The 69,753-nt window shown below is 36.3% G+C and overlaps 1 protein-coding gene across 1 annotated transcript; it reads left to right on the forward strand.

Moving 5' to 3' along the window:
* Positions 1-1,613: 1,613 nt before the first annotated feature.
* On the forward strand, positions 1,614-44,847 carry NAF1 (nuclear assembly factor 1 ribonucleoprotein). Its single transcript, XM_047717765.1, has 8 exons — positions 1,614-2,121; positions 6,344-6,512; positions 23,010-23,103; positions 26,312-26,394; positions 33,954-34,114; positions 37,233-37,284; positions 40,120-40,222; positions 43,982-44,847. Exons 1-8 carry the CDS (start codon positions 1,793-1,795, stop codon positions 44,443-44,445), a joined length of 1,455 nt encoding a protein of 484 aa, XP_047573721.1. The 5' UTR covers positions 1,614-1,792; the 3' UTR covers positions 44,446-44,847.
* Positions 44,848-69,753: the final 24,906 nt, after the last annotated feature.

Consider the following 69,753-nt stretch of genomic DNA (forward strand, 5'->3'; position numbering starts at 1 on the left):
ATTGACTCTAACCCTGGTTCAGACTTTCCATGCTTAATTCCTGGAAATATGCAACAGATTTTTACCTAGAGGGAAAGATATTCTGACTCAATTTTTTTTTCTTTGCATTCATACGGCATATCTTTGCAAGATCATTGTTGCTGAAGTATCATTTTATTCATAAGTTCATTCATTGTTCTATTTACCATCATTTCTCACACTAATTTGTGTATGATACATGCCATTTTCTTCTATAAAACCTTAATTAGTGCTCACATGAACTAAACGAGATAGTATTTTTTTTACATTCCTTTTTTAAAAAATTTTTAATTATTTGACAGAGAGAGAGCAGAAGTAGGCAGAGCAGCAAGCAGAGAGAGAAACAGGCTCTCCCTTAAGCAGGGAATCCCATGTGGGGCACTGTCCCCAGACTCTGGGATCATAACCTGAGCTGAAGGCAGCCATTTAACCCACTGAGCCACCCAGGTGCCCACAATACAGTATTTTTATCTCCATTTTATAGGTAAGGAAAATGAGCATTAGGTATGTTAGGTTACCTGCTCAAAGTTACAATTACATCAACTAGGAAATGGTAGGGGTGAAATTTGAACATAGGCCTGTTTAACTGGGAACACTGAGCTTTAGTTAATAACTACATTAATGACTGGTATCTCGAGTTCAAATTCCTATTTCTCTTTGGAAGCTTTCAAAGACACAGCCCACCAGTTTTACTTAACTTCCTATGACGGCTGAACTTGCATCCTGTATTCCACATTTCAAATATCATTCTAGTTATTTCCCCCGCATTTGACCTTTTTACTTCAATTAAAGAGTAAGCTCCTTAAAATAAAAGACTATGCCTTACTCTTAAGTCTCTATGAAAGTCTGCTACTGTGATGTGAGCAGAAATACATTCTCAGTGAATAACTGATAAAATCTTTAGCACTGTCCCTGGCACATATGCATGCTTAATAAATGGTAACGAGAATTATTATTTATTACTGCTGGAGGGGTTGATGCATCAAACTGAAGATCTAAAAGGAAACGGTAAAATTCTGATCTCTGCCTCATTCCGAAGAATTTTTTGCTTACCAACCTTATGAACTAGAGTAATCGTTTCCCAAGCAGTTAGTTCATTTTACTCCCATCCCACCCTTTCTATGAAGTGGCGTCAACTACCATATAGACATTGCCATAACATCAACGAATGGCAACATTACGTCCACTATTACTGCTCTTTTTGAGAATGCTTTGGAAAAACACAAGGAATAGTTGTAGTAATTTTTCTGAGATGAATAGTTAATGTGCTTGCTATCTACCGATTTACTTCATTTAACCTTAATGAAGTTTACTAGAAGTGTCTGTTGAAGATTTCCTGGCTCAAATTTCTCACGAAGAAACTCTCCCCGGTCTACAAGCCCTCCTTCAAAATTTCCGCTTCGAGTATAATTGGCCCACATCCAGCAAGAAGAACGTCGAGCCACTTGACCCCACCAAGCCAGCCGCAGCTCTAAGAGGTAATGAAATCGGCGGGTTTAGGGCCGCGCGAGATCTTGTTTCCAAAAGCCCTGCCCCCCCGCTCCCAATGAGCGCAAGCGCGTTACGTCACGTAGTACGCTCCCCCGGAAGTGCCGCTCTGTAAGCGGCGGGGGCGTGTCTCCAGGCAGTTCAGCGTGCAGTTACCGGAGAAACGCGGGAAGTGGGGCCCCGGTGTGGTTACAATCCGCGCGGTTGTTCTATCTTTTCCCTAGCGAGCCGCGAGCCTGTCTAAGGGCCCTGAACGTGAGCCTGACTGGGTCTTTGGAGCGACGCCATGGAAGTAGTGGAGGCCGCCGCCGCTCAGCTGGAAACTCTTAAATTTAATGGCACCGGTTTGGGGGATGGCCAAGGTCAGGCGGTGCAGTCCCCGGGCTCTGTACCTGTTCCAGAGCCACGGCCGTCACTGCAGTCGGATGAGGCGTCCCCGGACACCGGACAGGCCGCGGAGTCTCAGCCTGCGGAGGAGCAGCCGCGTGAACTCGCGCCGCAGTCAAGGCCAGAAACTCCACCCGGAGGGAACTGCGTCACCGCCCCGGGCGCAGCAGAGCAGGCGGGGACCCCAGACTCTATAGAGACTTCGGACTCGGATTCAGACTCGGACAGGTCGGGTGCCTGGGGGTCCTGGAGCTATGGGGGGGGGGGGAACGGGGTCGGGGACTGAGAGCGTGCCCGCGTAGGCCTGGGAGATAGGAGAGGTAGCTGAAGCTCTCTGCGCACGTGCTGACTAGTAGCTTGGACCGCCCATTCCTCGCCTTTACTCTGCAAATCGCGTTGCGAATCCGAGATTAATAATCAGATCCCTCTTCTTTCCTCAGTTTGGGAGTCTGAAAAGTCTTATGTATAGATCGCAAAAACAAAAACAAACCCTGAGGATATTGGATTATTTCGATAACCACTCATTTTGACGTGCCTTTTTGTGGTTATAACTTTGAATTTTGTGTCAGATCTTTTTTTTTTTTCTTTTTTTTTTAAGGCAGGTTTAAAGTGTGGCCTTATTTTTTGAACCAGATGAATTAAGGACCAGTTAAAGGATTTCATACATTTCCAGTTTGGCTCCTGATAATTTTTGTAGAATCCTTGCAGGGAGCATGTGTTCACGAAATTAGGGAAACATTGTTATTTCGCATAGCTGTATGATCTGGGTAAGTTTTATAGACAGCAACCCCACGCCGTCGTGTCTTTTGAATATGAATCCTATGGAGAGAGAGGACTTAAAATCGTAGGGAACGTTGTCTACAAGTATTTGAGTATTTTACGTGGGATACTGAATAGATGAACAAAATATCCCTGCCCTCAGATACTAGTGAGAAGGATGACAAATAAAACTAAATAAATCAATGCATAGATTAGAGGTGGTGAAAATTACAATGAAGGAACAGACAAGGCATGGAGAAAGTAATAGGAGAGCCCAGCCGTGTAAGACAGTGTAGACATGTTAAAGTTTTAATTCTGAGTGTTAGGGAAGCTACTGAATTTTAAGCAGAGAATTGGTATGCTCAGGTTAATATTCTAATAAGCTTTGTTCTGTAGAGAAGGACTTGAACTGGGTTCAAGAGTGAAAGCAGAGAAGCACGAGTGTAAAAAAGCTTAGTGTGGAGAGAGTTGGAAAGATGCTGCATGAGTCCATCAGGTGACTATGGTTGTCAGGGTTAAGTATTTTGAAGTCACCATAATAGATGGGGTAGTGGGTAGTGGTAGTGGGGTAGTCATCAACTGGGTGGATGACAGTACTGTTTAAGGAAATGGGGAGTAACCTATCTGGGATGAAGGCTGGAGACTAACAGGAGTGTTTAATTTGGGCAGTTAATTTGAGAGTTCTTTGACAGCTAATTGGAAATAATAGGATAATGAGTTTAAAGTTGAGAGGACAATTCTAGACTGGAGATATAAATTTGTACAGATTACAGATAGGATTTACTTTAACTTCTTACTATGTATTTTTTCAAATTCGTTAAAAGTAGAGAGTAATATATACTTATAACAATGAATAATAAAATAAGTGTACTCATCACCACACTTAAATGGTTTCCAGTATTTTCTAATCTTGTTTTATCTAGTATTTCTAACATTTTTTAAAAAAGATTTTATTTATTTATTTATTTCACAGAGATCACAAGTAGACAGAGAGGCAGGCGGCGTGGTGCGGGGCGGGGGGGGGGGGGGGGGGGGGGGGGGGGTGGAGCACACTCCCTGCTAAGCAGAAAGCCTGATGCAGGGCTTGATCCCAGGACCCTGAGATCATGATCTGAGCCAAAGGAGGCTTAATCCACTGAGCCACCCAGGCGCCCCTCTAACATTTTTTTAACCTGAGATTTTTAGTGCAAATCTCAAACGTATGTCACCTTCTCTATATGTTTTTTACATTTCTAACTGATAAAGTACTTGTTACGTAACCACCATGTTATTATCAAACGTAGTAAAATTAATCCTAATTTCTTAATACCACCTAATACTCAGTCAGCATTCACATTTCTCTGGCTGTCTTTTAACATTTGGTTTGTTCGAATTGGCATTCAAACAAGATTCTCAAACAGTGCATTTGGATGTTATGTTGATTTAGTCTCTTAAGTGAAGGTCATATTTAAAACCAGGGAAACAGGAGAAGATATGTGAGGGTAGAATACCACGGTAGCATAGTGGATGCCAAAATAGGGAAGTTTTTTGGGGAAGGAAGGGGGAATCATATCAAATGTTGTTGAAAAGTTAAGATGACAGAAAGATGTCCACTGGACTTAACAACATGGGTATTGTTGGTGACCTTGTAAAAGAATGGTGGTGATGGAAGCCAGTTTTGGGGTAAAGACTGAATGAGAAATAAAGGAGCAGAGATAGCATATGTTAACAACTCTGTCAAGAAACTTAAAGGAGAGAAACGAGACCATTGCTGGAGGAATTCAGCAGAGGTACTGTAGAATTTGCCAATAGGAATGATATGGGAAAGAGGAAAAGATTCATAATATAGTAATAATAGAAAGGAGTCTGATTGTGAATGGGATGCCCATTTACCCCTATAGTAGAAAAAGATCATACTTGCCAAAACTAGTGCCTTTGTTTCAAGCACTTCATAATCCATCTGAAAAGACATGTTTTCCACTGAATTATGGATAGTACAAGACAGGCTGTAGTAGGCAGTTTGAAAAAAATGCTCTGGGAGATACAGAAAGAAGTAAATCTACTTTTGGTGGATAGGGGGTGACTTCAGAGGAGATAATATTTGAGTTGAGCTTATAAAGAGGAATGGAATTTTTGCCCTAGGGACATTCCATTCATAGGAAATAGCACAAGTAGCAGCATGAGATAGTGAAATTAAACCGAATTTGGGATGTTTTATATGCTTCTGTGCTAGATGTGGCAGAAGACGGGATTGTGAAGGTTACCAGGAACCTGATTGCAAAGGGCTCTGAGATAGCCTTTATCTTGTACACAGTATAGCTTTATGGAGAAATTTTTAAAGCTTTTCTCTGTGTTTACTTAATAAAAAATGGAAAGAATGGTGTGAACATATAGCCATCACCTTGAGTTAACACTTAATAACATTTTAGAACTTAGTTTCACATGTGTATGTTATTGAGCCCTTTTAAAGTCATTTATATATATTACAACACTTTCTCCCTAAATGTTTCAGCATGCATTCTCTAAGAGGACATTCTTTTATGTAATCATAATTATCACACATAACAAAATTGATAATTCCTTCATATCTAATGTCCATCATGGATTTTTTTTTTTAATTAAGTGTGTAAACTGATTAGGATGGAAGGTCATGAGAGGGTGAAGGAAGGTAACAGCAGTAGGAGGAAGGGTTGATTGTTGTGGGAAGAGACTACGAGTATTGACTTCTGTTATACAATTATTATGGAAAAATGGGTGAGAAATAATGATTCCTCCCTAAATACGGTCATAATAACAGTGGAAATGGGATTGAGAAATGGAATAGGAGTGATGTTTGCCATTTGAAGGTAGGATTTTATCATTGACTAAGACAGCATTGGCTCAAAATGATTTCAGGTTTTTTACCTATAGTGACAGGATTGAAGACTAAGCAATGAAATAAAGTAGAGGCAGGACAGAAGTGGGTTCAGTAAGGAGAATATTTTCTTTTTTTAAACTTGTTCCTAGAATGAGGTAAGTGTAGGTTATTCATACAGAGGCGGCCAGTGTGCATCTGGAGATTAGGGTGGAGCGTAGATTTATCAGTATCAAAGCTGATGATTTAGGAGTTACCTATACATGGTTGATGATTGAAATGATTTGAGTGAATGATGTTATCCATGGGAAGAGGATAGAGAGAAGAGAAAATGAGGGTGGGACTATAAAAAAAAGCACATAAAATGGGCCAAGGGAGAAAGCCAGCAAACGAAATTTAAACTAAGAGGATTACTGGTAACAATTGCTGTGAAGCCAAGGGCTAAGGGAATTTTTAGAGTTGAGTGGTCAACATGGTTGCTAACTTTCAGGAGTTTCCAGGTTGTATGAAGACAGAACATTTTATTGGCAATTAAGTGATCTGGTTCATTGATGACTAATAAGAAAGGTTCTTGGCAGACCTCTCTTTTGTCAGTGATTTGTCATGTGTTTAACTATATTAAGACAAACGTGTGATGTATGAGACTTAAAATAATAGAATTTGGGTTATAACAGGCATTTTGAAAATATTATCAATGGATTAAATACTACTTTCCAAATATTATAGTCAACTTCGAAATGCTAGCTTTTGAATTATATCAGCAACAATAACCACATATAGATACTTCCTAGTTGAAAAATTATAATTTAATACCTCAGTAATAATGTTACTAAGTTTTTGACTTTTTCTTCCCTACAGTGAAACAGATTCAGATAGTTCAAGCTCCTCCTCATCCTCATCATCTTCGTCATCATCTTCCTCTTGTATATCACTTCCTCCACTGCTGTCAGATGGAGAAGATGATTTACAAACTGAGAAGGAAAATAAGAATTTTCCTCTTAAAACAAAAGATGAGTTACTTCTTAATGTAAGTACTTAGGATTTGAATATTATAAAATATATGTTATGATACTAATATTGATGTAATTTGGCCTGTATCTGGCTCTGTAAATTTGAAGATTGCTCAGCTCAGCCTCTTATTGAGCATACTTTTTCTATACTTTTTTTTTGTTTTGTTTTGTTTTTTTGTAATAAAAGAGAAGATTGATCTGGTTGCTAAGGTTTCTAAGGTTGCTTCTAACTCTAATATTTGATAATTGTTCTTGATGGACATCAACTTTAGCTTGTTATTTTTTGGTTTTTATCTTTACTACAAAGATTTCTCATGTAGATTTACAACCTTGGTTTTTTGTCTGTTTGGAGTTTTTTTGGTCCACAAGTCAGAAAATTTTGCTCAGTAGTAATTGAAATCTTTTTAATTGATTATGTTTAAGGGAAATAGGAAGTAAAATTAGATGGGTTGAGTTTCTTAGGACTCTTATTAACTTGAAGTTTTCGAAGCATTTTTGTTGCAGATGGAGAAAACTCTTTGATTATAGAATAGTATTTATTGGCACTTGATAGGGTTGGTTTGTAAAGTTGACTCTTACATGGTAATTTCCTCCTCTTATCCTAGAACAATGATGGTAGTTTGGTTGAAACCTCATGATCCAAGAGAAACATCTCCTCAGGATTTCAGAATATAGGCTGTATTGCCACATGTTTATTCTCCCTACACCCACATGTACTTTAGTTACTACTAATGCTTTTTAAAAATTTAATGATCACTAATTACATCTATTATGTAATGTTTAAATCAATGAAACAGTTTAATGCAAGGTTTGAAAACATTTTAAAAATGTCGAGCAAATTGGGCACCTTTTCGTGCCTGGATTCTGCCTATATTATATTATTTCTTCTTCTTTACTTGTAATGAGAATTTTCCTATCTCACTCACACTTTATGTATTGAAAACCCTTTGAATTTTATGCAGCTTCATCAGTGGTTCTTGTTTTCATGCTACAGACATTGCTGTCCCTTACTAGTCTTTTTATACAAAGGCTTTCCCAACTTTTGAATTATTGGGAGACTTCTTTGGTCTTTCTCTTGTATCTTGGTCATCTTTCTACTTAAGTTTTCTCAGACTATAAAAATCAACAAATACAGGACCACAGTACTTCCCCCCCCCATTTAAAATGCCCAAGATGTATGATGGTTTATCAGAATTCTTTTTTTTTTATTAATTTTTAAATTTTTTAATAAACAAATAATGTATTTTTATCCCAGGGGTACAGGTCTGTGAATCGCCAGGTTTACACATTTCACAGCATTTACCATAGCACATACCCTCCCCAGTGTCCATAACCCCACCACCCTCTCCCGACCCCACTCCCCCCAGCAACCCTCAGCCTGTTTTCTGAGATTGAGTCTTTTATAGTTTGTCTCCCTCCCGATCCCATCTTCTTTCATTTACTCTTCTCCTACCCCCCAAACCCCCATGTTGCATCTCCACTTCCTCATATCAGGGAGATCATATGATAGTTGTCTTTCTCCGATTGGCTTATTTCGCTAAGCATGATACCCTCTAGTTCCATTCACGTTGTCGCAAATGGCAAGATTTCATTTCTTTTGATGGCTGCAGAGTATTCCATTGTGTGTCTATACCACAACTTCTTTATCCATTCATCTGTTGATGGACATCTAGGTTCTTTCCATAGTTTGGCTATTGTGGACATTGCTGCTATAAACATTCGGGTGCACGTGTCCCTTTGGAGCACCATGTTTGTATCTTTAGGGTATATACCCAATAGTGCAATCGCTGGGTCATAGGGTAGCTCTATTTTCAGCTTTTTGAGGAACCTCCACTCTGTTTTCCAGAGAGGACCACAGTACTTTTTATATGTATCATTTTCTTATTTATCTTACTTGACCTGTAATTCATACCTTTTGAATCTCTTGAAATTTAATGCAAAATCTTAGTCTATATGTTTAAGTATTTTTCTTGGTAGAGTGATCATATTTTCCTCAGAAAACTAAAAGGGTCATTGTTCATGCAGAGGCCAGGATCCACATTCTGGAGGGCTGAGTTTATATCTGATCTTTGTAGTTCCCATAGTGTCTAGTAGAATGCTTGACAGATAATAGGTTGTCAGTCAAAAGTGATATATGATCACAGAAGGAGTGAGAGAACAACAGATGTCTTACGTCCTTTATTCTTAAACTGTTATAGCACACTGGCCATATACTAGGTGCTGTAAACAAGACCCTCAAGTTTCTACTCTCATAGTGCCCGGTGCAGAGAGGCAGACAGTAAATAAACTAAAGACAGATATAATTTTGGAAGTGCTTTTGAATTGTGAGAGTGTATCTTGGGCTTATATCAGAAAATTACATTTTTGCTGGAAAGGTATGTTAGCTTTTGAAACTTGAACAGTGGGCCAGTCTGTTCCTTTTTGTGCCAGTTCCTGGGGATCTTTGGGAAGGATGGAAGAAGCAATTATAGTCTCTGTTTTTCAACTTTGGATTCTTTTTTTTTTTTTTTTTTTTTAAGATTTTATTTGTTTATTTGACAGAGAGAGATCACAAGTAGGCAGAGAGGCAGGCAGAAAGAGCCGGGGAAGCAGGCTCCCTGCTGAGCAGAGAGCCCGATGCGGGGCTCCATCCTAGGACCCTGAGAGACCGTGACCTGAGCCGAAGGCAGAGGCTTAACCCACTGAGCCGCCCAGGTGTCCCAATTCTTGAGTAGCTGTTCACTTTATTTTATATTTACGTAATTAGGAAGTCAGTTACTAGAAGTTCCTAGTCTTTTAGACCACTGCTACTAGAGTTAGGTAGAGGAATGAGTTTCCTGGATTGCCATAAATCTTTGACTTGGGGGCTGTAAAAGAGTATTTTAGGACTCCTTCAGGATTTAAGGGAAGAGAATAACTTAGCCCTGATGACCAGGATGATAAGGCTACATGTATTCAGTATCTTTAAGACTCTGCTGCTTTCTTGCTTCGTAGGTTTTTCTCCATGGGACTGGCAGTTTGGCCATTGATACTCCTGTATGAAAGTCACAGGGAGGACTTGTGCTGGTTTACCTGGGGCCTGGTACACAGTCCTGAACACATCTTTGAGGATAGTGGAATGTGTCTTTGGATTGCTTGGGCATGAGTCACATTGTCACTTTTGTTTGTGTGGGAGAGTATGTAGGAAAGTGAGTACTTTAGAGAAAGCACATAGGCAAGTGTGAGGGCGGGAACATGTAAAAGCCAGTTGACAGAAGGGGAGTGTGAATGTGTGTGTATTTTGAGGAGCATGAGGGTTGGGTGGGTGATACTAACCCCATGCAAACCACAACGAATGGCTTCTCTGTCACAGGAAAGGAAGTCTTCTCCATTTCAGAAAGGGATGCTGTTTAGTCAGTAATAATAGTAATCCTGTGTGGAGTGTAAAAGGGAAATACTTGGGAGGGGTTATCACATGTGTCTAATGTTGGACTCCTGTGGTTGGGAGCAATGAAGACTCTCCACTTACCTCAAGAGAAAGAGGATACATTGTAAACTTACTTGGATAAGAAACCATGGGGAATTAGGGTAGCTAGTGAGGACAGTCAGGCTGTTTCTTTTATATGCCTCTTAGATAGGGTCATGGTTTTCTGAGTGTCATTTTATTCTTTCTTTACTCGCTGACTTCTGTTTAACTGTAGATTAATCTTTTAAATTCTAGCTTGCATGTAGATTGTTGTGACCCTGGCTCTAAATAGAGTGTCTTCTACTTTGATCTTTCCCTTAAGCCAGCCAGTTAGTGCTATATTTCTTTGCTGACTTTTGGGACAATCTTTTTACTTAATAGAATAGGTTTTTTGTGTGTTTGTTTTTTGTTTTTGTTTTGTTTGTCTGTTATTTGAAAATGACAATCCACTTTTCTTGGGAACTGTCCCCTCCTCTTGTTAAAATCAGCTCTAGCCAGTGTCAAATGTACCGTTTTGTGTAGGTCATACTGGTATATCCTCCTAGCAGGAATTGTGCTTGGAGCTGTTTGATCTATATATTCTATTTAATTTTCTAATGAAATGCTGAGGAAAATTAGTAAAACATTGTATCCACGTTGTCTTTGCAAAAAGGTATGCATAAATTAAAATGGGCCAAGCAGTTCTATCAATTTCAGAGTTTGTCCTGGTTCTTTAGAGATGTCTGGAACATAGGCATGTCCATTTTAACCCAGTTTTATGTCCCAGCTCTTTATAAAGTGTCTTATATTCTGGGCTGTTTCCTATTGCTGTTCAGGAGTGCTGCGCTTAATTTTTACCTCCAGTTAGTCTGTTTGTCAAGCAAGAATACCCCCCCCCGCCCCGGATCTAGCTTTTTAATCTTTGACATTGTTGGAAAGTTAGATTCTGGTGATCTAACTACTAATTATTGCAGATCTTTAATGGTAAGTATATGGGAACCTCAGTGAAGTAATCTCAAGATTGTTCTTTTAGAATTAAACCTTAGAGAGTTGCATTGGTCCCTTGGGATGACAAGATATGTTATATCTTGATTTAGAAAAAGGGGTGAGGAGAAGAGGAAAAAAAAGGGAATGGTTTGCTCTAGAGGCATTGAAAAGGAGATTAGTCTTAGTTGGCTCTTTTTATAATGTCACAGTTATGTAATACATGCTGTTAAATTTAACCAAGTGGAATTATTCTTTTGATCATAAACTCCTCTTTAATGCGGAGAAGATTTATATATAACCTACACAGTAAATGTAAAGTAGCATATGTATTACAGCTTTGAAACTACATTAAACCACACAGGGTTTATTCAGTATTTCAGTGAATTGGAAAATCAGGTCCTTTTTGAGAAATTTTCTCAGCAATTTATGCCCTGTTTATTGAAATAAATCAGGTGTAATTAAAAATCTAGAATCATAAAAACATTAATGGGATTGTGACATTTCAGAACCTTAATCAGAAATGAATTTTATAAATTAATGCCTATTATTTTCTATTCTGAAAACCTGAAAGGTTTTTCGTAACATTTAAAAGTTATGGCTACAGTGCTTATGGGGATAAAAAATGGATAATACTGCAGTAGGCATAAAAATGGATAATACTGCAGTAGGCATATTAATGTGTATTTATACACATAATATAGCATCACTAAGAAAAACTATAAGGCTTGTAGGCAGTTCTTAGTACCTTCGTAATTTGGAGATTGCCTATATTATATTATAAAAGAAATGCATTTTGTAATTATACTTAGGTTGAGTACACTCTATTTTCTTCCTAATTTTGGCAATGCAGACCCATATCATAAAACATCTAACTTGAGGATATGGAAATACCTGGGCCACCTGAAGTGGTCAGAAGTTACAGCGGATTCTTTCATACTTTTTTATCTCCCACTGTCCATGAAATTACAACCTACCGTGGTCTTGACTTAATAATTGTTGACTAAATATGTTGTTTCCAAGGCCTAGTACAAGTTTTGCCCTAAGTGCAGGCCTCTTTCAACTTTAGCATTTTATGACTCTAAGTGTATTTGAAATTACTACATAGTATCATAGAATACTGATGATGCTTTTTAACATTCTTTTCAAAATGTCATATTTAAGAGATTATGACTTATGTACTTGAGAGGAGATATTTTTAAATTAATAGTTGGTGATCTTTAAAAATAGTGCTCAGATTTTTTAAAAAATTAGAATTTTGTGCTTCATTAGACAAAAGTATTTTAGTAAAGTTTATAGCAAACAAATGATCCCTTAAACTTCAGATAGTGTTTTATTTATTTATTTATTTATTTATTTATTTAAAAGATTTTATTTATTTATTTATTTGACAGAGATCACAAGTAGGCAGAGAGGCAGGCAGAGAGAGACAGGAGGAAGCAGGCTCCCTGCTGAGCAGAGAGCCCGGTGCAGGACTCGATCCCAGGATCCTGGGATCATGACCTGAGCTGAAGGCAGAGGCTTAACCCACTGAGCCAGCCAGGCGCCCTGGTGTTTTATTTAGTAAAGTAAGCATGTATGTTCTGTGTGTGTGTGTGTGTGTGTGTGTGCATATATCATACATATGCATTCCATTTATTAGATTCCTCCATTCCTCAGTAGATTTTAATAAGTTCTGTTTGCTTTAGAGGTTAAAAACAAATGTCTGTTAAAAGGAAATCTGGCTAGAGAGTGAGCATACACACTTTTTTTTTTTTTTTAAAGATTTTATTTATTTATTTGACAGAGAGAGATCACAAGCAGGCAGAGAGGCAGGCAGAGAGAGAGAGGAGGAAGCAGGCTCCCTGCTGAGCAGAGAGCCCGATGCGGGACTCGATCCCAGGACTCCGAGATCATGACCTGAGCCGAAGGCAGTGGCTTAACCCACTGAGCCACCCAGGCGCCCGAGCATACACACTTTTGCTAATAGCAAAGTAACACCAGAAAGTTAATGATTGACCTCAAGATGAATGATACTGGACATAAAAAGTTGTGGGATTGAGTGGAAGAAGAGGTAATTTGCAGTGCAAGGGTCAAGGAAGTTATCCTAGATTGCAGGATGGATAGGATAGGTATGGAAAGGTGACAAGTGAAGAGAATATGAACTTTCCCACTGAATAGCTAGAGTCTTTGCATGACAGTTGTATTCATAGTGTTGGTTACATAGTAGGGGCTCAGGGAGGGTTTCTTTGTTCATACATCATCCATACACCTGATGTTGTCACTTCTAAAATTCGGAACTAGTAATTGTTAACATTTTACAGTTACTTGTCAGTGCTTTTATCTTTGTGATAAAGTCACTGTCTTGGATTTGATGAAATATGGACTCCTCAGTTAACGTAAAAGATAATGCTTAGTATTATATCATTGGTTTTTTTCTTATTGAGATGGATTATAATTTTTCTGAGTCACCTTTTAAAGATAATCTTGTAAACTTTGTTCCTGACAGTAGCTTTAGAGAAAAACAGGGTAAGAACATAGTATTTATTAAAAAAGAAAAAATACAAAGACACTGCAAAGAAGTATTCGTTTTTATTTTTTAGGTGAAAATATTTAACGGGCTAGTCTCAATCTTAAGTTTAGTGTCATACACCTTAGTATAATTAATAAGGGCAATTAATGTGTACTGAGGTCCATGAGACATTATAAAAGTACTTTTGGATTGTTAAGTTGATGAAGTAGACTAAATGTTATATGTGGTCTTAGTTACCACATAGTGTACAGATCTAATCCATTCTTTTTTCCAATATGTTTTACCAGCTATAGGGGAAAAAAAAAAGTTTCCAATCATGGCTCTCAATACTCCAGGGATTGGATCCTTCTTTCCAACCATATCTGAAAAGTGAAGGCTCACCTAATAGGATCAGGTAATTGGCTGCCACATGCATGTCCTCTATTCTTGGGTAATGTAAGGAAAGTGGCCAAATAATTTTATTCCACTTTCCTCACTTTTAAAAAATTTCCCCAGTCTAGCACCAGAAAGTGTTAGTTGCCATTTGGAATGTTTGATTCCTTTCCCATTACTCCCTGCTGCCCTTTTCGTAGATTTTTTTTTAAATATTTTATTTATTTATTTGACAAAGATCACAAGCAGGCAGAGAAAGAGGAGGAAGCAGGCTCCCTGCCGAGCAAAGAGTCCGATGTGGGGCTTGATCCCAGGACCCTGGGATCATGACCTGAGCCTAAGGCAGAGGCCCAACCCACTGAGCCACCCAGGCGCCCCCCCCCCCTTTGTAGATTTGTGAGTGAAAACCCAAATAAAGTTCTTTAGATAATTTTGCCTCAGAAAATCATAAATTATTGATTTTTTTTTTTTTTTTTTTTTGCCCAGTAATAAGTCTTCAAAGAGCTAGGAAATGCAAGGTCATTGTAATGTACAAATATCATCTTTTCATAGGGTCATTTTGACCCATTAGCTCCTTCCATTTTTGCACTGGAAGTCTTAGGCATCCATTTTTTAACTAGTGTGTCTACAGTTTAATTTTTTAATAGGGAAGATTTTTAATATATGGTACTCATGTGAATGTTTTGCCTAACTGAACAACCTTGTAGGCCAGATGTTCTGGGATCGGAATATAATATTCTTGTAATACAATAATTGGTCTTTCATGGATATCTCAGAAATATAGGTAGGACTGTGCATTTCTTTAATGCCATAGTTAGGGGTATCTGTTATCCAGAATTATCGTAATTGTGTTTGAGGCTGGTACATAATTTTCTATCTTAATGTGCTATCTTTTTCATTACATGCAGCTAAACATTTTAAAAATTGTATTAGACATTTGCATGAAATATTCAGAACTTTTGCTCAGTTTTCTCCCTGTTTAGAGATAAGAAAACTGATTTCCAGAAAGAGTGATTTGCCCGAGGTAGTATTTGAGTAGGGCGAGCAGATTGCAGTCTGCTGTATTTTTAGTACTTGCGTAGACATGTGTACCTAGCAGCATTAGAATTTGAATTTGATCATTTTAACTTCCTTGATTATTTGGTTTCTGAATAATATAGTGTATTTTGTCATGGTGATAGATGATTGTATCATAATGTAAGATTTCTTAAATTGCATGTTTGGACCATATTGTCTTTTAATAGAGCCTTTGACTTAGAACTGTAGGTTGTAGAAAATATGTGATTTAATTTCTTAAGTATGGTGAATTTTAGTAATTTATTGCCAAATGGTATTATGTATCTGGGGATTTTTATTTCCATGTGGTCTTTTCTTTTGCTAAAGAAGAAAATTAAGTATTTTTCTTCCTTTCCTTGCCTATTCTTTGTTACTACGTATAACATTTGTTTTGAGTTAGTAAGTGTAGTATTAACTTGATTTAAATGATAGCATGGATGTTTATATCTAGTTGTATAAACCCAAGATAGGTTTTAGTTTCTTTTTAATTTGGGGGAAGAAACAGTGGTAAAAATAGAGATTTATCACAAATCTTCATTTCCCAGGTTAAGTTTTCAGGTTATCATTAAGATTTTGTAGGATTATGGTGTATGATGTTATAATGTGGCCTTAGAATTATTTGTATTAATGGCTGAAAATAGAGTGGTCTGTTAATACCTGGGTGTATGTTTTGTAATGGAGGGCTTTTTGGATGCATGAGAATGTAAAGCAGCGCTGTTCAATAGAGTTTCCTGCAATGGTGGAAATGTTCTGTATCCACACTGTGTTAATACTGTAGCAGTTGAGCATTTGAAAAGTGGCTAATCTAATCAAACACTGCCTTTTAAATTTTACTTAATTTTAGTTAATGAAATTTAAGTAATCAAATGTAGTTAGTGTCTGGTATTGGATAAGCAGAATAAAAGGGGCCTTTCTTACCCACCATCCATCTTTCCATGAGGGTTGTAGGGTAATCCAGGCTCATACTTTAATCTTCCTTACCTGCAGTAAATAGCCTTCTTGTCTTTATTTTCAGGACAGTTGGGATTTTGCTTATATGATGGAGAAGGTCTTTTTATCCTAGGTTTCCCTTATCACCTCTGCCTTCAGTTTTTTAGTTTGTCAGAGTTTGTCTAATTCTTTATATCCTGTGTGTCCCGTCAAGAGTGGTAATGTCCTTCAATATGTTTTCTGGGTATTCGTTTTTTCCTTATTGGAGTTTGTATGTTTTTCCTCTTTGCTGTGATCCTTTCCTTACTCATGGAAAAGTAAAGTGTTAGATTTTTATTTCTTGAAAGAGAGTATGCGACTGAGCAGATTTATTCATTGCCTTACTGGGAACAGCTGTCAAACAGCTGCCATGTTACCAGGGAGCCAGGTGGTAATCTAATAATTCTAAGAATGTTCGCCGCTGCGCACCTGAGGTATCTGCATTAGTCCTGGGCAATGAAGCTTCCTTAGAAGCCTGCCTTTTTAACTTAAATTCCTTGAGGATCCTCTTCAATTCTGGGAATTATATATTCATTATCTGATTTTGTTCCAATTGAAAAAGACTGTGATTGCTTCTGAGAATTTTGTTTAACTCACACTAATAAGTCATTTCATTTAATAAATATATGTTAAACAACTACTATGCGCTAGTCATTGTTGTGGGTGCTGTGCTAATGAGCAAGTCTGACCAAGTCCTGTTTGTTGTTGAATTTATTGTCTAGTTAGGGAGATGGACTTTAGGCACGAAAACACATGGGATGTTAGTGATGTGTTTACGAAAAAGAAAGTTAGTGGGATAATTTAATAAAGAGTAACTAGGCTTGGTGGAGGTGTAGTACTTCAGATTTCACAGTTAGGGAAGAGAAAGTAACCCTGACATCCAAATACTAACACAAGATCATATACTGACATGGTAGTCCCAGGAACTTTTCCTTTTAAACCTTCTAAAGTTCTGCCTTTTCAAGCCTCACAAAAATCATTATGGAAAGCATGCTTGCATTTTAAATGGGACAAATATCTCTCTTCTTGATCCAGCCCCCAAATGTCTGCCATTTTCAAAGCAAATACAGTGCTTGACATAACTGCACTTTCAGAGGTAAATTCCATGATAGGCTTTTGATCTGGAATTGTACTAGGCTGATTTCATTTATTTCTTATAAGTGTTATGTACAATATTTAGTTCTTTGTGTACCTTTTATATTCTGCAAAGTATTTGGGATGGAGATTTCATGCACACCACTCTTACGGGGTAGGTCTTTTACTATCAAGAGGCCGTTTAATGCCTTCATTGGTCTTTTTTTAGGAATGCTTAGAAAACTGTATATACATTCCAGTGTTATAGGGTACTGGGATCACTGAACTAGGATTGGAGGTATGGTGGTGATCACAGATGTATCTGCTTTTTCTCTAAGTTTAGTTGTGTATGAGACAGAGGTCTTCCCCATTTGTAGGCAGTTTTGTCCTGTTAATACATAGGTTGGAAACAGGATAACAGGATTTAAGGAATCCTGACAGACTCTGCTTTTGACCACAAAAGTGGGTCCCTATGTCACTACAAATATTCTGGCTTTGTATATCTTCCCCTGTCTTCCTCATCGCTAGATGTGTCTCATAGACATCCTTAGGGGAGGAGAACATCAGGATTTCATCAGACCCTGGAGCTGACCTGTTTTGCTTATGGTAATTACATAATATTGATCTCAAAAGACAGTGAAAAGGTATTAGATGGAATTCAACAGTCTGATTTAAAAAAAACAGAAATAGGAACACAAGTAGGAATAGAAGGTCACTTTTTAAACCTTTTAAAAAAAGAAATTTCAATTAAGAGACATTGTTATGCTTAACATTTGAAACTTTTCTAATAAGTAGTCATACATCATGCCCACTATCATTACAGTTTCTTAACACTTGATATTGTGGACATACCAGTCAATACAATTTGAAAAGTCAAAAATATAATATTGAAAAAGAAGAGGAGGACTTATTTTTTTTGGAATTACACAAGAAGATCACTAGATACAAGTTTCAGCATGATGCTTTCTTGTGTTCAAATGATACCGTATAAAGGATGCATTTATAATAGCAATAAAAGATATTAAATAATTACAAAATTATAGCAAATAAGGTATGAGATGGCTTCAAATAAACCTAAGGATTATTTAGGACCTAAGACAATCTAATTAAGTGTAATTTTAATCAATACTAACAAGACTAATATATGACAAAATGATTTTAAAGTTTGTCTAGTGAAGTAAACATGAGAATAGTTAGAAAAATTCCATGGGGAAAAATATGGACGGAATGCATAGAGGAACTAGCCTTATTCCCAAATATTAAACATGTAATGAAAGGCACAGTTGTTGAAAGAGTTTAGTACTGACACTGAAATAGATTAGTAGAAATGAAAGGAGATTTCAGTAAAAAACCCAAATACATAAGTACATTTAGTATGTGTTAAAGTTTATTTTTCTTATCATTAGGGGAAAAGATGGATTATTCTGTAATGTGGGAGTAATTGGCCAGTAATATGGATAAAGATAAAGCCCATCTGTGTCTTGCTTTTATACAAGAATAAAATTACGAATGGTCCAAATATGCAAATATTAAAAATGAAATTGGAGAAGCAATGAAAATAGAGTGAATTCAAAAAGTGACTTTGGAATAGTGAAGGTCTTTCTCTCTGTGACATATGTCTCAAAAGCCAAAAAAAAAAAAAAGCTTGATATATTTGACTATATAAAAATATGCTATAGGGGCGCCTGGGTGGCTCAGTGGGTTAAAGCCTCTGCCTTCGGCTCAGGTCATGATCCCAGGGTCCTGGGATCGAGCCCCACATCGGGCTCTCTGCTCCGCAGGGAGCCTGCTTCCTCCTCTCTCTCTCTCTGCCTGCCTCTCTGCCTGCTTGTGATCTCTGTCTGTCAGATAAATAAAATCTTTAAAAAAATATATGCTATATAAAAAAATGCTGACGTTCATTAAGCAACTTAAATACTAAAAACCATTCTGGGAGGAAAGGGAGTGGATATTTTCTTCATATTTGATAAAGGTCAAATGTTCTTTAACCCAAAGTTCCCTTATAAAATATTAATAGAAGGATAAGCCCTCTTAAAGAAAAATATATAAAATATACAAACAATTTATAAACACATTTGGATAGCCAGGAAACATGCAAGGCTGCATAGTCTTCATGATTAATAAAGAAATTAAAATAAAAGCAAGATGCTGTTTTGTATCATAGACCTGTCACACTGGCAAAGGTTTACAGTTTGCTTCTCAGTGATGGCGAGAATGTGAGACAATCTCTCATTTGTGGCATTATTAATTGACAACATTTTTTTTTTTTCAAAGATTTTATTTATTTGTCAGAGAGAGAGGAGAGCGAGCGAGCACAGGCAGACAGAGTGGCAGGCAGAGGCAGAGGGAGAAGCAGGCTCCCTGCCAAGCAAGGAGCCCGATGTGGGACTTGATCCCAGGACGCTGGGATCATGACCTGAGCCGAAGGCAGCTGCTTAACCAACTGAGCCACTCAGGCGTCCCAATTGACAACATTTTTGAAAAGAAACTTGTCAGTATCTGTCAAAGTTAAGAATGTTTTTATCTTTGGACCTAGTAGTTCCACTTACAGGGATTTATCACAGAAGTTACATGAAGATGTACGTGAAGGATAGTTCTTTTTATCATTGTGTGTAATGATAAAAATTAAAAAGAGGCAGATGTTTTATCAGATGACTGGTGTTAACAGTCTATATAGTGGTATACTGTAAGAAAGGTTAAAAAGTTAGATGTTTATGTTTTGGTGTAGAAAGATATACAAAATATAAGTGAAAATGGTAGCTTGCATTATAATGTGAATATAAATAAAACATTTTACCATTAGAAATGTAAAGTTTAGGGGTGCCTGGCTGGCTCAGTCGTTTAGCGTCTGCCTTTGGCTTGGGTCATGATCCTAGGGTCCTGGAATTAAGCCCTGTGTTGGGCTCCCTGCTCAGCAGGGAGCCTGCTTCTCTCTCTCTCTCTCTCTCTCTCCCTCTGCAGCTCCCCCGCTTGTGTTCCCTCTCTTGCTAGGTCTCTCTCTCTCAAATAAATAAATAAAATCTTTAAAAAAAGAAAAAAGAAATGTAAAGTTTATATCTGCATGGTAAATATATTTGAAAGATAAACTTGACAGCTCTCTGTGGAGAGGTATTGTTTCGTGGGTATTCAGAATGGTTTGGTAGATATCTATCTAAATTAAGGGGACCGGTTGAAATAGAGTCCCCCAAATCCTCCACCATCTTTTCCATTTCCACATCTTTTTCTAATATATTTTAAAGTCTGTCAGTGTGATGCCTGACTTACAGAAAACTGTAAGTTTTGGTTTTCTTGTTCAACATTCCCCTGGAATGTTGGGAGGTTGAAACTAATAAGATAGGGGAATTTTTGCTTATTACTCTGAGTCCTTCTGTACTACTGATTTTTTCCCCTTTTTAAAAATCAGGAGCATGTATTTTATATTTTAATGTTAAATCCAAACAGTATCAGGGTTGGGGTGCCTGGGTGGCTCAGTGTGTTAAGCCTCTGCCTTTGGCTCAGGTCATGATCTCAGGATCCTGGGATCGAGTCCTGCACCGGGCTCTCTGCTCAGCAGGGAGCCTGCTTCCTCCTCTCTTTGCCTGCCTCCTCCTCTCTTTGCCTGCCTCTCTGCCTACTTGTGATTTCTCTCTCTGTCAAAATAAATAAATAAAATCTTAAAAAAAACCCAAACAGGGGGTGCCTGGGTGGCTCAGTGGGTTAAGCCTCTGCCTTCGGCTCAGGTCATGATCTCAGGGTTCTGGGATCGAGTCCCTCTCTGCTCAGCGGGGAGCCTGCTTCCTCTCTCTCTCTGCCTGTCTCTCTGCCTACTTGTGATCTCTCTCTCTCTCTCTCTGTCAAATAAATAAAATCTTTAAAAAAAAAAAAAAACCCAAACAGTATCAGGGTTTAGATCTATGCCAAAACATAATTATATTGCATGGACCTTCATTCCTCTTGATAGAAAATATAGAACAGGAGCTTTTCATTCTGTGGCCAAGTAGCATTTATTTATTTGAGAGTAACATTGATTTTGTGTTCTACGTATTAATGGTATTTGGTTTACCCTCCTCTTCAGTTTAGAGGTTTCCCAAAAGATCTAATGACACCTTCTCTTTGGAGACTTCCTTTTCCTTTGTTCTGTGTACATGATCCTGACTATTTAACCAGTGAACTTATTCACAGTCCAAAAGTACAAGAAGTTTTTGCTCTGGATTTGACTGTGATTTGGTTGGTTAGTGGGGGAGATTTCAGATTTTATTACTATACTTTTGCGTTAGAAAATGCCATTCGCTACTTCTGAGAGCTACCTCTCCCAGAAACAGGAGGCAGTGTGATTTGTTCTCTAAAGTGTCATGAAAGCTGTCCTGTCTGCAGTCTCCCAACATTAGAGTTCTCTATTCTTGTATTTAACTGAAAGTGGAGTTTTGTTGGGGAAACTCAAGCGGCACAGGGAAATCTGGGAGAACACAGCTTTATTTTCACTGGTGGGCTCAGTGGGATCGTTCCCCAAATACTAAGCACCCGGCAGGTTAGAGGTGAGTTTTTATGGTTACGGGTGATGGGGGATGGTAACAGGACTTTTTTCGGGGTTTCTCAGGGCCATTGGCCCCCTTTATGCGGAAGTATAATCTCCATGGAAGAGTCAGAGGAGAGTGCTAAGTCATCCCTGGGAACTTGTTTTCTTTTCTTAACCAAGCGGTCGACCATTTGGTCTTTTCTTCCACCTCAGCAGGAGCAATGGAGAGCAGTGGACAGGAAGGAGCTGAGGCCCAGGGGTCTCTATCCGCCTCATTTTCTTTTGCTAAGAACTTCTTAACAAGGCTGTTCCATGTCACGTGTTCTTCACCAGTTCTAACAACTGTACTCCCTTGTCTGTGCTAATACACACATGGGCCATTTTCAAACCATGGTCTTGCCAAGAAAAAATTATCCATGTTTAATATGCAAAAATGACAAATGGTTGTCCTCTCCCTAAAAGTACTCAGAAAAATTCTGACATATAAAATATAATCATTTCCTCCAACACCATCCAAACTAACCGTGCAAAAGTTAAGTCTTCTCCGTGGAGTTGGTTGAGACCATTAGTATGTTGTTTGTAGGTAATTCTTGATCAGAAAATAGCATCTCCCAGAAGCAAGTTATACTTTAACTCTGGTTACATGGTTTGTTAAAAACCTTGTTTGAGTCCCTGAAGAGGAAAATGATTACCCATGATCCATTCATCTGTAATAAACTATTGTTTCAGCTTTACCCATCTTTTTCAACATTCCTTCAAAAGTTATCTTTCTCTTCCCAGACTAGCTCCCAACATGCCAGTAATAGGATCTTCACACTTTCAAGCCTTCTTAAGGAAGAGCTTCTTCTAAAAGTTAATTGTGGTCTTTTGGCAGAGGTCAAAAATAGAAAGTTCCATTTGTTTAGCTTAAAGCCTAAGGTCAGTTTTATTCTTAGGTATCTCTTCAACTTAATCTCTACTTCAACATCTAGTTTCTATGGGAACTGAGGTATAGTTAGTAGTTGGGTCAGAAAAGAGGAATTTTTAAATGTAAAGGAATTTAGTTTTTAACATAGAAGATACTAGGCGACACTTCACAGCTTTTCCAGGTGGAGTCTGTGTTTTGTTTCCCAGGAACTCTAGATTTTTTCCTGAAGAAACCAGACATTTACTCTTTTTCACACAGCCCCAGAAAAGATTGCTCTTTCTCTTTTCAACTACTTAATCCCCATCAAGTTAATTAACCAAATTAAGATAGCTAAGAGAGAGAACGCTTCTTCTGTGGAGAAATTGTAGTGACCGATAGAACTATTTCTCTGGGAATCACTTAGTGAAATGTCTTTTTTTGTTTGTTTGTTTACTTCGGATTCCTTAACAATAATAACTTTTTTGATTTTTTTTGTCTCATTCAAGTATGATTGGAAAAATCTAGGTACTTTTGTCCATGTTCTTAGTCTAGCTGGATTAAAGTATAGATGCGTCACTCACGTGGGGAGATACTGGAGGTGGAAGAAATACTGTCAGACACTAAAAGGGATAACATCAAAGAGATGGTATAAGTGCTTAATGTTACATCTTCAGAAATGTTTAGTCTTTAAATGGAAATGATGTCCTATTTTTTTTAGTTGTTGAAGCTGGAGAGGAAGATCAATGCTTTTTTTATATTATAGGAGCTACCTTCTGTTGAAGAACTCACTATTATTCTGCCTGAAGATATTGAATTAAAGCCCCTTGGGATGGTTTCAAGTATTATTGAGCAATTAGGTATGTAAATAATTTTATGAATAAAATTACTTCTATCCAGATATGCATTCATTAAATCAAAGGTTTTATGACTAATGCATTTTCTGTGACATATGTAATAATACTTCATTTTATAGTCATTTAGTTTGAATAGATGCAGTTATTTTTTACTTATATATGTAACTCATAAATGCAGTGTCTTTTTTAAAATTCAAAGTCTACTTTTACTGACATTTCTCCAGAGTTCTCTTTGATTTGGTATATTTGTTATTTATTGCTATTAAGTTGCTACTTAGTGGCTTAAACAACACAAATTTATTGTTTTATAGTTCTGTAGGCCAGAAGTCTGATGTGGGTATCACTGAGCTAAAATCAGTGCTGAGTTCCTTTCTGAAGCCTCTAGGGGAGAATTCATTTTCTTGTCCCTTTCACCTTCTAGAAGATGCCTGTATTCCTTGACTGGTGGCCCCCTTCCTTCATCTTCAAAGCCAGTAATACACCTTCTCTGTGGCCCTTCTCCCTTTATCACATCTCTCCCTGACCAAAGCCTGGAAAGATATCTGCTTTTAAGGACTCCTTAATTTGGGCCTGCATGCATAATCCAGGATAATCTCCCACGGCTCAAGGTCCTTAACCTTATTAACATCTGCAGAATCCTTTTTTTTTTTTAATGTAAGGTAACATATTTATAGTTTCAGGGATTAGGGTGTGGGTGTCTTCTGGTGGGAGGAACATTGTTCTACCTACTGCCTTTGATTTTATTTTAGAAACATGTAAATTAGAAAGTTCTGTGATTTAATGTCATGAAATATAAAGCTGTTGGTTATAAGAGAACTAGATATTATAGGTTTCTTTAGCCCCAGGTTTTGAAGTAGGTATACTGAAGGCCTTGAAGTTCATGTAACTACCATTAGCTCTCATAGTAAGATCCATCTGAAAGTAGAACTCAGAGTTGACAAAGTCAAAGGATATTTGAACTGGATAAAAGACCTAGATTATCCATCAGCCCCCTTAGTTTACAGGATTTAAGGGACACAGAAAAACCTGACTCACTTGCCCTTCTGATCAGTGGTAGAAATTGGATTTTGACCTTTTTCTAACAGTGTCCATACCAATATTTTACAAAGTTTATACTTACATAATTTTGTGCTTTTGCCATTTATTAATCAAAATTCTGATTAAAGTGAAACTTTTTTTTTAAATTAATTAATTTATTTATTTGACAGACAGAGATCACAAGTAGGCAGGCAGAGAGAGAGGAAGGGAAGCAGGCTCCCCGCTGAGCAGAGAGCCCGATGCGGGGCTCTATCCCAGGACCCTGGGATCATGACCTGAGCCGAAGGCAGAGGCTTCAACCCACTGAGCCACCCAGGTGCCCCTGAAACTTTTTTTTTTAAAACAGAAATCGTTATTATTTAAACTCTTCATGTGAGTCTTGCATCATTACATTTACTGGTATTTAATGATATTTGAGTTCTCTTATGGCATTTAATAATATGCATAAATAAGTTAAGTAATCATTTGATTAGATAGTGTGAGTTGAGCATTTATTAGACTTCATGTATGTAGAAAAAATGTCATGTTTATCAAGAAAAAAATGTGAACCATACAATATGCATAGGATAATGCTTTTTAAAGATAGTTTTGACTAGCATACCCTATTAGACTAACAAAATTCTCAAGCTTCTGGGAATAAAGATTGACTGAAAATCAGCACATGCTACCCTGTTTTGAGACTCTAAAATAGTATGATTTGGACCAAATTACAAAAGGGGAAATATAATAAGTATTAATATACAATGCAAAAAATATGTGAGTTCAAGTAAGAACCCTAGGAGAATAAGAGAGGATTTGGCTTGGTACTCTGTAGTTGTTCTCCAAGTTCTGTTGGCTTGTTTTTTTTTTGCTCTTCTCTTATTTAATTTGGAAAATACAAGAAGCTAGTTAGATATTATCCACTTAGGTAGAAGTAGAGAGATTTCATGAAGTTAAGATCTTGTACTAGTAGATACTTTGACTGTTGATAGCCTTGGAAATTTTTATCAATGTATGGTACAGACTTTAGGTTGAGGTGTATGCAGATGCCTCCTAGAATAATAAAAAAAAAATGGTTTTAAGACTGTGGAAGGACAGTTAGTAGTTGTGTTGCTAAAGGAAGAGCATTGGAACTAGGGATCTAGGTTATTCTAGGTTCTGATGATGACTTGGTCTGGAATTGGCCATGTGATAATGTTACTGTGTTAAGCCCTGTTTTCTCATCTTTCTATAAAATGAGGGAATTGGATTAGGTGATCTTTTATTTTCATGTAATTTGATCCTTGGGAATGGGATTATGGAAGAGAAATGATTGAAAATGAATGCTTTGTTAGTGCTCACTATCATTATCAATCCTTACTCATCATCTTTATCCCAGAAACATACCTAACTCAAAAGATGTTGACCTGTGATCTGTTACTGCACATGTATGTTCAGAATTTAGAAGCACTAACTATTGTAATTAATTGGATATAGTTGAAATTTTTAAAATGAATTTTAATAACCTAAACTAACATTTTATTTCTCAAGTGGACATGGCATTATCTGTGTAATGTGGCAAGTATTCTTGCTTTTGTTGCTCTAATTTTCTAAACCTATTGTTTGTCTTCTCTATTTGCTATGGTAGCTTGGTTGTTTTCTCATATGTGGCCTTTATAGGAATTGGAGGTTATAATAGACTAGTGGGATGATTCTGTTGCATTTTGAGGCAAATTACCATGAGTTCTATCATTCTTCATCTCTTCAGAGGAAGATGCTTTTGGGAAATCTTTAGCTTTTTCATAGATCAGTAAGTACTCAGTGCTTTGTAGAAAAGAATTTCTAGAGTGAGAAAGAAGACTAATTTTTCCTAAAACAAGGGTTTGTGACTAAATGTGATCTTACTTTCTTGGGTGAAAATTGCTTGGGAAAATGTACATGACTTAAATTTTGGCTTTTTAGTGATTGATACCAACTTCCTGTAAAAATTTTTAGTTTCTGTTTCTTAGAGTTGTAGCTTTTTCTATTAAAGATACGTAAATCTATTTCCATGTGCCACTTGATAATAAATAGACTGTTGTTTAAAGAGGAATAGTTACTGAGGTGTATTATCTCACCTTAAATTCCATTTTAAATTATGTTAAAAATTTCCACTCAAATTTTATATGATCTTATGATTAAATCTTGAAATAATCTCCTTTGTTTCATTTTTCAGTAATAATTGAATCTATGACTAACCTACCTCCGGTTAATGAGGAGACTGTGCTGTTTAAAAGTGATCGACAGGCAGCAGGAAAGGTTTGTAAAAAAAAAAAAAAGCAAATCTTACAATTATTCTCTTTCTTTGTTGATTGGTTTTTCTGATTTTCCCTATCCTAAAAGAAATTATTAATTTTAGTAGATGAGCAGTCTAGAGCTCTCGTTTTGGTTTATTCTTGATTTTTTCAGTACTTCATATCTATTGATAGGCAGTTTTTTCCTTTTTGTCAGGTACCTTGTGAAATAGTGGGTCTACATATTGGATACCTCCAGGTACTCAAAGTTGAGTGTAGCAAACTTTCTACAGTGTAGTAGTTCTTAGTCTTTTTTAGGTTTGTGAGTTCCTTTTAGTGGGGCCTCTCAATGCTTTTTAGGCTTTGGTTTCCTCAGATGGAATCTGTAGAGTGGAAAAAAGTAAAAGGGGGAAAAAGGTTTCTGTAATAGCTGCAAAGTGTCACTGTAAGCACATTCTGGGGAATTGGGAATATGTATACTTCAGTACTCACCAAAAAGTCACGTCCCTAATATCCTTCGAGTGGAATAATTCTGCATGTCCATCTTTAATATGGAAGACTACACAATTTACCCAGTAAATATGCAATTTTGAGCCGTCAGCAGAGGATCTAAAACCTCTAAGATCAAGACTATAAATACCAACTAAGTATTTCTTTTTCGGCATTAGGGGTAGTTCTAATTCACCTTACATTCTCCACTCTGTAAAGAATAATGCTTTGTAAATTATAAGTGCTAAGTAAATATGTACTGTGTTGAAAACAATAAAAATAATAAACCAGCTGCTATCTTTGGGAAGTCACTTTTTGGGTTCTACATTTTCCCAGATAACTAACAGTTGGTTTCCTTTTTGTTCTAAAGAGATACAGTTAATTTACATCTAGTCAGGAAAAAAAGCATATCTTTTTAATTATATTATTGGGTCATTCATACAGTTTTCCCTTTTACATGCTATTTCCTACTGTCCCATTCTAATACAGATTAGAAAGAGGTCAGATTTTTATCAGGGTCCTGCCTACCTTGTACTGCCTACATACTTTTTTGGTTTTGTTTCTGTTTTTGTTTAGATTGACAGGCTAATTTACCAAAGAGAAATGAGTGACTTAGGATTGCAAAGCAATCAGTAACAGAATTAATTGGAGTCTAGAGCTAATAAATTTTGGCAGTTCTTGAGAAAGTTGGTGAGGGGAAGAAAGACTTTAATGCCTAAAGCATGGCATCATACATTTTTCCCTTACAGATACCTAAGTTCAGTCTTTCTGTTTCAAGGATGAGGTCTGCTGGTGTCTTTGTAAGTGGTTAGAGATTCACTGGGGGGCTTAACCTCAGAGAAGGTTTAGAGAGAAGAGGGATGGGAAATGAGTCAGTGACTGTGCCATGAATGTAGCTCTCCATGCCCACTGACTGGTATGTATTCTTTAGGAAATACCAGTATTCTGCTCTGGTACAAAGAAAGGCAAAGCATTTTTTGCTCTCCTCTAGAAAGTAGTTAGAAGATGGGAGGGGATGAAGAGGGAATGGAAACTTATTTCTTGGTTTTCTAACTCATTTGAAACATTATTTCCATGATTCCTTTATGATTTTCATGACAGTTGTCTTTTTAAGTAGCTAGCTGAGACCATTTTAATTTCAAAATACCCAACACTTTGCCAATTAAAAACCTCTAAATTCAGATTTCTTATATCCCTCAGTACATTTGCATTTTTAGTTTTTTAATTGTGACTAATAATGTTAATATTCAGCTCTTTTGTCACTTGACTTTGAAAGGAGTCAGATGAAAATGTAACATTTATGCCTCTAACTTTAGTTATGTGACATAAGTCTAGAGGGAAAAATTAAATCTGTTTCTAAATTTTACATGGAGAGCTTTGTAAATTCAAGAAGTGATAGGCCTTTAAAAAATATTTGATTATACATCTAAGTTCCTTGACATGATTCCCCAAAATAATGGTGCAGGGATAGGGAGGGTTGGAACTATCGGTTAAACAAATGAGTGACCAGAAAATGAAATTGAATCTGTTTTAGATCTTATCTATGTACTAAATTAGTTTTACCTTCAGTGTCGAGCCTTTGTACATCCTTTCTTTTCCTTCTACTCTGAACAGTAGTAATGAGCCACAGGGATATATATTTTGTATATCTTTTTAAATTCATTGGAACGCTAAGCAAGTGGAATTATCCCCATTTACTCAAAAATCACAAAGCTTTGAAAAAGGAACAAAATTGAGTTTATAACCTAGTTAGTCTGTCTGACGCATTTCCCTTCCACCTTTCTCCCCCTTACCACTGAATTAATGGAGGTGACTTTGGATTTATGTTCTACCTTTTGCCCTTCAATCCCCATGATGAAGAGTTACTCATGATAAGTGATGATGAAATTTTATTTTTAATGTTTAGCATTTAAAAATTGACCAACCTATACAGTTTATTATCCCTGTATGCCATGAATTACTTATTGTTTTGCATTTAATTTTCAGTGTTTGTTAGAGTTGGGCTGGAATTTTTACTGACCTTTTTTTAAAAGAATATATTACAGTTTTGGTTGGTAGGATGTATTGATTTTCAGAAAGTCTTTATATTATTTTGATACAGTGGCTTATTTTCTCCTCCCTCAGCACCTTGTGAAATAATAGTAACACATAGTGATTATTGTAAAGTGATTGATAAGAGATAATTCCAAATGGCTGTGAGGGGTTCATTTTCCCCTTTGCCCTTTTGGTACATTAGCCAAAAAGTGGCTAAGCTGGAACAACAACCATAAGGCCTTTGTCAGTGGCATTCTTTGAAGGCTGTTCTCAGAGCAGAAGTATGCAGATCTTGGTTCCATTTGCACAGTGTTCCAGCGTTACTCCTGGGCCTGGAGATTCTTTGATCTGTTTATTGTTACCTATAGAAACTAGGATTACCTAGTCCCTCTGAGGCTAACCAGTAAGTATATAACATACGTGTGGAGAGGGCAGTGTGCAGCTTTTTCTCTCTCTTGGAGTACTCTCTCTGCGTGTCTAGTCAGCTGACTCAGGCTGGCCCCCAACCACTAGAACTTTTGCCATGGAGCATACAAAATACCTAAGGCTAGACTATGCTGTGGAATGAGAATTTGGGGGGATGAATTTACTTGTGTGCTTGTCATTTTTTTCCAACAGACCTTAAACTGTATCTGTATAAGGTGTATGTTTGTGATCTCTGTGTGTGACGAGAATCCTTTAAGGTCCTTGAAAGATACTGCTTTTGAATAAGAGATGGTAAGTTCTGTAAGCTAGAGCCAAGTTTGTAGACCCTGAAAACTACCTTTCAAAGGACAGGACAAGTATAAAACATTAGTTGGATTAAATTTTTATGAGTGTTTCTATGGAATATATACTGTTATTTAAAGTATAAGGAAAGCTTCTTGCCTACCTTAAAGTAAGTATCTTAGACATTATTATCCTGAGTTTCCTTTCTCACGCTGTTGTTTCAGCCATTCCTTCCTTTCCTTTTATCTGTAGTCAGGTGGTTTGGAACTTGCAAAATCCTCAAAGGAGGTCTGAGGAGTGAGCCAGGATACAAGGTTTAATGAAACTATGAGATGTAGTGGGCTGGCCTGACCCCTGCTTTGTCTGAGGTTGTTCTTCAGAGTTAGCTCTCAGGTATTACCCAATCTAAAATCTATACTTTTAGCTGATAGTAGTTTAAAATATTGTTAAACCCTTTTTTTTCCTGTAACTCTGGATTAGCTAAATCGCTTATGTCAACTCTATCAAGTGTTTCATGGCTATTTGAGGTAGGAGCATAAATACTTCTCAGTTTTGGTATAAGCCATGCATGGATTCTCTAAAGTAGCTTCCTGTTACCTGTTATATGTGTAGTTATTTTACTTAAAACCTTATAATGATTTTATCATAGGTATGGCTCATTAACACTTGAGATCTTAAGAACAGTCCCCAGGTATGCTTTGATTTTAATTACGTGTTTTGAATGCCGGCTTATATTTTAGTTCAAACCAGTTTCTGCATAAGCCTGAAGCTCTTCAGGCATTTCTTTTGTGAAATCATTTCTCAGTTAGGAAACAGAATTATTTTGTCCAGGAAACCAATCTTTGGGAAACAGCTTTATGTACCAGGTTGCAAACAGTGATTATTATACACGAATTTTTTAAAACAAATTTTTATCCCTATCCAAACTTGAAGAGTAAGATTTATTGATATTTATCAAAGGAATTTTAAAAAGAATTGTTTTTAAGACTTTTTAAATTAAAAACAATTTTTTAGATAAACCATTCAACAAACTTTAATTAAACTCTTGCCTTAATACTGTTTGAGCTTCAGTGGGTGACCCCACTATTCCAGGACTAACGTGGGTGCTCAGACATTAAACTTGCAGTGCTAAAAGCAGACAACCCAGGAGTCAGACAGACCTGGCCACAAGTTTTCTTTTCTACCACCATGTGACCTTCAGCATGTTACTCTACCACCATGAGTCTCACTTTCTTTATCTTTGGATGGGTATTAATATAGGTACTTAATTCTTAAGATTGCAGTGAAGATTAAGCAAGATGAAGTGTACAGAACTCACACACCTGGCATATAAACACTTGAACAGTAAATGCCATGTGTTATAATTGTTACCATCCCTGTTTGTCAGTTGGCTTACCAGCTTCTTCTCAGTATCTGTCTAGGGAACGCCAGTCTCGGGGAAGGGTTAGACAAAGACTGTTGAGTTCCTCAGTAGAGGTCGTCATCTAACCTAGTTCTGGCCACTGAGAAAAAAGAGGATGTTTTTGGTTGAGACTTTCAAGAAGGCTTAAAATAATATGAATGTATGGGGCGAGTGGGAGGTTGTGGGGGGACATGTTGGTATATACATTTCGTTCTTCCTTCTTCCACTTCTTCCTGCCTGGAACACAGGTAGTATTTCCACCACTTCCTACCTAGAAGCAAAGCAGCTATCCTGTGATGCTAGGGGTGAACAAGAATGTGCTGAGGATGGCTGGTGGAAAGACACAGGGAGTCCATCTTGCCCCTGGCATCATGGAGCCACTGTACCCAACTTAGATTTCTGACTTTTGGACTGAGAAAAAATAAAACTTCCAATTTGCTTCAGTTGCTGTTTCCAGGTTTCTGTTATTCACAGTCAAACAGAATTTTCAGCCAGTAATAGGCACGCACAAATAGAAATAGAGGCAACGGATGCAAACAGGCAATTTAACAAAAAGGCAAATGTCATGTAAGTCTGTGACAAAACTTACTACATCATCATTATTAGATAAATATAAGCATGACACCATGTTTAACTGTCATGTTGACCATAAAGTACAAAGAATAATATTTATTTATTTATTTAAAATATTTTATTTAGCTATTTGACAGAGAGAAAGAGAATGAGAGAGGGAACACAAGCAGGGGGAGTGGGAGAGAGAGAAGCAGGCTTCCCGCTAAAGAGGGAGCCCGATGTGGGCCTTGACCCCAGGACCCTGGGATATCATGACCTGAGCCAAAAGCAAGTGCTTAACATCTGAGCCACCCAGGCGCCCCCCAGAGAATATTTCAAACACCATATTTAACAATTTATAAAATGTAACAATCGTTTTTATTATGCTATGTATTCTTCTGACTTCTCTGAAAGTAATAAAATATAGTACATCAACTGGAAGCTCTGTTTTCCTTTCTTTCTAATCCATTCACTTCCTTTCATCCCCATGTTAGCCAGTATTCTGAAGATATTTGTGTATTCTCTTTATCTAGATTTTTATACTTCCAGTACATAAGTATATATATGCAAAAAAATACTATAGAACAAGTTACCTATTAACATATTTTTAAAATTCACGTTATAATTCCATCTGTATCTTTTTATGAAACTCTTTAACTCAGTAGTATAATTTTTGAGGTTTACCCAAATGTATACATATGTCTAGTTTATTCATTTTAAAAATTCTACTGTCTTCCACTGCACAAATATACTATCATTTATTTACCAATTCTTTGTTAAACATATATATTTTTCTAGCTTTTGCCATTAACATGACTTTTTAAAAAGTGACAAGTAAGATAATCCATTACTTTATGTAATGTGAACCAGTAAGAATTGTGTTGCAGTATATCCCTCTGTCCTTTGCAATTCTGGTTGGAAGAGGACTACTCTTTGTTTCTAAATCCTTTCAAAACAAATTTGCTATTTCCTTTTAGAATTTAAAAAAAAAATAATAAGTGTTTTATGCAATTAGTGTTGCTTCAGAATACTTTGGCATTTTAATTTTATTGAGTGTTACGAGTTCTTTTTGGGTTACTCAAACTTTCAGAATATTGGTACCATGATGGGTGAGCTGTTATATGCCTCACCGAAAATTAATAAAATCCCAAATGGCGTACTTTCAGAGAACAAAATGAGAATATTTACTATCAAAAATGAAGAACTGACAGTGTGCTAAAACAGGCACTTTCAGTGCACTACGTTTAAAATGGTCCAGGCTATTTGGAACGTTACTTAGTAATTTATATCCAGAGTTTTGGTGATAATCATACTCTTGGCTCCAATAATTCTGCCCCTTACAAATAAATTTTTGGGAAATCTTAAGTATAGAAATATATATAAAAGGATGTTTATCAGGGCATTTATTACATATTTGCACAAATAGGAAGCTCCCTAAATGTCCTATTAGACAAGTCAAATAGTGCCAGATCTATAAAGGGTTGTGATACAGCCACTGAAATTATACTTACAGAGAATATGTATAAGATGGAAAAACTTAATGCAACTTTAGGTTTTAAAAGGGAACAGTATACAAAGCTACAGTGTGATCTCAGGAGAAAAAAAATTGTTAATAGAAAAAAGCTTAGAAAGGTTGACACTGACAGTGGTCATTGTCTAGTTTCTATAACATACATATATTTATTATTAGAAACATTTTTTTTTAAATTTAGGTATTTCTTCTGAGAAGAGTTTGAAAACAAGAGGCTTCCTGTAATCATTCATAGAACATTTTCAGAAATAAAATATGACTGTACTAAAAACAGTTCCTTTACATAAAAGTTCAAGGCTGTATAAGCTTCTCTGGTTTTTGAGAAATAAATAACTTCAAGTTCAGATCTACTCTTCTGACTTTTGAATTAGAAACCCTTGTGGTTTAACTTTATGAAAAATGTTAACTACTGTATAGAAACAACAGAAATGATTGAATACTCACTAAAGCAGAAGCTTGTCAAGTTTTGTGTTATAAGATTCCAGGTGACTGCATTTTATTTCTCAAAAGTTATACATTATAATTCTTTTCTTTATCCATTACAACTTAAATGAGTAATGATTAAAAAAAAAAACCTTCATAATTTGTATCTAGTTAGTACACCACCAAGATGATTTGAATTTATCAAGGAACAAATTTGTTACACTTGTTTCAAATTCATAAAGGAAATCTGGAATGAGTTGATACATTTATAATCAAAATATGAAGACTTTGAGTATGCAAAAATGACTTCAATATGAATACAATTTTATTGTTCTGACATGACAGATTTACCTTATTTTAACAATTACCAGTTTTTAAAAAAATATGACTGACTTTCTGAGTTATTTCACATATTAAAGGTATTTATGTTTCTTCTATTTTATAGATATTTGAGATATTTGGACCTGTTGCACATCCATTTTACGTCTTGCGGTTTAATTCTTCAGAGCATATTGAGAGTAAAGGTATTAAAATAAAGGACACTATGTATTTTGCTCCATCAATGAAAGACTTCACCCAGTACATATTCACAGAAAAACTTAAACAGTAAGTATGTCACTGACAACATTAGTTATTGTTTGCTTATCTAATGTTTATATTTTATGAATAATTTTCAGTGAAGGTAGTTTCTTGTTAAATATCTGTGTTCCAGAGCATTGATTTATTTTCCTAATAACATCTCTGAAAGCTGTAATTTCTTACCAGATTTTACAGGTTGAGATGATTTGGATCTTTTACCCAAAATCACATAATCAAGTAGTAGGACTACATTTGGGCCATAGAAAGTTTTTGAATTCACATTTTTTTCCATGGCATACCTTTTTTTATAAACATGCTATTCAGCATTAGTAACCATGCTTTTCCATTTTAAATAGAATTATTCCTTGGATTACATTGTAGGCTTAACTATTTAGTAAAACTTGATAATTCTCAAGGGAAAAAAAAATGAGTAAATTTTACATTGCTTATAGATAACAAATTTATAGACAGGACAACAAAAATGTGTCTGTAAGAAGTTGTGTATCAAGTTGATAAACAGTGTTTATTTATTTATTTTTAAATTTTTATTTCTTGTGAGAGTAGGGGGAGAGCATGCGCACAAGCGGGGGAGAGGGAAGGGGCAGAGGGAGAAGCTGACTTCCTGCAGAGCAGGGAGCCCAGTGCAGGGCTCCGTCTCAGGACCCTGGGATCATGACCTAAGCCAAAAGCAGGTGCTTAACGGACTGAGCCACCCGTGTGCCCCAAACAGGGTTGATTTAACCAACTGCTTTCCCTTTTGTAGATGCTAAACGATGCCTGTGGCGTACGGATAGTAATATTTCTGCATATTTATGCTACTTATTAATTGTGCATTTTCCATGTGTTATTTGTGTTGCTAAGTGTTAGCTGTAGAGCTGCTTATATCAGTTGAACTTGTTATTATAATTATATAATTTGTTTATAGTAAATCAGTGATACATGGTTCCAGTAGAATAGTTTTTTCAGAAAAAAAGAAGGTTGAATGCTTTGGAAAGATGTAATGAATATGAGCCACTAAAAATATTGTAAAATTTAGTAGGAGTGGAAGAAACACTACAAAAGATTGGGGGAGGGGTGGGTATCCAAAAAAGAAGACTTTGCACTCAGTTTGACACACAGGTCTCTTTTAGGTCTAGCTCTCTTTTGATGGGAAACTTGAAGTGTAGTTGAAGTGTTAGGAATGTGGTTTTTGTAGAACATAGAGGGGAACTTCAGTCAGTCAGTTAACCTTAGTGTTACCTCAAAAGTACTAGTCCCCATTGCATGGTGTAAAATCTCTGAAGTGCTTACACATTAAATCAAGTCTCTGAATTTTATTTATCATAATTCATTAAACTCGTGTTTAAGAATCCATATAATTATCTGAGGAACATTTTGCCTAAGTTGTTCTCAGGTCGGTAAGTTTGATTTTTCTAAACAACCGCTGAAAAGAAAGGTAAATTAAATAGAAAAGTCTTGTTTTAAAATCATGCCTTAAATAGATAGCATTTCATTCTGCTTTACTAGGATGTTGCTGCGGATATGCCATTTTTTTGTTTTTAACAAAATATTTTAGCTAATAACAAATTTAAAAAGCTTCTCTAAAGACATTTATTAAATAGATTTTAAACAAGAGAAGTCTTTGTTTTTGATTTGCAAGAATAATAATTTTTTCCTGGAAAGAGACAATAATGAATTGGGAAATTAGGCCCACGTGGCAGAAGCCCCACCTGACAAAGGTTATTTTATTCTAGACTGCAGTATAGTGTCTCCATGGGCACTCAGTGGAGTACTTTGCCTTTGAGGTAGAGAAGGTCATCTCCTCTCTAGTTTATCCGCTATAAGGCTTGTAAGGCTGTTTTAATTTTAGCCTCCCATGAACTTACTCTTGTTGAAAGTGTGTTTTGAAATGTTGCTAGATCTTTTCTTTAGCAGATTTTGATTTTCTGCAGTAAATGCACTAATGGGGAACTTTCCCTGTTTATGTCTTTAAACCCCATGCCAAGGGCAACATAGGCCATGAGATGGCATATATGCAAGAAAGAGTATTGGAGTTATGTTAAATGCATAGGTGTAAGCTTATCATTAGTGAGTAAAAGCTTTTTTTAAAAATGATAGAAAAAATCATTGATAATGCCCCATACAGTGTCAAAGTTCTGAATCAAAATTTTAGAGCAGACTTAATGATTTTCTTATTCTGCCAGCCCACTGACATTTGTACATTCATTTTCATAGATTATGCTTTAATATAGTAATGATTTTAATGAACGAATTCCTGAGAATCTCATTTATTTTGGGGATCTAGTTTAAAGCAATGAGGATCACATTTACTCCTAGTATTTTTTGTAGTATTTTAATGTAATTGAGTAACAAGACATTGTTAAACTTTCAGAATAAAAATGATTAAAGAGATAAAGATGAACTTTCAGAAATCATAGTCATACTTAATAATATATGTGTTTTTGTTGGTTAAAAACTTTCCACTAAAATTAGTTAGTGCTTGTGATTATACTGTCCTTCAGACTCTTCAGAATTCTTTCTCCATACCAAATGAGATAGCTTTTATTCCATCCTCTCGGCTTTGAGAAATACTGTTGGAATAAGCTTTGGTTCCTCATGGAATATTGTTGATATTCCTCAGGTAAATAGAGGAAGAAGAATTTCATGTTGTTATCTCTACCATTAAACTTGTAAAATTTTAGGGAATGCTTCATGGTCATTTTGTATCCTTAGTACCTGAAACAGTATCTGACCTATAGTTGGTGCAGAATACACATTTGTTGACGTGAGTTTTATGAGCCAAACTCAGGTATCATGAAAGTATCAACCAAAGTCATAGCATCTAGAGATGGTTATGAACTGCAAAACCACTTTACTCTGCATACCATATAGCCTTGGCTTCTCATTTTGATTACCCCAGTCCTAATATTTGTATGTGTCCAGATCTTGTGTTTTTTTTACGAGCTTTCCACATCTTCTGAAATAAGGTGAAGAACGTATACATAGTCCTTTATTTTTTGCTCTTATTTTCATGTATATTATAAAATTAAGGATTGAGCTCATGTCTTTTACTTCATTATTTTCTATACCATTAAGTTATAAACACAGAATCTTACGTACTTTTTAAGTACTTCATGTTTTCTTTTTGACTTTTTTCTCTTTCTAGGGATAGGGGATCAGATGCGTCATGGAAGAATGATCAGGAACCCCCACCAGAAGTAAGTATAAGTCTCTTTACATAATCTTTTAGGAAGAAAAGCAGGATTTTTTTTTTTTTTTTAAAGATTATTTATTTATTTGAGGAGAGTATGCATGCATGGAAGAGGGGTTGGGGACAGAGGAAGAGGGGCTCAATCCAGGACCCTGAGACATGACCTGAGCTGAAGGCATATATGAAACTCACAGCCACCCAGGCACCTCACAACTTAATTTTATAAATTCGTCTTGACCTTAAGGAGATCCTTAATGCTGCTTGGCAGTCATACTGCCATCTGTGGAAGCATGTACTTTCCCCTCCTCACCAAGATGACTATTTTATATCCCTCAATAAGAGTTTTTAATTGATCATTTTAGGAAAAAAATATTTTCTGTTGTATCTTAATAATTACCAGTTTATCATTTTCCTCGTAACTTCCTATTTTTTAAAATCAATTTTATTGACAGCTGATAAAAACAGAATTGTCATTATTTTAAAAAACTTTGTTTTTAAATTTAGTATATTAACCATATGGGACATGAATGCATTCAGTGGTGCTTATAATAAGCTGCTTTCTCTTGGACGTACAAAATCATTAGAATCTACGTGCCTCTCTATTTTTTATAATATAATTACATTCCTAAGAAGATTTTCTTTCTTGAATCCATGTCAGCAAGATTAATTTTATGTCTAAAGTAGCTTGATGCTCAGTTTTTCTAGAGATGTGGGATAGCCAGGAATAATCAGGAATAATAGTTGGGAATTATTTAACATTCCATGGAGATTTTCTCTTTTTTTAATTAAAATATAAAAATTGTAGCAATGAGTATATACATTTCTTAAAATAGTATGAATTTATACACTGTAGGGGAAAATATAATTATTATAAGTGAGAGTTTTTAAAGATACTCAGGAATTCTGGTGAAGTTTCACAATATATAAATTCTTGGGTTTGTAGATTTAACTTTGTTCATTTTAGATGTTCTCAAGCAGTGCTGAAGATTCATGTTAATTTCTAGTTTTGCTGAGGTGTGAATCAGGTAACACTAACTGACAGGGTCACTTAACCAGTGACTGATCCTAGTTTAGTATCTACATTGTCAGGGGATTATGTTTTCTAATTTATATTATGTATACACATGATTTCTGTTAAGGCTCTGAAGATTCACTTAATATTTAGTTATGTTTAGGTCATCTTATTATTGAAGTTACATGTTTTTAAAGTATTTGAGAAAATTCACAAAGGTCTTAAAACATATTTCTTGGGAAATGAAAATATTCTAATACATCCCTGTTGTTTTAGACCTAAGCTTTGAAATTGCTAATTATAGTAATGTTAATTGTTTATAAAATTGGTGTGCTTAGGTTAATTTTAAAATTAAATCCCAGCATACTTCATGGTTTTGTTTTGTTTTTATTTTGTTTTTTGAAGTAGTTGACAATGTTCCTTAATTCTGTAATAGGGGAAAACTTTTGAAAATTTTAAAGTTTATTTTATTATGAAATTTTGTAGTATAGATTATTGCCTGATGTTAATCATAGATTATGTATAAGGCATGAGTCTTTTTCATTTTGGTATTCATTTCAAATATATGAATATGTAATTTATAATTGAATAGGTGTATTTGAGTGCAGATTTATTATGTATACAAGAAGCATGTGAATTTTTTTCTGACTTAAGGAAGTGATAGCAAAATATTGCCAAAGCAATCTCTCTAAAATTAAAAAAAAAAGCCAATTAAAATCCTTTAATACCTTCCTCCTACTCTTAGGACATGCCTTGTGACTGGGCCATAGAGTTCTTTATTCTCCAATTTCATCATCTCTGATTTCACTATATAGGAAGCCTTTGCTTTGCTTTACAGAACCAGTTTTATGTCTCAAATATACCATTCCTTTGCACATATTCCCACTCCTTGAAATTTTTCTTTCCTTTGTGCCTTACTAATTCATGATTAGGGATTTATCTGAATTTTTATCTTCTAAAGATAGAATGATGAAGATATCTAAGCCTTTCCCTGCAGTCCAGTCTAAATCATATCCACAGTGATTTTATCTTCCCTTTCTTTGCTTCATTATTTATTTATAGCCCTTACTGTACTTGACATTATATTATTAAAAGAATTAGTACCTGTAAAGTGTTTAGAACAGTGCCTGGCATATAATGGGCATGTATGAATTTTTGAGTGAATGAAAGATGTAATATTTTCTTCTATTTTTATATTAGATCTGATCATTTATGTTATTTTCATATTCCTCACTGTTCCTTCCCTTTAGCATTGTTTGGTAGCTGATGCTATGATGAATCTTGATTCTTAAGTGTAAGGCAGTCTTCTGGCTATGGAATACCCATATCTGAAGGTTGTTAAAGATTGGCATTTTAAAGTTACCATCTGTGTATAGAGAATTCCCTATCTGAAACTTTCTTTTTTTTTTTTTTTTAAAGATTTTATTTATTTATTTGACAGAGAGAGATCACAAGTAGACAGAGAAGCAGGCAGAGAGAGAGAGAGGGAAGCAGGCTCCCTGCTGAGCAGAGAGCCCGATGCGGGACTCGATCCCAGGATCCTGAGATCATGACCTGAGCCGAAGGCAGCGGCTTAACCCACGGAGCCACCCAGGCACCCTATCTGAAACTTTCTAAGGAAAAATAAAAAAAAGCCTTGAGTACTCTGGCCTGTGTTAATTAAGAGTCATATATAGTTAATTCAGATATATACTAGAAAATATTACACATCAAAAAGTAATATTCTTTCAGGGTCATTGTTAAATAATAGATCTGTTCTTCTCACGTCCAAGTATGTAACAATGAATTGGTAAATCCATTTGACATAATCTGTATGTTTTTCCTCTTGAGGCCTTAGATTTCAGTGATGATGAAAAGGAAAAAGAAGCCAAACAGAGGAAAAAATCTCAGATTCAAGGCCGGAAAAAATTCAAGTCTGAATCTAATGAATCAAGTGAGTAAATGCAATATATAGTAATTTTTTATCTTCACTTAACATTTATATAAGTTGATAACTGATAGAATTGAAGGAAACATGTGGGATCTCTTTTACCTCCTGGCATCCATCTAACATAGGAGGCGTTACAAAATACAACATGTGGTAAGAAGAGAGTCATGAGGAATATTCAACGTTAGTTTTTTAAGTTTAAGATGTAAAAATGGCATCTAGAGGTAAAACTAAGCCTCGTTAGTCATTTGTGCATATGGGTACTTTTTTTTTTTTTAAGAAACCTCTTTGCTTCCATGTTTAGAATTAAATGCTATAATACTTAATACCCAACTCAAAGTATTTTATTTATTAAAGTATTTTAATAAATTTATAAATTTATAAATAAAATAAATTCAATAAATAAATTTATTAAAGTATTTTATTTCTTAACATGCATTTCTATTTATTATACCTTTCCTATTTTTTAAAAAATTAAACTTTTTATAGATTCCTATGCAGTTGTAAGAAATAATTGAGATTTTCTTGCATGTCCATTACCTACTTTCCTGAAACGGTAGCATGTTGTAAAACTATACAGTACAATATCACAACCAGGATACTGACTTTGAGGCAGTCAAGATACAGAATATTTCCACCACAGAAAAGGATCACTCATATTGCCTTTTTATAGTCACTCCCACTTCCCTCCCTCCCACCTCCTTAACTCTTGGCAATTACTAATCTGTTCTCCATTTCTGTAATACATTTTGTCATGTCAAAAATGATTACATAAATAGAGCCATCCAGTATGTTACCTTTAGGGATTAGCTTTTGTCACTGAACATAATTTCCTAGATATTCATCCAGATTGTTTTATTTGTCATGTTTATTTCTTTTCATTTATGGGTATAGTATTCCATAGTATGAATATACTACAAGTTGTTTACCAGTCAGGCATTAACATCTGGATTGTTAACACTTTTTGGTTATAGGAACAAAGTTGTATGTATTTTTGTACAGGTTTTTGTGTGAACACAACTTTTCATTTCTCTGGAATCAATATCTAAGAATAATTGCTGGATTATACAGTAGTTGGATTCCCATCACCAATGTACTCAGTTTCTTTGCATTCTCACCAACATTTGGTTTTGTCACTATTTTTTATTTTAGTTATTCTGATTTTAGTCATTCTGATAGGTGTGTAGTGATAATTGTGATTTTAACTTGCATTTTCCTAATGGCTAAGAAACATATTTCCATGTCCTGATTTGCTGTCTCTGTATCTTCTTCAGTGATATATTTGTTCATGTCTCTTGCCCGTTTTCTAACTATATTTCTGCTTTTTTGTTCTTGAGTTATGAGATAATTTGTTCCAGCCTGTAACTTGTATTTTTATCCTCTCAAGAAGGCCATTTGTAGGACAAAAGATTTTAAATTTGTTAAGCCCAGTTTATTGTTTTCCTTTTGTGGAGTCTGAGAATTTCTTGTCTAGACCTACATTCTGTAATTTTTTTCCTAGTTTTTTTTTTTTCCCCTAAAAGTTTTCAAAGTTATTTTAGCTGTTCTAGTTCCCTTGCTTTTCCATATGCATTGTGTAATAATCTTCTCTATATTGGCAAAAGTCTTGCTGGGATTTTTTTTTTTAAAACTTGCTGGGATTTTGGTAGGAATTATATTAAACCTGTGTATTAGTTTGGAGAGAATTGATAATTAACTGTATTGAGTCTTCCATTGCACAATAATGCTGTACATCTCTATTAATTTAGATCTTTGGTTCTTTTCAGGAGCATTTTGCATGTTTAGAATACAAATCTGTATTTTTTTTTTTTTGTTATTATACACCTAAGCATTTCATTTTTCAAATCATTGTTAAATGGTTTTACATTTTTAATTTCAACGTCCATGTGTTTGTTGCTAGAGTACAGAAATAAGTTAATGTTTGGTTAGCTTCTATCTTGTGACCTTCCTGAACTCACTAGTTATAGGAGTTTCTTTCTTTGACATTTTCTGCTTAGCCAACTATGTCAGTTGCAAATAGAAACGGTATTCTTTGTTGTTCAAACCATATATATATGTATATATATATTTTTTGGTCTCTCTTTTACTAGGTCTTGTCTCTTGCACTATGTTGAATAAATGTGCTTTCTTCTTGATTAGAGGAGGAAACATTGTCTTTCATCGTTAAGTATAATTTAGGTATCGGGGTTTTGTAGTTATAGTCAAGTAAAGAGTTTCCATCTATTCCTATTTTTTGGAGCTTTTTAAAAAAATTTGTGAGTATTAAATTTTGACAGTACTTTGATAAGATGACATTTTTTGTCAGTAGCCTGTTAATGAGGAGATTACACTGGTTTTAGAATATTGAACCAGTCTTTGCATCCCTGGAATAGACCAGATGCGGACATAATGTATAATTCTTCATATGTATGTTGTTGAATTCTCTTGTCTCTGTCTTTCCCTGACGATTTTCTTTGTTCTGAAATCTATTTTATCTGACATTAATGTAGCTGCTCCTTTTTTTTTTTTTTTTTTTTTTTTTTTTTCAAGATTTATTTGCTAGGAGAGGGAGAAGAGCAGGGGGAGGGGCAGAGAGAGAGGGAGAAGCAGACTCCCTGCTGAGCAGCTGAGCTGGGAGCCCAACATGAGGCTTAATCCCAGGATTCTGGGATCATGACCTGAGCTGAAGGTAGATGCTTAACCAGTTGAACCACCCAGGCACCCTACTACTCCTTTCTTCTGATTAATGTTTCCATGTTGTGTCTTTTGCTCTCCTTTTACTTTCAACCTGACTACATCCTTTGAAATGAGTATTTTGTTTTTTAATCTACTCTACCAGTCATTCCCTGTGTCTTAATTGATCATTTGTATTTAATGTAATTATTGATGTTAAAGCTTAAGTCTGCCCTTTTCTGTTCATTCTCTCTGTATTTCATTTCTTTGTTTTCTTATATCTGCCTGCCTGTCAGTACTATAACATTCTTTAGAATTCCATTTTGATTTATCTGTAGTGTATTTGAATGTATCTCTGTATAATTTTTTCAGTGGTTGTCCTAGGTATTAAATAGTATATATGTTACTTATCACAATCTACTGGTGTCATTGTTTTGCCAGTTTGTGTGCAGTGTAGAAACCTTACCTCTTAGAAGCTTTACCTCTTTATGTCCCTTGTTTTCTTTTGTTTATAACATAAATTGCCTTAAATAGTTCATATATAGACTTAGAATCATATTACTTATTATAATATTTGTTTTAACAATAATTTAATAAATTAAATTTCTAAACATAATTTAGAAAACTCAGAGAAGGACATTTTATTGTATTTACTCATATTTTTGCTGTGTTCTCTCTTCCTTCCTGGTGTTTCAGGTTTCTTTATTGTTTCTATTTAGAGAACTTGCTTTAGTCATTATATCAGTGTAGGTCTGCTGGAGATAAATTATTAGTTTTTCTTCATTGTGGATGTCTTTAGTTTCCCTTTTTTTCCTGAGGATATTTTCATTACATTTAGAATTCTAGATTGAATTTTCTTTCAGCACTTGAAAATGTTGTGCCACTTTCTTCTTCTCTTCTCTCTGGTTTCTGATGAGACATCTCTTGTCCTTCCTGATCCTCTGGCCTTTTGGATTCATTTTTAATTTATAATTTTAAGGCTTTTGCTTTTTTAGTTACCATAAGACAATACTGGAGGTTAAAGAAAAGACATTATTGAAATTTTCCGCAGTGTTTTTTGATGTACTAAAATTAATTTTAATTTTGTTTTTATGCTTTTTTCCTCACTCAAAGGTGAAAATTTTTCAGAAGTACATCAGAACTGGAATGTTCATAGCTCCGCTTCAGAGCATTCAAAAGGATATCGTAACAGAGAATTCACACGAGGATTTTCCCGGGGTAGATATCCTCGACCTTGCCACGGCAGGCCTCAATCGCCACAGTTTCATAACTCAGAGCATATGATGTTTCAGGACACTTCAGGATTTCCACCTCAGAGACACGATAATCCTATCATGCCACAGTATCCCTTTCCTCCTCCAGTGTTTGACATGCACGGCTTTTCACTCCCTCCTCCTCTACCGCCACTCCCTCCACCACCACCACCTGCATCTGTAAACCTGGGGTGGGCTGCACCTAACATGGCACCTCATCCATTAATTCCCTTACCATACTCTATACCCCCACCCCCTCCACCATTGCCTCCACCCCCCTCTTCTGGGGATAGTAATTCTTCCCATTTTGGATCCTACTACTAGATGACTGACTGTATGTTTCTGGAGAAATCTGGACTTTTTATATTATATGAGAAGGATTTTTTTTTAAAGAAAGCAATTATGGAGCTAGATTTTTTGTAAAATACTAAATATTTCCTTCAGTTGTAAGTTGATATATATTTGTAACCTTTGTGAAATTGTATCCATATGAAAATTTTACTTTTGTGGAAGAGAAAATCCAATGTGTAATATTTAATTAAAACTGAATCCCTATTTTCCCTATCCCTGCTCAATTAAACAATGTATATAGGTCTAATAGGTCTGGAGCAACTGTCATCATGGGTTAAAATTATTGAACACATTGATTGTCTTCTTAGTATATCTGAAAATAAGATGTTGAAGTCCTACTGAGAGTCTTTAAAATAAATTATTTTTACAAATGTATACTTTGAAAAGTGATTTTGATTGTTAATGCAAAAACATAAATTTATGTGTCTTATTTTTTTAAAAAGATTTATTTATTTTAAAGAGGGAAAGTGAGCGAGAGTGAGTGTGAGGTGGAGGGGTAGAGGGAGGTATTCCCAAGCAGACTCTGCTCTGAGCACACAGCCTGAAACGGGGCTTGATTCCATGACTTCAGGTCACAACCCAAGTTGAAACCAAGAGTTGGACATCAACCCACTGTGCCACCCAGGTGCTCAGACCCTTTTTTTTTTTTTTTTAAATAAGTGAAGAGAACAGAGAAGAGAAGCCTTCAATATCGGTAGATGTTCTGACTCTAATTAAAGTTCACATTGATTATGCATAGGCAAGCTTTATTATCTATGTAGGTTTCTAGAACTTAGTATTATTCAGTAGACTTACTATTTATTTAAAGGGACACAGTGGTTATTCATAATAAAATATGTTATTTATTCCCAATAAAGTATATGTAACTCCATATTAGGACATTGTATTCTATATCTGTTTTCCAGATTCTCACATTGCCTGGCACAGATTAGGTGCTTAATAAGTATTTATTGAATTACTGACTGAATTTAGAGCTTTTAATTAAATTACCATGGAGTGTTATTTTACATCATGACATGTAAATACAAGGGAGATTATGGAATCTTAGAAATAGAAGAGGCCTTAGAAGTAGTTTAAACTATTCCTCATTTAACAAGTAATGAGGAACCTAACTAAGGATTCCAAGTTAAGTAATTTAAGATTACTCAGTGGGATGACAAGGCGTTGAATCTGGTTTTCTTGATTCTCACATCAGTACCTCCTACTAAATTGTTGCTTCCTAGTCTTTAATTCCTTGATGCTCTTAGAAAATAATACTTGTATGCACATCATTGGGGTAATCTGGAATCATTCATCACAACCCCATGGACTCTGTTTGCACCCAGGCCCTTCACATCCCTGAGGCTGGGGAGACTCTGTAAGGTACCTGGGACCCAACTGAGAAATTCTTGCTTTGGTATACGTTGACTTCATCATATGTTGTACTTTATTATTGTTTCTTGAAATGTGTTTGTAGTTTCTCTTTAGGAGTTAACCTTCATAGTCTATGGCAGTCTTCTTTTTTTTTTTTTTTTCCTGGTTGATAGAATATTTTTAGAATATTGAGATTATATCTAGAAGTACTAGAAAAAATAATTTTTCTACAAGAACGGGAAGAGTGAGATGGTAGCATTCAATTATAGTATATCAGCAAGCCATTGTAATTGCCATGGCATTTAAAAAAATCTTGGAACCTCTGTGCCTCAAGCACTGGTGTCTGACTATAGATATGTATTATCTGAAGAAACAGAACTGAATGATACCATTTGGTATCCACCTTCAGTTAAGTTACTACCTTAGAGCCAATGTGCTTCTTCCTTATACTTGAGGGATTTTGAAACTTCAGGGTGCCAAGAAATCACCCACAGTAATCACCTAAGGTTTGGAAAGCTTACTAAAAATGTATATTCTTGAAATTTATCCCCAGATTCCAGTTCAGTAGATGTAAGATAAGACCTAGGATTTTTTTTTTTTTTTTGTCTTTTGCTTTCCCAATTTTTTTTTCTTTAAATTTTATTTTTAATTTCATTTCTAGGATAGTTAAGATAGCAATGTTATATTAGTTTCAGGTATATAATATGGTGATCGACAATACATTACTTAGTGCTCATCATGATAAGTATATTCTAATTCCCCTCCCCTATTAATCCTATTCCCCCACCCACCTCTTCTGGTAACCATCAGTTTGTTCTCTGTAGTTAAGAGTGTTTCTTGGTATTTTCTCCTTTGTTTTGTTTCTTAAATTCCACATATGAATGAAATCCTATGGTATTTGTCTTGCTCTGAATTATTTCACTTAGCATTATACTCTCTAGATCCATCTATGTTGTTGCAGGTGGCAAAATTAAAATGATTGCCTAAGCTAATATATTTGTTTTACCAAGATGAACCTCCCCCCGCTTTTTTTTCCCAGAAAGGATAGTGAAGTTCATGATAACTGGATGACTTGTTTACTTAATAGAAATAGCTATTGAAAGAACTGGGTTCTACACAATAGAATGTGTAGTTCAGAACCTACCAAAGAACGTCTCTTAGCCATGTACTTAATTGTTAAGCTTAAATACTAAAATGTATCTTTGCAGTTAAATATTAGTAGACCTAATTGTCAATCCTAATTGGACATAGGGGAGATGGAAGGAATAAGCAGGGTGCCTGTGTGTCAAGGTCTCCATTGTTTTGGGTCAGTGAGGAGTATAGAATGCTTTCCCTTCTTTCTCCCTCTTCCCACCCACATTCTAATTTATTCTTCCCTGCCATCTACCTCCACTGCTTTATGTGCTACATTTTTTTTGTTGTTGCTTGCTTCGAGTTGGTATACACTAAGTACATTAAAAAATTCAGAACATTTGATGAGTAAGACATGAGTAGAATCCAAGTTCTAGTCTACTATAATTTTAAACTAATAAATAGAAGTGGTATTTTAAATCTCCAGGTGCTAAAAGTCTTAGTGTATTTTTGAAGGACAAGGTTTCTTAAGATAACAATTATAATGATTTAGGGAGAGACAATCTCAGATGTAATGCTTTTTTTTTTTTTTGAGAGAGAAAGAGAACAGTGGGGGGGAGGGGCAAATAGAGAATTTTTTTCTAAAGGATTTGAGAGAGAGCTAGTGAGCACTATGGAGGGGTGGTGCAGAGGGAGACAGAATCTCAAGCAGACTCCCTGCTGAATGCAGAGCCCAGGCTCCATCTGGCGACCCTGAGATCAAGACCCAAGCCTAAACTCAAGAATCTGTCACTTAACTGATGGAGCCACCCAGGTGCCCCCATAATGCATCATACTTATATGTCCTTTTGGACAATAATGTTAATGTTTGCATTCACTTACATAAAATTTATATAAAAAATCATAACTGCTTTCAGTGCTTTCTGCTAGTTCATTTATAAAGTGTACCATTACTGAGATCTTTTTTGTTGTAGAAAAAGGCAATCCTGCCTCTCCTCTGGGTAACAATTCAAGGAATTCAACAGGAAGAGCAATAATTCCTTATTTGTCTACTTCTTACCCATTCCCAGTCTCTTTCACCAAGGGACCTGAGGTTGACTTGAGAAAATTTTTTGCTTAGGATGCTATCTTCACATGGTTAGGGTATTTAGAATTTTTGAAAATAGTTATGGTCTCCTTCAATTAAGTACTAGAAAAATAAGTTAGTATATTATTAAATAGTAGATCCTTAAAAAAAAAAAGAAAATTTACAAATTTAAAACAATTATTTTTGTAGAATGAATTTGTGTGTTCACATTATACATTCACAAAATCTTTTCTGACACTGCAGAAGCTCGGCAGTATAATTATAAAAAGACAATTTTAATAGAATGTAGACTGGATAAAATAGAATTATTTATGAAAATTCATTGCCAGGTAATGTTGCAGCCATACTATCTATGATTTAATACATTCTACATTATAATTTAATGCAGTTAGAGTAAAAAAAAAAAATTTTTTTTTTCTGTAGATAAATTACCAGAATTCCAAAAGCCTTTCTTTACTTCTCACTCTGAGACCTAGTCTGATCCCAGACTTATGTGGCAGTCATGTTCCAGAAAACCAAGGAAACAATTACTACAGTGTGCCTGAAATTAAAGTTGAGAAATATCTTCTTAATATATTCTATCAGACCAAAGTACTTGTTTTGAGCTGCTTGCAACAGTGAAATTGCATCTCATTTTTGACTGTGTGCGCTCTGGACCTAAATTGTTATCATTGGTGTATTAGACATGTATAGTCACTTAGTGCCCTGGAAACAAAGGGCAAATTTGTTTATCAAACACTAAAATAATGAAAAGTAGCCAAGGAAGAAAAAATTTTCTGCACATTCAATAAAAAATACATATTGTACTTATATGTGTATATGTATGTACATGTATATTTTTTGAAGGCTAGTACAAAAAAGCCTGATTATTATGAGTATTTTAGTACCTTTTGTTTCTACATAAAAGGTTGATAACATGGGAATAAATGGTTTATTTTGTAGTTAGCTGCATGACACCTACCCTCCCCCATCGCCCTGAACAGAGCAAACTAACCTTAGATGGTAAAAGCCTTTTATTTATACCGAAGATATATGGGCTAAATATTGTTTCTAGCAAGACATATAACCAAATAGTAACAAAATATAACAAATACAAAAGAAGAGAATCTATTGGAATAGAATCCCTATTAAAATGTGATAAACAGATGATGGTGGTCTGTGATGGTTGGCTGATAGAGATGAACTTCTCAAATGTTTTCTTAGCATCAAAAGCCACTACATTGTGCAGAACCTGTTATTGCAGCTTTTAAAACTGTTTATCGTGTGCTCCCATGACACATAGGAGTGCTGGGAAAACATTTTCTCTCTCCCATCTCATTGCTCTTGCAAATATCTGTTTGACTAGGCGTCATGCAGTGTTTCATCTTAAACAGGATTTGGGACCATGAGGCTTATTTATGTAAGCTGTGTTTGTAGCTGATTCATGCAAAGCAAATAATTATTTTTCCTTAGTGTCAGTTTGCTTTTTGACCGAGTATACTGTATGCTAGTATATTTATTGGCAACAACATAGGCTCAAATGAATTCTGTTTGTCAAGATTATGAACAGAAAAAGACTTAAGGGACAAAGATAGTAACAAGGCATTAACTTTATTAACATATTCAAATACAGTTAGTTTGAACCATATGAAATTCCCTATGCAGTAGGCCTTTTACATGGTTCAATGTAATATATGGACTATAAAATATAGTGTATTTAGACTATAAAATATATAAACATACATATAAATATATAAAATATAAAATTGTTCCTCATATTTATTTTTCTTCATAGACCATATCTCTGTACCATTACTTACCAGAACACATTTTGGGAAATACTTGTCATGGATGACAGCTGGCAGAAATTCATGTTAGTGAACATTTCTCAGAGATATCTCTAGTCTTGCTAAGAGGACAATTTGTGAAAAGACCATGGGGTCCAGAAAACTATTGAAATATTTTGTATTAGGTTAGAAAAATACTTTCTTCAGTGTAGACATTGTGGTTCTTAACCTGAGGTTTGTTTCCCCGGTGTTCTAGAACCCACTAAAAACCTGTGAGATGTACATTTTTCTAGGAGAGAGGGTCCTTGACTTTCATCTTGTTTCTAAAGTAATATATGAAAAGAAAGAGGATGAAGAGAGAGTCTTTCAAAAGGTTTTCTCCGGGACGCCTGGGTGGCTCAGTTGGTTAAGCAGCTGCCTTCGGCTCAGGTCATGATCCCAGCGTCCTGGGATCGAGTCCCACATCAGGCTCCTTGCTTGGCGGGGAGCCTGCTTCTCCCTCTGCCTCTGCCTGCCATTCTGTCTGCCTGTGCTTGCTCTCTCTCCCTCTCTCCCTGACAAAAAAAAAAAAAAAAAAAAAGGTTTTCTCCTTTTAGAGCATATATAACAATATAAATGTTTCTCAAATTTGATAATGCACAAATCCTGTTGAGGAGGGGTGCCTTGATGGCTCAGTCAGTTGGGCATCTGCCTTCTGCTTGGTCATGATCCCAGGGTTCTGGAATCAAGTCCTGCATCAGGCTCCCTGCTCAGCGGGGAACCTGCTTCTCCCTTTCCCTCTACCTGCTGCTCCCCCTGCTTGTGCTCTCTTTGTCAGATAAATAAATAAAACCTTAAAAAAAAAAATGAAAAATGTTGTAGATTCCCAAGACAGTTCGGGAAACATTGAGTTATGAAACTAAATTTCTTTCTATGCAGATCTCCCTTCAATTTCTTATAGAATTTTTATACCTGCAAGAATGTTATCTATGGACCTCAACTTAAAAAGTTGCCTTAGACAATGTTGGGTTTCAAATGGCCGTATAGGAAAAACTTCCAAATGATTATGGCCAGAAGTAGAGGAAACATTTAATAGTTGTCTAGAAAATGTCTAGCATGTATGTTTCTACCCAGTGGGAAATTTCTTTATGATTTAGACTCTAGATAGGAAATCACTCTTACACTACAAGAAAGGCACAGTATCTTCAGTTTAACAAATTTAGTTGTCTATGGCCCCATTCTAAGCATATTGTGATGAGAGGTAAAATTTGACCAAATTAACAAAGTCTAAGGACATTTCTACAAATACTTTAATGTCCATACGTGGGAACAATTGAAAAGGGAAGGACCTGAATGGAACACAGAAAATGATCCAGAAAAATTTCTGGAAGGAGAAATGGAGATTAAGCCAAGATGAGACCGTCCAGGCATAATCAGCCATGGCATTTCTCCATTTCCTCAGGACAGAGGATGTGGAAGATTATATATCACCATCTGTTTTAGTTGTATAATTTATTTTTGTTAAGGAAAATGTATAGCTTGCTCATTAAAATGTGAATTCAGTCATGCTTGTTGATATACTTCTTTAGTTTTCAAAAGTTTTTAGTCAAATAATATATCTAGATACATTTACATATAGCTGTCTGAACTGAGTGCCCTGGACCCTAAGGGCACTTAAAGACTGTTCCCAATGTGGTCAAGCAGCATTATCTCTTTCAAAATGTTCATTTTAAAAGTTTTGTTTTTGTGAATGCAACATGATGTATAATAATAGGCTTAATTCTCATAGAGTACTCCACTTACATTGTCATAATACACATGACATTTCATTGTAACCGATTATATCAATCTCCCATATCGAAGTATAATTTCCTTGAGGACCAGCACTGTTTGATCACATCTGTCTGTATTCTGAGCACACAAAAGGTATTCAAGAGAGAGTAGTTTCAACCTTGTTGCCAGATGCTTCTTGCTGATTCATAACCTGTGGGATTCTCTTTTGTGTTTCTAGAATACAGTGGTTTGTATGTGTTCATTACAGATGAATGCCACAGTATTAGTGATAATTCTTTTATTTAATGACTTCAAACTATTTCTCAGGATATCAGAAATCTATTTTGGCAAAGATTTTCAAGTCAGATGTACCTCAAAAATGGCCCAGAGAGATCAGTAGAAAATGGATTCACTTGTTTTTAGAACTGGTTTTGATAATACTCTATCAACACTAATGTGGAAATGATAGCATTTTGGCAGCAAAATTAATGACCTTTTTTCTCAAGATAATAAATATGCTTAAAATTCATATTTTAGATGATATCAAAATATGGTTATCAAATTATTAAGAATGATATATTTACTGTGGGGTTTTTTGACTGATCTCTATATTGGTCATCCAGTAAGATTGTATATATGCCGCTCTATCCATAAATATACTTCTTAGAGAGCTAATCTTATAGATAGCAAAGAATAATGGATGATATGCATATATATAATAAGGTTTCCAGAGAATTTAAAACTCAAGATTAAGAAGAGAAGGCTTAGTATTTTAGGAGAGATTTGCTTTCCCCACCAAATTTTCTCTACTTTGTAAAATGGCTTCAGGATGAGAAAGCCACTTGAGATCATGCACTAGATTCATTTGCAAATGTGAAAAAAAAAAAACAACAGAAGCACAAATCTTGTGAATCTCTTGTAACAACTGATAACGAAGTACATATAATTTGCTGTTTATATTTCTTTAGGTTAACCACCCTAGTGGAGTTTGGGGTTATAGAGCCATTAAGCTTTCTTTCTTTCTTCTTTTTTTTTTTTTTAAGATTTTTAACATTTTTTTTTTTTTTTAAGACTTTAGTTATTTATTTGACAGAAGAGATAGCAAGAGAGGGAACACAAGCAGAGGGAGTGGGAGAGGGAGAAGCAGGTTTCCCGCTGAGCAAGGAGCCCGATGTGGGACTTGATCCCAGGACCCTGGGATCATGACCTGAGCTGGAGGCAGATGCTTAACTGACTGAGCCACCCAGGTGTCCCGAAACACTGAGCTTACTCCTAGTTAAGCCTGGGAAATATATTTTCCAGGATCTCCTTTCTGCAAGGTTCTGGATTTTAGTTGAACAAAGGGGCACTCACGCAGGACAGGACGAGGGGAAGTGAAAGAAGGTAAATGCTCTGTTAGCCCCTGGCCCCAGACATAGTTGAAAGACACAGAGATAGGTCCCAGCTTCTAGCTCTATCCAGCTCCTGGCCCAGCTGCCACCAAGTGCTTTATTACAGTTTCCTCAGAGGGGGTAGCTCCCCAGGAATCCACAGATCCCCCATTGTGGTTCCACTTCTGTGGCTAGACATATACAACTTGAGTTTTCCTGCATGCTCCTACAATCCTTGCCTCTGTCCTGTTAGTGACTTGACTTGCTATTATTATTTTTATAATACTTTTAATGGTTCTATTTTCCTGACTGAACCTTGAGTGGGATTGAATTTGAGTAGAAGCAATAGAATTTTAAGGATAAAAATCTGGAGTTGCTTTTCTAACAAGATTTAAAGGTAACATTGACCCACCTATTGTCATGGTCAATAAAACAGGAGTAGCCCTTGGCATACAGCAATTAGTTAGCTCCTGTTTAGAGAAGTTTTAAGTGATCAAGTAGTTGCTGCCATAAAACACTGTCCCAGGAATGAGGAATAAAGTCTTTTCCTGCAGTCAGTTTGCTTCTAACTGCACCTGAGGGTTTGGAGAGAGGAAGAATTGAGCTCTGGGTTTTAACTTCTGATCTCAAGGGGGAACCACAAGCATCTGCCTTGGGCTCAAGTCTTGATCCCCGGACCCTGGGATGGGGTCCCTGAATTGGGCTCCCTGCTCAGCGGGGAGTCTTCTTCTCCCTCTTCCTCTGCCCTTCCCCCCTGCTTATGCTCTCTCTAGCCCTTGCCCTCTGTCTCTCTCAAATAAATAAATAAAATCTTTAAAAATAAATAAATACATTCATTCTAATTTCACAATCTGGGTATGGACTCAGACTACTTCTATGTTGTCCTGAGATAAAAGCAAAAACAATTGCCTCCACAAAACTATCTTCTGTAGCTGCAGGTTTAGAAAATTTCTGAAAACCGAACCCAAGTCTGATCCCGTGGTTGGCTGAACTTACAAATGCAAAAGCATGAATGAACATAGTGTTGACTAGAAATGCCAGACACAGAAAGAATACATTGTTGGATGCCATTTATGAGAAGATGAAAAAAGAAAAGTAGAAACTAGCTAACCTAATCTTTAGTGTCTACAGATACAAGGTTTGAAAAAGCAAGAAAGAAAAGAAAAAGCAAGAAAGTAATACCATAAATGTCAAGAGAGTAAATACCACTAACATCAGGGAAGGAAATAATAATTGGGAGAGGACAAGAGTGGACCTTTCACAGGGCTGGACATGCTGTTTTCTGACCTGGATAGGGTTATACTGGCAATCCCCTCATGATGATTTAACGAGCTGTCCATTTATATTTTATGCAACTTCCTATATGTGTATTATTTTTCAAAATAAAAAGGATGAAAATAACTCTGAAATGGCTTCTTATCTCATTCAGAGTAAGAAGACAAGGGCCTTAAATGGCCTGCAAGTCCCTCAATGATCGGGCCCCCTATTAACTGTGTGATTTCTCTATTCTTCCTCTCTTCCACTCTCTCACTCTTTTCACATACAGAGTTGAACATGATTAGAGAAAACTAAAGCACCATGGCTCCGAAACATAAAATGGGTTCTTAAAACTGCCTGGAAATGCTTAGTATTTCCCTAGCCCATTCACCGGTCATTCACCCGGGCAATAGGGTCACTCACAACTTTCCTCTAGCACTAAGCCCTCCACTTCCCCTACTCCCAATTTTACTGTCCTTCCTCACTTCCAAGTAGCCATTTTTTTTGCTTTTATGTTCTGGGGAAAAAAAAAAAAAAAGATTCTATGCAAAAGACCTTGAGATTATTTTCCACACCCTCCCTTCAAGGAGCAAGCCATTAGCCCAGCTGCTGGGAGAACTGGGAGAGGCTATGCTTCTCTGAAAGCAGGCACTGTGGGGTCCACCTAACAAGAGCCCGAGTGCACACTTCCAGAGGGACCCCAGGTCCAATGTCTGTTTAGGGACAGTGGAATGGGGGTGGCATAAAGGCACCGAGGGACAAATTCAGAGCTCTCTCTGGGATTTGGTTAAGGCTTTGTTCAGAGTGCATTGTACTTTGAATTTTTCTTCCAACCCAATCCTGTATCCTCCTTCTCCCTTCCGCAGGTCTTGATCCCTAATGCACATTCACTATTCCGAACTTCACAGTTTTGCCACCAGAGAACCCAATCTGTGACACCTCACAAAACATTCAGATTCCCATCACCATGTTCATCTATCAACCTGCATCTGTTCCAGTCCCCTGTGATTGTCTTCTTTAGAGGCTGCTTGTATTTGAAGGATATTATGTCTTTTTGCTCCATATTTGATTACTAAAGACATCGCTCCAACAGTTTCCCCTCCTTGCTCCTACATCACCAATCTTTCCTCCCTGGAAATAATATAAAATATTACATTTAATATATAATAATAATAACAATAATAATAATATTTCTTACTGGAATAACAATAGATTATTTCTATTATTTATTCCATCCTATAATTTAAAAGAAATCATTCTTTTTTGGCCCAATTTACCTGCTGAAGCCCTATTTCTTTGTTCTCTTTTGGAAAAAAAAAGTCTATTTAAAAATGATCTATAATCCTAGTCTCTAATTCTTCTTCTGTTTCCTCCTTAGTGTGTTCTAAGTAGGCTTTTGTGCCCCATTGATCAGAGGCAACTGCTCTTGTCAAAGGTATCAATGACCTCTGCAAAGCAAACTACGCTGGTCGAATCTCTGCCTTCATCACACTTAACTTTGTAAGGGCCTATTTAGCCAGAGCGATTCCATCTTGGATTCAACAGTCATTTTGTTGTTTATGCAGTAAAACTTAAACTGTCCCTGCCCACCTTCCCCCCAGGGGACTTACTTAAAAACAAGTCCCAGAAACTAGTCCCAGGTAACAAAGCCCAAATACAAGGGTGGGTCAGGCCAGGTGGAGACATCCAATCAGTGGGGAGGGGGACGCATACTGTCTCCCTAGCTACCAAGGAGTATGTGCCCCACCCTTTGGGAGCCTTTTGGGCGCCAATTCTGACCAAGGTGATAGGCTAGTTCAAATGTCTACTATAGGGTAAATTGTAATTCAGTTGGTCACTTATGTGTGACCTAGCATGACTGCAGCTTTCTCTGTGTGTTACAATTTCATTGGCCACCTGTGCGTGGCCAGGCCCAACTGCATGGCCTTTGCCCTTAAAAGCTAGTCTGTGAAGCAGAGAGGGGTCGTCCTCTCTGTAAGAGGTGCGGCCCCAAATGTTCGGTTAGATTCTTGATGCTTGGCATGAAATAAAGCTTTGCTTGACCTTTGCTTTGTATCAGTCTCGCTCCTTTAATCACAGACCCATTATTGGGGGACTTTTCAACTTCTGTTCTTTGAAGCTTTTTCCACTTGGGTTCTAGAATATCAGACTCTCTTGTTTATTCTGCATCACTGGTCATGCTTCCTCAGATGGGCCATCAATTGCACAACTCCAAGAGATGCCATTCACCCAGACAAAAATACAAATGATCTCTCTGGGGTGAGGCAGTGAGGTGACTCTGCTTCTCGGTCTTTTGTTCTGGTTTGTTCTCTTCCTCTCTTAAAGTGTGAGGGCCACAGGGCTCTGTGCCTGGTGAATTTCTGTTTTCTAATTACACTCATCTCTTTTCCAGACTTTGCTCAGATTCAGAAATCCACAGGCTACCTGACATCTTTACCTACCCGACTAACAAATATCTGAACATGTCTGAAATGGAGTTCTAAACTTTCATCCCATCTTGCTCTACTGGAAGTGGAGTTGAAGACAACTCCTTCCTTCTAGTTACTCAAGCCTCTGACACTACCTTCAAAACAAAACAAAATAGAAAAACAATAGGATTGCATATTGCTTTTACCTTATGCTCAGAGATGAGAAGAGAATAGTAGTGATCAAAGTAGAGAATTAACCTACTGGAAGTTTTCTCAGGGTAGCTCTCTGAATTAAAAACATTTTTAAAAGATTTTATTATTTATTTATTTATTTATTTATTTATTTATCAGAGAGAGAGAGAGAGCGAGAGAGAGCCAGCATGCACAAGCAGGCAGAGGCAGAGAGAGAGAAACAGGCTCCCTGCTGAGCAAGGTGCCCAATGTGGGACTCAATCCGAGGACCCCACGATCATGACCTGAACCTAAGGCAGCAGCTTAACCCACTGAGACACCCAGGAGTCCCTGAATTTAAATATTTTAAATGGGTCGATGATGACCAAAGAAATGTGCCCTCTGCTTCCTCCCTTTCTGCTGGACCTCATTCCTTCCTCCCTTGATTCTGATATCCATCAATTTTTTAACATCAAGTCAATCTTTCAGCTTTCTATCTAGAATATATTCAACACTTGCCACTTTGTAAAAACCCACAAAGGGTATGTATGTAAGAGATGGAGTCACATCTGGCTATTTCATACATAAGATTTTTTTTTTTTTTTTTTTTGCAGGATCCACTTAAGTAATTCCCTAAGGAGCCTTTGAAAAGTAATTTCTTGGGTTTAATTTACAAAATGTGAAAATCAGTGCAATTACTAGTCAGCGTAGAAAGGAAAAACAAACTCAGGCAGCTCTGTAACTCTTATGGGTAGAAAAAACAAAAGCGAAACTAAAAGTCACATTAAAATCTGTAGAAATGCACTAAACACATAAGCATCACTTTTGCTTGACCTAAGATTTCCAGAACAGTGAGAAGATAGACAGAGTCCGTTTACCATGCAAATTACTTTTAAAGTCAAGATGGTGGTGGGATTTGCAAATGTCGCCGTGGCCAGTGATGGTAACAGCAAATCTTCCAGCCTGGTCAGGCATTCTTTCATATAGAATAGTTTCCATGGAAACCTTGTCTGCAACCCACAGATTTCACGTACTGTATGTTCTGGCTAAATAAATAATGAAAAGCTATCTTCTTTCTTATTTAATGATCTGCAGATCTGCATACCCTATAGGCAGAATGCCACCTCACATGTCATTTGCAGTGAAGAAAGACAAAATGAGGACATGACAAAGAAAAGACTCCATCTCTACATTTTAAAAGCACAGTTTGTATTAAGCAATTATATTTTCATTTCACCTCAGATCACAAGATCAGACATGTATCACTGGCCATTCCTACCTCCCCTGGTCCTAGTTATGGGCCACTCTCACTCTCACTGAGAATGGCAGTCACCTGGGGACGTATGCAGGAGTTGTGAGGTGTCATGACAAACACCTAAGTAGACTGATGTTGAGTTTTAGCTCCCTGTGAAAGAACACTCTCCTTCCCAATGGCAGATGTTACAGAGCAAGTTGGGATATGCTTTTCTGTCTCAGTGAGGTAGGGTAATGTCATCATTCTCTGTGACCATCTGTGTTCTTTCTATATGTCCCTAAGTGTTAACTTTCTCTGTGTACTAATTCAGAGAAAAATACTTTAAACAAATCACCTCATAAGAGGGTTTTTTTTTCTTCCTAGACAAATTGAAATGTTTTAGACACTAGAAAATAAAAGAGTTTTAATGAATTCAGAGTAAATATTTACAACTTGTTTTTCTCTTTTCCCAATATGTATAAACAACAATCATGGACCAATATTTCAGTATGGTCTAGTCAGATAATATTAGCTTTTTAGCTATGAAATAATTTTAAGTACTTCATTTTGAGGTAACATATAAACTATAAATTTTATATCTTGATAGAAAATATAAAGCTAGGAGGTAGTGGAGGGAGGAGAAAGAAGTATTCTTGAATTGTATATGAAAAGAGTAATTTTTCTAGTTATAGGCTTTCCTGCCTTGCAAGATTAGGTTTCTCCATGGGTGAAAAGAAGGGGGAAAGGAAAGCATTAAACCGTGTGTAACTGGAGTGTTTTATTGAAAAGCTTATTTCTTCCCCAAACAGAAATGTCCTGGATATGATAGGTTCAAATGGAGAATTCTAAATAATTTGTCAATTTATGGCACAGATTTGGGGAGAGAAAAGAAGGAACTGTATCTTCCAGAGCCTAATTTTGTTAAGGAAATACAACCAAAGGGGAAAGACATGAAGTCCTTTTCCAGTGAGGATCTAACCTGGAAAGGGGGAGCTCTGCAGATGGGCAAGAATGATCACCTAACCCCAGGTTTCCTCTGGTGCATAACCAGGCACATGATGCCCACGGTGACTATTTCTTGAACGAACAAACGAATGAATGATAGCATAAATCCAAGAGTACATTTTGGCCTGCTACTTTAATTGAATACACCTTAAGAACAATATTTTATTACACTTTTAAATCCCCATATTTCTTCTTTTTATTACTGTGCAAGGCGTAATGAAGGAAAATGTCCATGAAAGGCTCTATTGTCTTAATTGTAAGAGTTGATAAATTTTGTCAAAATATTATTGATTTCTCAAATAATACAGAAGGAAAGGTTTGACTAAATGAAATATAAGTTAGTGCAAATCTTTGGCATTCAGACAGACTTTCTCATAATGATCTCAGTGCTCGATGTTTGAATATTATTTTTTAGAAAGTGATCTTAATAATTGAGGGCTGGTAGTCATCCCTGGGTGACTCAGTCAGTTGAGCATCAGACTCTTGTTTTCGGCTCCGTCATGCTCTCAGAGTGTTAAGATTGGGAGATCGAGTTGGCATCTGTCTCCACACTCAGCCGGGAGTCTGCCTGAGATTCTCTCCCTCTGTCCCTCCCCCACTTGCACACTCAATCTCTCAAATAAATAAATAAATATTTAAAAAAAATAATTGAGGATGGGGAATAAGATGCTTTCCAAATGTTAATTTCTCATGTTAGAGGTTGCAAGAGATGTGGGTAAACTATTGGCTAAAGAGTTTGAATGACTGACTATTGGGAAAAAAAAATGCTATATGCTATTATGTAGGTATCTTCCTCCTCTCCTCCCCTCTTTCCGTGTTCTTTTTCTTATCCTTTCACATTTCCCTCTGAACCCTACCCCCTACCTCTTTGCCCCTGTAAAGAGTGACATTGAAAATACTAGAGTAGAATGACATAAGATCTCAAAGATCAAGATCCTGTGATTTCAGATACTGTGATTTCTCAGAAAGCCCAGCGAGGTTATTCCCTTACTAAACTACTAATGCATGTAAATTATGATGTATGTAGGAGGAAAAAAGTATTTTCCTAATCTCCATACTCAAGTGAGCTACAAGCTTTGGAATGTTCATGACAGAGTACTGCAACAGAAGTAAAGGATCTTAAAAATAGTATTATCTATTTCTTATATTTTGATTCCTTTTTATCAGGAATTATCAAAAGGGGCAATATTGTTGCTAAGGAGATAAAATTTGATTCTTGGAAAGTGACAAATTCTTACTCTTTTTATGTACAAAGCACAAGTATAAAGACAGGAATTGTAGGAAATCTGAGGTATTAAAATTTCATGATGGACGTTTAGGAAAAAATGTCTTAAGGGGGCAATAATAATTTAAAAAAAAGGTTAAGAAACACTATATTGAGCTTTTAGTTTTCTTTTTTTAAAATTTTTTTTAAAGATTTAATTGATTTATTTGACAGAGAGAGACACAGCCAAAGAGAGGACACAAGCAGGTGGAGTGGGAGAGGGAGAAGCAGGTGTCCTGCTGAGCAGGGACCCTAGATGTGGGGCTTGATCCCAGGACCCTGGGATCATGACCTGAGCTGAAGGCAGACACTTAACAACTGAGCCAGCCAGGCGTCCCTGTGCTTTTAGTTTTCTAAAGATTTTTTTCTCCTCTCCCAGGTTCTGGTTAATGGGATAACTGGTAAAGAACTAAGAGCCCCATGGGAACCAGTTTTTTAAATAGTTGAACCAAAACAGGACTTCCAGGTTAAAGCTTATTTGTAAAATGTTCCTAGATCTGGGACTGGCGGAAGTCAGTCATTTTTGCCTGAATTGAAGTCAACTCATTTTTGCAAGATGGTCTCATCTTGAAAGGGAAAGAAAAGAAGGAGAAGGAGAAGAAGAAGAAGAAGAAGAAGGAGAAGGAGAAGGAGAAGGAGAAGGAGAAGGAGAAGGAGAAGGAGAAGGAGAAGGAGAAGGAGAAGAAGAAGAAGAGAAAAAGAAAAGGCTTGTTCTGGAGAAAATAGGGCAGGGAGAGTGCTGTGTGTCTGAACTGTCCTTGCAGGGGCAGGCAATGGAACCTATTGTACTTTAGCACTTGGCCATTATCGAGTGGAAGCAGAGGGTTCTGCTCTGGAGGCCCGGTGGTCCTCACTGCCAGCGAATGGCCTAAAGAGTATAAGATTAGTCACTTTTCCTAAAAAGGTAGGTGTGGAGAAATAATTCTGAAATATACCTTTCTTTTCTGAAAATATGAGGAAAGAATGGAGAATTCTCTCTAAGGTATAGTACTAAGAATCAGAATGAATTTTGTCTATTAATTTTGCCTAATTTACTATTGATGAATAGATCTTCGTGTTGGAATTATATTTGTAAATAAATACTCATCTCTGCAGGGTGTTTCAAATATCCTTTTCTAGATATATGTACTCCTCTATTCATTGGTGAATGAATAAGTATGGTAGTCGGAAACAAGCTAAGTGTCCATTGACGGATGAATAGACAAAGGAGATGTGGTGTACACACACACACACACATCCACATACAATGGAGTAATACTCAGCCACAAAGATAAAAATCTTGCTATTTATGGCAACATGGATAAACCTCAAGCGTATTACACTAAGTAAAATAAGACAAATACTGCAGGATTTTACTTATACGTAGAATCTTAAAAACGAAACAGAACTCAGAGTCATAGAAACAGAGAACAGGTTGCCAGAGGGTAGAAGAGTTGCAGGGGTTGTGAAATGGGTGAAGTTAAGAAGTACGAACTTGCAGGTATAAAAGAAATGTCATGAGGATGTAATGTATAGCATGGGGCCTATAGTCAGTAATGTTTTGTCTCTGTAAAGTGACAGATGGTAACTCGAATTATTACGGCAACCATCATGCAATGTATAGATATGTCAAATCACTATGTTGTACATCTGAAATGAATATAATATTGTAGGTCAAATATAACTCAATCAAAATAATAAAACAATAAAATGAAACATCATTTTCTATATTCTTTAAATTTCTCAGGAAAGATAAGATTTCCTTCAAATTGTTTTTCAGAATTAATTTTTAATTAAAATAAATTATTTTATTCATTTTGAAACTAAAATCATATTGGTTGATACTCTATTGAGATGAGGAGTGAATAGGTAGAAGAAAGAAGAGGAAAAAAATTAAACCAAGGGATGAAAATAAGAAAAATGAATAGGTTTCATTACTATAGGAAATGGAAACTTTAGACTAATGCTGCCCAATAAAACTTCCTGCTGGATGGAAATGATGTATACCGGCACTTTCTAACATGGTAGCTGCTAGTGACATGGGGATATCCAGCACTTGCAATGTGCCTAGTGGGACTGAGAAATTGCTTTTCAATTTTATTTAATTTCAACTAATTTAAATTTGTATACCTGCTTGGGAGTAGTGCCCAGCATATTGGTCAATGCAACCCCTAGACTATGAGGGTGTTTTTATGTTGAATTTACACAATCAGAGCACCTAGTTTGAAATACTATAAGAACACTGACGAATCATTGTGAATTTTCCCCATTACATAGATTTAGGCTCTCAGGCTATTACCATGTCTTCTGCTGGGTTAACTGTCAGTAGCAGGACTCCGGTTCACCATCCAAATAGGCTTCCCACAGGTGTGGGTAATGAAAATGCATTGATTGTACATTTTTTAAAATAAAAAACTGAAATCCTACAAATGGTTAAGGTTATATTTAAGGGATATTAGTATTGACATCATATTTAAATGAAATATACAATTTAGAAAATGTTAACAAATAAACATTTCAAGATATAATCTGGCAATTTGTTTATTATAATTTTCCTTATTCTCAGTTATTACTTAATTCTTGACAGGATCTGAATCAAAGCTTGCATTCAGTGACAAAGCTAGCAGCCAATTTTTGACCACAGAGAAATATGCATGTTTTCCACATCTACTGAAAGATTTAAGATAAATAAAAATCAGACTTGTATCCAAAAATGTACAGCCATTATATTTATAAAATAAAATAAAATAAACTTGCTTGGTCAAGGCAAGTATATTTTTAGTTTTTATTTTTCTTCCAGTTTTACTGAGATCAAATTGACATGAAATGTTGTATAAATTTAAGGCATACCACATGTTGATTTGAGACACTTATATATTACAGAATGATTACTACCATATCATAAGCTAACATCTCCAGCCTGTCATATAACTACTATTTCTTTCTTGCTATGAGAACAATTAAAATCTACTCTTAGCAATGTTCGAATCTGTAATATAATATTATTAGATATAATCACTATGCTGTACATTAGACCCCAGGTCTTATTAATTCTGTAACTGGCAGTTTGTATCCTAGATCAATATCTCCTCCCCATTTCTTGCAACTTCCAGCCCTTGGTAACCACTACTCAACTGTTTCTGGGGGTCTGTTTTTTTTTTCAATTTCACATATAAGTGGTATTATATAGTATTTATCTTTCTCTGTCTGATTTATTTCACTGAACATGATGCCCTCAAGATTTATCCAAATTACCTCAAATGGCAGGATATCCATCTTTCTCATGGCTGAATAATAGTCCATGGTAAATACACATCTTCTCTATCCACTTACTCACTGACAGACACTTAAGTTGTTTTCATATCATGGCTATTGTGAATAATGCTGCAGTGAACATGAAAGTGTAGGTATTTCTCTACTAGATCTTGATTTCAATTCCTTTGGATATATATCCAGAAGGGAGATTGCTGTATCATACAGTAGTTCTATTTTTAATTTTTTGAGGGACCTCCATACTGTGTTTCATAGTGGATACATCAATTTATATTCCCACCAACAGTGAACAAATGTTCCCTCTTCTCCACACCCTCACTAACATTTGTTATCTCTAAAAGCAAGTATATTTTTAGGTATTTTATTTTGTAGGGATGAAACTTCGCTTATAATAAGATGAAAATGCCATCCAGCATGTTTATTGTCTTAAGAAATTATCATTTCCAATGGAATTTTACAGCAATTATAAAAGACTATTTTCTAGTTTATATATAGTATGGGCAAGAATATTTACATTTGTTGGTCAAATATTAAATAGCTAACATATTTTTTTAAGAATCATAGATAACAGATTCAAAAGTATAAGTTTCATCTTGTGATTATTCTTCTTGTTTGCCTCCAATTTTTATTGTGATCTAATTATAGGTAACATTTATTAAGCATCTAAAATTATATGCCAAGCACTATAAGTCCTAATTTTATAGACGTTATCTCACTTAATGCTTCTAACAGTACTGTCATAGAAGAGCTGTTATTATCTGGATTGTATCCTGGCTTGAACTGCCCCTCACCGTGATTAACTTACTGAGGCTCCTACAGACAGCAATTCCAGAGCCAATATTTGCATCAGGCCCTGCTCCAGACCAGGGCCCAGGGCTTACATCTTAACATCTGAATGAACTACCTCTTAGGAATTTCCAATATATATATCATAGCATGTTCTGGTAGCAACAGTAGGGACTCTACAAACTAGCAATTATAAAGGAGGGGTCTGATGATGTTTTGGTATAACACTGTGAGGGAATAACTTTTAATAATACCAAGGATGAAGAAAGATTTGTGTTGAGTTTAATAATTACAATCTCAAGTACTGGTTTTCTTTTTCTGCTCCCTTCCCTTCCCTTTGCTTTCTTCCTTCTTTGCCTTTCTTCCTTCTTTCCTTCTTTTCTTTTTTGAGACTTAAAATACCCTAATACATGAAAAGGCACTGAACAAATTACTGAGTTGTGGTTATTAAGCTGAATTTATCTTATGTGTAAGTAATATCCTAGTCACTTATATTAAACCACCAGGAATTGCACAAGACCTATGTGATCACTCCTGAGGTTGGGAAGACCATTCAACCAGTATTCCCATGGAACCATTTGCTCTGGTATTATTCAAAAAGTGAAGCTTATTATTTTCATTGCATTTCATTGTTTCTTGGTGATCATACATTTTGACTCCAGTTAATAAATTAATGAGTTTAGAGATTGGGGTGTGTATAGCTCCTTCAGTATAAATGCCCATTCTTGCCACCCTAATACAGTTGAGTAATTTCAGAAATAAAAATAGCAACATCTTGGGGCACATGGCTGGCTCAGTTGGTGAGCATGTGACTCTTGATCTCAGAGTTGTGAGTTTGAGCCCCTACATTGGGCATAGAGATAACTTTTAAAAAACAAAATTAACATCTTCATATGTCCATACTTAGTAATAGCCTATAAAACTAGGAATAAAAAGAAATCATATCTATAAAATACATCAGAAAACAGTGTAATTTTTTTTTTAATTTTTGTTTTTATTTTTTGGTTGAGGAGAAGTTGTTGCTCCCCCCACCCCCCAGAAACTTGAGATTTGGCTCTTGAGAGTGTGAGACAGCAAGTCATCCCCTTAGATCCATACACTCCAGTTCAGGGCCTCAGGTGGACAAGCTTTTCACATTACCTGAGTTTACAGTTGGAGTTTAGCAGAACCAACCTTCTCCACCCTCACCCCACCAATAAAGCCATTAGTTACTGGAACAACCCATTCACAGAAAGAAGTCATTCCTGGGAGCAAAAGACAACTTTCTCAAGGAAGAAATGTAACTTTGCTTTAACTGCCATGAGTTTTAAGGCTTCTTCGTTGAGAGAAGTAAATCAATGAAGAAAAGTTTTTCAGACTTAAGACAGGCAGAAAAAGTCCCCTAAACAGAAAGGGGCAGGTGCCCATATTCTTATCAGCTCAGGACCTCCGTGAAGACAACAGAAGAAAAAACCCATACAGGAGAATGCCAAGAGACACTGGCTTTTGGAGAGATCTGCTAGAACCCCCTTCCCCAAATGCTTTCTCTTTTGAACAAAAAAAGTGCTTTATACCCCACCCTTCCAACTTTTTCTTCTTCACCCTACTCCCGATTCAGGTGAGCTTCTGAGGATACAACTGCCCTAACACCCTCTAGGAGCCGCTGCCACCTCTATGAATGCAACACTCTAACATTATGTTTTTATGGACGTTTCTATGATAGCATTTTTTTCTGCATTAAGTAGATAGGTTCAATTTTATTAAAACCCCATTTTTATGAAATGTTCAGTGTGCCAAATATGGTATTAATAGAAAGTACAGCTTTCATGTGTTTCTTTCCACACTTGTAAGTTATTGAAAACACTCGGTGGATACCCCGCATTGTTGTACACCTGGTAATTTGACCAAGCACGTAGAGGACATCCTTATCTGCGACAAGCATACAATCTAGCTCTAAACAAACATCTAAGAAACAGTCCAAGAAGAATTCCAAGTCAATGCATTAACAACTCAAATGTTCATAACCGTAATTTGTGTGACTCAGCTAAAATCAAGCAATGCTGCTGCTCTTGTTTTAATAATAGAATACTCAGCAAAGACTCAAGTGAACTGGCATAAAATGGAAAAAAGTGAACTTCTTGGGAGCCCGTGAGTGAATTTGTTTGTTTTTTGTTTGCTTACTTACTTACTTATGTGTAATTGACATTTCCACCCTTATTTCTGCCTTATATGTGGAAAGTAAAAACATAGGGAGAACCAATCAGAAAGAAGAGGGGTTATTTTTTTTCCCCTTTCATAGTTTGTCCTCTGAGAGATTAAAGAGGAAAACACGGAGTTTGAAGTCACATTCTGCTGCAGGAAAGAAAGCTTGGAGGAGTTTCTTTTGAAATAAATCTCAAAGATCAGTAGTGTTAATGTCTTGATGTCTCAGAACTGAAGCCTGCGAAAGAAGTCAGGAGCATCTCTCTGAACTAGAAAGAGAACTGGTAAATAATGAGAACAGAGAAGTCTAATGACAATGGCAACAAGTTTTATTTAGGTTTTGAGTTAATTTAAAGGGTTTTTCTATAAGATGATATGTTTAAGCTGATTTGATTTAGTAAAGACTTGCTTTTGAAAAAATGCAAAAGGCCTGCTTCTCTTGTGCTGAGACCAACCATTATGGTAACATGAATAGGCTTTGCACTTCTCTTGGGGCTGGGACCAATGTACCATTGTCAGCTGATGGGTAGCACACCTGATTGTGTCAAAGTTCCCCAAATTATATTTCTTCTTGAGCAAAATGTCTTGAAACCTAGTACTGCATGACTCAAGAAAGCTAAACTTCAGCCCCCTGTGGTAATTTGTGCAGAATGCCATAACCAAATACAAGACTGAGCGGCTAACAGAAAAACATTTTTTTCTCATTGTTCTGGAGGCTGGAAAGCCAAGATCAGAATGCTAGGAAATTTTTTTTTTTTTTCTGTAACCTCTCTTCCTGGCTTGCAGACAGTGACCTCTTTGCTGGGTCCTCATGTGGCCTTTTTCACATGGTTGTGTGTGTTGCTGGTGTCTCTTCCTCCTCTTATAAGGACACCCACCCTATTGGATTAAGGCCCCACCCTGATGACCTCATTTCATCTTAACCTGCTTAAGATCCTATTTCCAAATACTGTCACACTGGGGTTTAGGGCTTTGCCCTATGAATGTGGGGGGAACACAGTTGAGTCCATAACATCCTTCATCTACCTGATGACCTTGTGCTGCCAAGTTTATTTTGATGTGGCAGCGCCCAAGTATGTCTGGTCAGCTGGTGACGCTGCCTTTTCCCAGAGCCCTCTTTCTCCTTGGTCTTATCTCACCCCCCCACCGCCCCCACCCCAGTCTAGAGAACCTAAAATTTGACACATGTGAGAGCATTTTCCTCTCCTCTCCTCTCACTCTTTCTCTCCACAATCCCTGGTTAAAGGATTTTCTCTACATCATTTCTTCCCCCTCTCTCTCCTCTTCTTCTTTCTGAATCTGGCTGAACTTTAATGACCGATAACGGTTCCTTTTGTACCCTGGAAACATGTCTGAGAACTAAATTCTTCAAAATTGGTGGTTGATATGCTAGTGTGAGGAACAAAATTAAAAAATTTTCTCTCAGGTCTGTCAGTGTGACTATTGTCTTGCTGCATAATCCTATTTTGGAATAATAAATTTAAGTCATCTCAGGTGGTATATAATATGTTTGTATGATTCGTTTTATATGTGTGACTAAAAAAATTACAAGAAGAAATAAAACATTTTATATGTGTAGAGCATAAAGTAGAATTTAGAATTCAAATAATTCTATTTTGCTGTAACATGAAATGTTTTTCATTTAGGTTCTTGACCTCCCTATTACTAGGTAAGTGAGGGTACTTAATCAGCACGCATTGATGCAGGGAGCAGTTAAGCCAAAAAAGAACAAGTTGAATGAGCTATTGGAAAACTCTTAGGCAGAAGTGCTAATTTTCTTCTTATATTATCGACTTCAATTGCCAGTAATGCTCAAAGATGATTAAAAGAAAAGACGTAAGTGTTGTTAGTACACTTACACACCTTGTTAGCAAATTGTTGAAACTCACTAAAAAGCCCTAGAACACTAGTGTTGAGAAGAATCCAGAAGATGAGAATCATTCGTTTCCTCCTAGGTCCTCACTAGGTATCCCGAAGTCACTCATATTTCTGAAATTTTTCTTCAGGCACCAACATTCCTAGTTTTTGAAGTCTCTCTACTATGAGACTTTCTAGTTACTGGAATTCTTCTCCCAGGTGACCCTTCATGGGAGGAGATATTCCTTAATAGAAGTGTTCTTATAATTTCTTGTTCTCATTAATGGACAAGAAGCAGAAGCAGAAGACTTACATTTTCATTTGTTTATTCCATAGATATTTATCGAGTATCCGTGTTTCAGGCATTGCTTTAAGTTCTGGAAACACACAATGACCAAAACCACAAACCATACTCTTAGAAGCTCACTATCTAATGGAGATGACAGAGAGAAGAAGGAACGATTGCCGGAGCATAATTAGAGTGAGATACTAAAGGAGAGAGCAGGAAGACGGCACCACAGGGAAGGTTGTACTGTGCTTTGTCTTGAAGGATGAGTAGGAGTTTTCCAGGCTGGCAAAGAGAGGGAAGAGCACAAGAGAAACATGGGCTAAGACAGAGAGCAGTGAAAAAGCATGACTATGAGATCACATCTTTATTTTAGTTATATTCTGCTCGACTCCAGGCAGAATCATGATATTGTATCTTTATGTCTTTGACCAATCTTTGCCAATTAATCTTTTAACAACTGGAACCAGGGGGATATTTCTATGTTTTCATACAGTGAACGGCCTTACACTTTGGGGGCCAAGTTCATTCTTAAATTCAGATTGAAGTGGTTTCATCCAAATATTTTATACTACATTTTCCTTCTGCTCTGTAAAAACAAAGACAAACCACATTTAAATGGCAGTGCTCCCTCAGGGAACCGTGGCACATATAGGAACGCCTTTATTAGACGTGCACTTCAATCTGCCCAGGGAGACGGTCTCTAGGGAAAGTATTCTAGTCTGAGATAGTGGGGCTGTTCCTTCAGGTCACAGTGTGATTGCTGTGGGAGGAGGACATTTCTTCTCTGTTCTTCCCACTTGCCTTCCACCCTCATTTAAAGAAGTGGAGCAGCTGTTCTGATCCGTCAATCCGAGACATCCCCCTTCCTTCACCAGGAGTGAGATGGCTTTAAGTGAGAAATACATGTGAGTCCAGAAATATTCGCCTCTCTCTTTTCTGTATTTTATGTGACTGGGTTAGAGAATTCACCATAAACTCAGCTGCTCCCTGCCTGAGTTTTTTTTCTTTTTGTTTTTCTTTTCGTTTTGTTTTTTTCTTTTTTTCTTTTCACCTAATAGCCTCATGTGATAACCAGGTCCTCCCAAGATACAGATTTGAGTGGAGCCTGGGGCAGTGTGGGAAAAGGTCATGCTTGGCCAAAGCCACATAACTTTTGCCAGAAATCTGCTTTTGTTGTC

Source organism: Lutra lutra, chromosome 2 (assembly GCF_902655055.1).
Source record: "Lutra lutra chromosome 2, mLutLut1.2, whole genome shotgun sequence".
Taxonomy (NCBI): domain Eukaryota; kingdom Metazoa; phylum Chordata; class Mammalia; order Carnivora; family Mustelidae; genus Lutra; species Lutra lutra.

What these genes read in the sequence shown, in the direction of transcription:
- NAF1 (XM_047717765.1), top strand. Translation starts at nt 1,793, where the DNA reads ATGGAAGTAGTGGAGGCCGCCGCCGCTCAGCTGGAAACTCTTAAATTT. An exon ending in TTCACAGAAAAACTTAAACA is followed by an intron (nt 34,115 to 37,232) that starts GTAAGTATGTCA and finishes TTCTCTTTCTAG; the next exon opens with GGATAGGGGATCAGATGCGT. An exon ending in GTCTGAATCTAATGAATCAA is followed by an intron (nt 40,223 to 43,981) that starts GTGAGTAAATGC and finishes CCTCACTCAAAG; the next exon opens with GTGAAAATTTTTCAGAAGTA.